This window comes from Mangifera indica, chromosome 20, assembly GCF_011075055.1.
Source record: "Mangifera indica cultivar Alphonso chromosome 20, CATAS_Mindica_2.1, whole genome shotgun sequence".
Classification (NCBI taxonomy): domain Eukaryota; kingdom Viridiplantae; phylum Streptophyta; class Magnoliopsida; order Sapindales; family Anacardiaceae; genus Mangifera; species Mangifera indica.
In genome coordinates, this window is record NC_058156.1 from 4879571 (window position 1) to 4951659 (window position 72089).

Consider the following 72089-nt stretch of genomic DNA (forward strand, 5'->3'; position numbering starts at 1 on the left):
TTAAGGCCAAAATTTTGATATCTGGCTAACACAAGTGTACACAAAATCGTGGGATGATTTTGTCATGGTTGAAAGGCTAATATGTGGGTTATATTATATACAAATTTTGTTTATCAATGGGATTTTTGGAGTTGCGTCATGAGTGGGAGCATGTATATTAATTTTTATTTATTTTTTCCATGGCTGCATGTGTAAAGGTAGAGGTGAATCTACCATGCAAAGAAATTATGTGTAATAAGGGAGTCTATTTGTCATGAGTGCATGGATTTTGTGTACAAAATTGGTGGCTTGCATGTGCTATTCTTTTTATTTATGTTTATAGGATGTATATAATGGTGAAATCGATGAACCCTATTAGTATTTGTTTATTAATTCAAGCATGTATATAATGGTGAAATCGATAAACCCTATTAGTATTTGTTTATTAATTTAAGCATATGTAGGTGCCCATAATTGAACTATTGAATTATTTAATTAGAAAACATGGCATGACACAAGTTTTAAGCAGAATTTATTAATGGCTAGCGTGTGCATTATCTTATTGATTTTCATGGTTGCTTGTATGGACTTTTATCATGCAAATTTATGTTTGTTAAATGGATTTTAGAGCTGCCACATGACAATAAGGCACGGGCTGATTATATTTCATGAACTTGGAAGATTTTAACATTAGTATATTTATGAGAAACTCCAAATAGAAAAGATGGTTATGTCGTGGAAACCATAGAAACTTTATGTTGCATGAGGTGAAGTTTTAGGAGGATTTACAAGTGTAATCCATGAAATATATAAGTGGCAAGTGCTCGACTCTTGGAGGGAAAAAGAATTTCAAAGAGCGTGGGCCAAGTTTAGGCCATGAAGTTTCTTTTCTTGGGGCCACTATCATGTACTTGGAGGGTACTCATGGGATGATTTTAGATGTTTCAAATATGAGGCATTCATTTTAAAGTTTAGGGTGAGTAAGTGTTTGGTACAGGATGAGCATCCGTTCATGTTAGCAATGAGCGATCAAAGGGAAATGCACTTGACATTATTAGAATTTTGCAAAAATTACCTTTTTACCCCAAGTTAAGTAAATGATGGGGATTTAAATTAGAATAGCCTAGAAAAGTATGTGAAAGAAAGAAAAAGAGTTAGCTAGCCAATTAAAGGTGCCCCACTATGTGGAAGACGACACTAAACCCTATTCGAGTTAGATTTGGGTTGAAAATAGAAAAATCTAGAAAAGAAATAGTATACAGTTAGATAGACATCGAGTGTGATTGCTTATGCCTTTCACCAACGAAAAAATTATAAGGACAAGTACCTGACCTATGGTAGTATTTGCTCTTAAGATTTGACACCATTATTTGTATGGGGTAAAGAATAATGTATAAATTGATCACAAAAGTTTGAAATACTTCTTCACTCCGAGGGAATTAAATATGTGACAATGCCAGTGGTTAGAGTTAGTTAAGGATTATGACGTGGATATCATATACCATTTGGGTGAGGATAATGTGGTAGTCGATGCTTTGAGCAGGAAAGCAACGTTTGTCTTAGATGGTTGCATTCCTTGAGTTGTAGTAGGATATTCTTTATGAACAATTTGACATGGTCACCAGATTATTAGCCGGATTAGACATTAGATCGACTTTATTAGATGAGATCAAAGTTAGGTAGGTTATCGATGAATGGTGTATATAGATGATATAAAAAATTACAAAGGGACTTGAACTAGATTTTTGAGTGGTGAATTAGAGTTTGAAGTTGGTGATCATATATTTTTTAAGATTGCTCTGTACTGACATGTAATGAGATTCAATAGCAAGAGGGAAGTTGACATAGCGATATATTAGGTTGTATGAAATTATAGAGAGGATTGACATGGTGGCTTATAGACTTGTGTTGTCAATAAACATAGGACGTATTCATAATGTGTATCATTTGTCTAGGTTACGCAAGTGTCTGGGTGATCAATCTCAAGTCGTTAGGCTTGATGATATGAAGTTGAAGGACAATTTAGTGTATAAGGAATGCCCAATACGAATTGTGGATTAGTAGATTAAAATACTCAAGCACCAACGAATTCCTTTGGACAAGGTCCAATGGCAAAATCACCAAATGGATAAGGCTATTTGGGAGATAGAGGAAGATATGAGATGAAGATTTCTCTAATTGTTCGAGTGAATTTCAAAGTTGAAATTCTTTTAAAAAGAGAGAAACGTAATAGCTCTAGGTAAGTTCAAAGGGCACTTTGGTCATTTCCCTATCATTTGGTATTACCATTATTGCTTAAATTGTTAGAAAATTCCCTGCCATGTGGTTATGGAAATTAAGATCATTATCTCATAATTTTTATCCTTAAATAACCAAGATTATGATCCCATAAATTTTGCCCATAGTAATTATATTATTCTCAAGTTTGCACCAGGATAAGAAGGAAAGGGATAGAATTGCCTTGTTTAGCTTCATCTTCAATGAACTTCTTTTCTTTTAAAGACAAAAAAAAGAAAGATATATTTTGAAAATGAGGGACTAATTTTTTTTTTTGGGGGGGGGGGGGGGGGGGGGGGGGCATATACACATAATATGCATACAAAGAAAAGGAGAAAGAACATAATCCCTTGTGTACTGACAAGGGAAGAAAATCATCGACGAGATCTTTGCCATAAGAAGACCGTTGTGATAGTTGTAAGGGAGGTAGACCATCAATCTTTAATTTTCTTACATCCAGGTTATGTAATTAAAGATCTTTGTACATATAATGATTACATGTACTAAGGTTTTTGTGTCTTTAAATAATGGGAACCAGGTAATGATTAGGAATGATGATAGATGATTTGGAAGAGGTTGTGGGGTAGGAAAATGATGATTTAAACTTTGGAGAGCACTAGAAGTCAACGTTCGATTACAATGACAAAAGGCAAGTACATTTGCGTAGAATAGGTGCACGATTGTACCTCAGCTAGGTCACTGCTAACAGCTAGATTGGTAGCCTAGGCATGCTTGGAATTCATCAAAGCATTGGACTTGTACATGTAGGGGTACTGTTGTCGGCGAGCAACGCATATAACAGCTACATAGCACACATACCAGACGTGCACCATGCACGTCAGACGAGCATTATGAACACCAAACATATGGAAGCTCTGGGTCGGTATGTTGTTGTATGCCTGGAAAGAGTGAAATTTCTATCATTTTAAATTAAGCCAAAATTTCTATCGTCTTTGAATGAAAATAAAAGCATTGCCTGACAAACATGCATTCGCTTTAGGTTGGGATGCCATGTGGGCACCCACACATATGGTGTGCCTAAACCAATTAAAACAATGCGTGCCAAACATGCATTTGCTTTGGGTTGGGATGCCATGTGAGCACCCATACATATTATGGTATGCTTACACCGTTTAAAATACACTATAACAGCCCATAATGCATCCATGCCAAGCATTTCACTTTCGATTCAAATCTTGGAAAGGTAATGTTAGCATTATTCACAAACATAGGGATGGATTTTGTGTCCATAAGGGTTTGTAATGGACTAAGCTTGAAACCATAGCCCTAATTATGAATATTGGTAATTATAAGTCGTATTAGAGGCCAGTTTATGAGACGTCCTAATCTTGAGAATGCTTGAATGAATGGATGAGATGTCTCGGTTTCTAATAAAGGCAAATTGGATTTATGAGTGTTGGTAATTATAAGTAGCTTTGGAGGCTAGTTGATGAGGCGTCATAGTCTTGAGAATGCTTGAACTAATGGATGAGATGTCTTGGTTCCAAATAAAGGCAAATTGGAATTATGAGTATTGGTAATTATATGTCGTATTAGAGGCTAGTTAATAAGACATCCTAGTCTTGAGAATGTTTGAGCTGATTAATAAGACATCTATGTTCCGAATAAGGGGAAATTGGAATTAATTCGATACATGATGATGATGTAAGGACACTTGACATTGGTGTTCGAATTTGATGACTATGGACGTAAGAGGTATCTGAGGTGGGTGCCCCATCTAATATAAAGGTGTAAGAGAAACCTGATGCGGGTGCCTAGTCAGGTGCATTAAGGATGTGTGAGACTGTGAGACTTTGTTAAGGATATACGTAAGGGACATAGTATTACTGTAAATACCTACTAAGTATTATAACTCACGTGCTTATTGGGTTTTGCTGGTAGGAGAAACAGCGGGGAGGCGGGGAGGCGTGTAGATCAAACACACTGAGCAACGCATTTTACTATAGTTGTTTTTATTTCATTTTATTATTACAACCATTACTTTGTAGGCTTCATGCACATTGGGATTATTAGTATTATTTGTAATATTGAATTTATTTTTGGGACACTATTTGGCATGCTTATTTGTTTTTAATAAATGTCTAGTGCATTCTTTATGAATATTAAATCGTATCTTTTTATTATTATTTTATTTTAAATATTCAAAAGTAATACGTCACCTTGGGATAATTACCGCTAGGGGTAGGCTCCCGAAATAGGGTGTTATAATATGAGAGTTCTCAACCTATATCGCTAATTTTTTTTTTTTTAAAAAGGCCAAGAGACTATTTCCTATCCAAGGTCTTCTAAAATTACATATCCCTACCCTTTATATTTCAAAAATCCAAATTCTCACTAGTCATCTAATTTTGTTAGTAAATTTCATTAAGTGAAAGGACAATAAGGTTATTTTATATAAAATTTTCTATAATATTTCTCCTTCTCAAAATTATGTGTGCTTGAGAGTGAATTGTAATTTTTGATAACATCAGAGGTGTTAATGAATTTTAGGGGTTTTCCCAAATTTAAAAAACTTTCATAAGTGTTTTTGAAAATTTTAAAATTTCAGTATATCTCTTCATAATTTAAAAAATGACAATTACACACTCAAGAAATTGAACAAAGCACAATATTTTAAATTCGTTAGAGTTTTAATATTTTTTAGAGTTTACCTAATAAATTTTTAAACAAGCAAAAGGATATTTGGTGATTTGACATTTAATATTAAGTGTTAATGATAGTTTTATAATTTTAATAAAAGTGAATGACAAATATTTTCAGGAAAACAAGCAAAATTCACTAATAAAAAGTGGATTATTGATGAAAATTTGATAGAAATTTGAAACTTGAAAGATAGAAATTTATCATTTCATTAAACCTTGGGTTGGAAATAATCTTTTAACCATTTTTAAATCATACTGGCATTTTGAGGATATGCTGAATGGAAGGAGGAAGATGATTAAAGCAATTTTTTTTTTCGTGGGGAATGAAAGAAAAATCCATGTAAATTATTGTTAATTATTTTTAGACATCTTGAAAGTGTTTTTTCTTTTTTTCTTCTTTCTAAAATTAGATGGATTCACTTTTGTTTCATTCCTCGACCATTTCCTTGTATCAATGAATTATTAATTTGAATATTAAATGTATCACCATATTAATTTCCTCTTTTAATAATTGTGTAATAATTCTAAAGATAGAGTATGTGGTATTCGTTGTACTTTAATTATAGACTTACAGCAGATTGGAGCAGAGAGACTAGTGATTGTTGGAGACTGGTGATTGTTGTAAAATACATTTAACCCGTATCAAAACTACAACTAAAATTCGGGAAACAAAATGGGTATACGTAAGGTCACATTTACTATCCAACCATAACACTAACAAAATCAACAGCACAGCTGATTTGATTAACTGTAATGTATATATCCACTTCAAACAAGGATATCAAACTGGCAAACTTTATTATACCGCCGTATCAACTTTTTAATATCCAATGGCCTCTTCACCATCTTTATTGGCTCGACTCCGAATCTTAGCAACTACTTTTGCTTTATTTTCTTGCTTATTGCCTGTGCAGGCTGTCGGAGGTTTGTCGCATTTCTAAATCTAATATATATATACACACACAAACATATATTTTGTAATATTAAATATTATTTTTTGACAGAGGTGGGATTATTTTCAAATTTGGATGAACTAAATACCTTCGATACCAAGGCATTGAATCTTAAGAGATCCGAGTTTGCAAGTGATTTTGCATTTGGCGTTGCAACATCTGCTCCACAGGTAGATTTATTTCTGCAAATTGATTTGTATATGGCTTAGATAAATATTAATTATTTTGTTTATATATGTGTAGATAGAAGGATCAACAAAATCCGGAGGTAAAGGACAAAGTGTTTGGGATTACTTCGTAGAGAAAAACCCAGGTTAATACTTATTTAAACCTTCCTCTATATAATTGATGTTGATTAATTAATTGGATTCTCATTAATTATTATTGTATTTTTGTTCAGAAAAAATTGATGATCGTGGTACGTTGGATGCCATTGATTCATATAGACGGTACAAGGCATGTATAAATAAACAGTCATTCATATTCAGATTCAGAGTAATAAACACATTAATACTGTATAATGGATGATAATTTTAATTTGATTGTAGGAAGATGTGAAGATGTTGAAGGAGCTTGGTGTAAATTATTATAGATTTTCCATTTCTTGGCCCAGGATTCTACCCAGTAATTATTTTAATTTTCATCCTACTTTTCTGTTTTGAACGTAAATAGTACGTGCAAAAATATTCTAATAAATATTTATTGTATAGATGGATCGTTGAGTGGCGGAGTAAATCAAGAGGGTATTGATCACTACAATAGTCTAATCAATGAATTAATTACAAATGGTAAGAGGACTTGTGAAGCACCGATATTTTTTCTTGTTTGTTTTTGTATGTCTATGTTTATTGACAAAATTAAGAAATGAAATTTTTAATTAAAAAAATTATAGGCATCACACCTTTTGTGACTTTGTTTCACTTCGATTTACCACAAAGCCTACAAGAGAAATATGGTGGCCCCTTAAGTCGTTCGTTTATGTAAGTAACTTCATTAAATTTAATTATTCAAGGTAATTTATAGAAAGCTTAATATAATTTTTTCTTTTTTTCTTTTTCTCTTTCAGTGATGATTTCAGTGACTATTCTGATGTATGCTTCAAGGCATTTGGAGATAGAATTAAAAATTGGATTACAATAAACGAGCCGCTGATTATAGCAAGATTCGGTCATGACATTGGGTTTGCTCCTCCATGCAGATGTTCCGATAGAAAACTGTGTTCTCAAGGTAATTCAACCACAGAACCTTATATTGTAAGCCACAACCTTCTACTCGCCCATGCAACAGCCGTCAAATTATACAGAAACAAGTACCAACCAACACAATTAGGACAAATTGGAATCAGCCTTGTGGCACAATATTATGAACCTTATTCTAGTTCAGTAGACGATACTGCCGCAGCAAAAAGAGCGATGGACTTTGAGTTAGGATGGTTAGTAAATTTATCCTTGTGGTTAATTTCCTTTTTTTTTTTTTTTAAAACTTTTCCTCTTAATATATCAAATTCTCATGTAGGTATATGGAACCTCTAGTATTTGGAGAGTATCCTAAAATTATGGAAAAAATAGTGAATCAAAGGCTACCCAGTTTCAGCATTGAAGAGAAAATACTGATGAAGAGATCTTTTGATTTCATTGGTATCAATTATTATACTTCAAGGTATGCCAAGAACATCCCCATCGATTTCCAAGCTCCACCAATCAGCTCTATTGACGATAGATTCGTAACTGAATTAGGTTAATACTGGACTATCAAGTTTCTCACTTATCATACAAAAATGTACACCCTTTTAATTATCGATTAATTCGTTGTATTCTATGATTGTTGCAGTGGCAAATAATGTATCTCTTATTGGACCAAAGGTGGGTAGGTGGGTGGGTGGGTGTGTGTACATGTCTTATGACTCGTTTAATTTTTTTCTCTTTTTTCTAATTACTTGTTAACATCTATAGGCTGAAGGAAGCACATACATTTACGTTTATCCAGTTGGGCTAGAGAAAATATTAGTATGGATGCATAAAGTTTACAGAAGGCCAGTAATATACATTACTGAGAATGGTAATTGGGGCTACACACAAGTCATTTCGTGGCGTTAGATTCATTGTAACAAATTAAAAAACCTGTGTGTGTTCCTTTTTTGTATAGGGATTCCTGAGAAACGAAACGATAGCCTTCCACTCAATGTTTCATTGGAAGATTCATTTCGGATTAGTTTTGTTCGTCAACATTTGCATTGGACCAAAAAAGCAATTCAGTAAGTTATTATTATTATAATTATTATTATGAAAACAATCTTATGTTTGATATTAATGAACGATGCAGGTTAGGAGTAAACGTGAAAGGGTACTTTTATTGGAATGCATTTGATGATTTTGAATGGAGGGAGGGTTTCAATCCCAGGTTTGGACTTTATTATGTGGATTACATAAGAAATCTCACTCGTCTCCCCAAACTCTCTGCCACTTGGTTCCGAGGTTTTCTCCAAGGAAATTAAAGAGACGGTACCAACGTCACCATCAAAACTGCCAATCTAATTACTTTCTATTCTTATTTTGGCATTTCCTGCGTTAGGGATGTGCATCAATTGTATTACAGATATACACGTTGTCCAACAGTATACTTTTAATTTATTTTAATACAATAATTTTTTGTGTGGAAACTTATAAACAATATTGAAGATTATAATAATAGAAAATATTTTAAAGAAATATTTAGAAGATTGTATAGTATAATACAATATTTTTAATTATAATCCACGGTAAAAATAAAAAAATAAAAATGTATAAACTATATTGAAAAACATAATAACATCTTTACTTTTAAATCTTTTAAATTACTTTCAATAAAAAAAAAAATTATATACAAAGAAACTATAATAATTTATCTAAAGTTTAAAAAATCATAAATATATGTATCATAATTTTTCGTTCCGTTTATCTTCTTGTTATCAAATAAACAAAAAATATGTTCTTTCTTAATTAACTATAACATATTAATCAAAATTGAATGCAAAAAATATGTTGATGCTTCTCATCACATACATTAATGAGCACTTTACTTGCTCATTCACAATTTAGGAATACAATTAATTATGCAAATAACAAAAGTATTAATAATTTTTAGTGTGTGAAGCTCGAGATAATATTAACACTTAAGATAATCAAAATTCAAGAAACTATATAGATATATAAAGAAATAAAAGTTAAAAATGTGATTAGTGACACAAACTTTGATGATAATATTGTAGTTTATTTTTATATGTCTAAAATATAAACTAAACTAAATCAAATTATCATTTTTTTAGTTTGGTTTAGTTTGGTTTGATTTGATTTGAAATCTTACCCAACCATGTTTTTTTAATTTAATTTAAAAAATTTCTTAAATAAACTTGCCAAATGACTTATTCCCACCCAAAGATTACTGCTTTCTGAATTTTCTACCTTTTAACTTTGAAAAACACTTTTACATATTCATGAATTATTAAGTCTGTTAGTTTTAAGGGTAAAATTATTATTTAACCTATAATATTAAAAATAAACTAAACTTTTATCTCATTTTGCCCCTTAAACCCAAAAAAATAACAATTTGCCCCTTATCCTTATGTCGAGTTTTGAAAAGCAGCATTTTCCCCCTAGGGTTTTTTTCATTCTCCAATGACATCTCTTTTCTTTTCCATTGGTGGTCACTCTCTCACAATCTCTCCCTCTGATCGGTTGTCCAAAAGATAGGAAAAACAACATTGTTTTACTAGAGGAAGAGAAAGGAGATGCCATCGGAGAATAAAAAAACCCTAGAAGAGAAAATGCTACTTTTCAAAACTTGGCTTAAAGGGAAAAATTGTTATTTTTTATGATTTAGGGGGAAAAAAAGATAAAATTTTAAAACCAATGGATTTAGTTAACTTTAACAACTCATGGGTCAGTAAAAAAGTTTTTCAAAGTTAATGGGTGAAAAGTTGGAAAAGCAATGATTTTTGGGTGGGAATAAGTCTTTTGGCCAATAAAACTAAACAAACCGTGCACATCCCACTTTATGTCAATATCTTACACCACGTTTTATTGATTTCATAACTATTTTAATAAATTTTAATTAAATTATTATAATTATATGTCAACCAAAAGTCAATAAATTGCCAAAGCTGAAAAGACTACTTCCTACCCAAGGTTTGCTAAAATGACACATTTCTACCCGTTAAGTTTGAAAATACCAAATATTCACTCATAAAGTGTTTCCGTTAAAGAAATCATTTAGAGATAAGGACACGATAATCATTTTACGTAGTGTTCATAAATTCTGTTTTATAAATATTTATTATTAAAAAATATAATTTTATAAATTGTGTGGGACCATAAATAAATGTTTTCTTTAAAAACAATATGTAAGACTCTTTTTCAGATATATACCTCTACTTAGAATATGACCCAAATAAATGTGCAAAATGTTATAATTTAATGTATAATCATAAATACTCAAATGTGCAAAAATGTGAAATTTGCATAAATACCACATTTATTAAAAACTCAAATGTAAGAAATGTCTAAAATCTAAATTTGAGTAGTTAATGTGCATAAACAAATATCAAACTGTAACTGAAATGATCAAAATACTTAAATGAAAAGAAAGTATGAAACTGACAAATTATGCCCCTCGCCTTTGCTTAACTATTCACTAAATCATTGGCTTACCCATATGCCCCACTACTGACCTCTACTTGTAAAACAATAAAAAGGAATGTGTGAGTGAAAACACTTGTACGTTGATGGCCTCTTGACACTTGGAATACTCATAAAATTGATAAACGTGATATTCCATTTGTGAATCTAAATATGTACACAACTCGACACTCTTGTGCCTTGACATAGGCTATCCATAAAAGTTATTAAGGCTTAAGTTGAAATCAACATATCAGATATCCTAGTGAAAGCATAAGACACCTTGTGTGTCATATATGTCGTGTTTTACACATATGTCATATGGCCTATTAGGCTAGCTAACTAGGATACTCTGGTCACATTGAGAAAAATCTTGTAGTAGTTTCTTCCCTTATCACATAAGCTAATTAGAATTGTTGTCTAAACCATTTTTGAATGACCTTTACTATAGGTATATATGTGATACATCCCACTGACCATATGAGGAAATATTTGAAAAGTCATTATCCTTTACCATGCACACCTGAACTGAATTGAACTGAGTGGCTATGCACCTTAGTGGTAAGTGCATAATGTATCTCATGGGCATCCAACCCTATCGTTTTCACGTATCTTGTCATTTCTACACATAACTAGTGGCAAACTAGATGTGAACCACTTTTTTTATTTTTTGACTCAGATCTAGCTTAATCAAGGTGTTGTGTCATCTTTCTCATAGTCAAACACTATTTCTAATTCTATCTAGCTTGTCTTTTTTACTAAAGTCTCATATTTTTTCTTTTTTCTTCTTCCCTTTCATTGCATTTGAACCAGGGGTAAAATAGTCTTTTAACTAACTATACATGTGTATGCCTAAGGTGCACCCCCGTGTGTCTTTTTTTAAGCATGATGTCCTCTTTTGGAAAGTCACACATGGGCGTATGTCCCATATCACATGAACATGTATGCCTTTCCTCATAATGAGAATTAAAAAATTTTATATTTTGTTTGAAAGACACACCAGCGTGTATGAGGCCATACATGACCATGTGTTGCGATCTAGATTGTGAAAACCTATAAATTCTATGAATTCTGACTAGACTCCAATAGTCTAAACACATACAACAATTCACAAACATGTTTCTATACATTCTAAATCAAATGTTCAAAACTATAAACATACTAACTTGATCAACTAATCAAATCATTGGCAATCATCATCAACAAATAAGGGTCATTCAACTCAACATGTTTATAATAATTCATACTTTATTCAGTATGATTTATACACATATCGCACTGTTTAACATCAAACTAACTCTCTTAAGGCAGTTCATTATGAAAGAAAAATGTTTAAAGGTACTTAAGACATTGTATGTCAATCTTTACATTCGTCAAAACCTGATTTTTAATCCAAGTAATTTGTTCATTACATTAGAGCATCAATTTTTTTCATTAATAACACACATACATACATCATGTTCATTGGACTATAAAAGGACCCTTATTCTTTTCAAGATTGCCACCATGTGATCACAACAACAATCAATACTTCAACTATTTCAAGAAGGGCAAAAAACCACCACTATGTCTTTTAGCAAACAAGTAAGCTATTTGTGTGATTGTGGTGTTTCTAACGATTGGCATCTTTTTTCAGGGGACTACAAGTCTCTCTTTTCACTACTCTCTCATTTAGTTGTGGCTATGGGTGTGAAAATATATCAAAAACTTAGGTTAATGCTTTTTAATTTTTGCCTCCTGGATGTGACACACGGGCAAGTGTTATGTTGCACAACTAAGGCAACACCCCGATCTTGTCATGGTTCTTATCTTATCTAAAAATTCAAACTAGTTGATGATGCATAGTCATGTGTGTCTTTTCACACGGGCATGCATCCCTCTAGAAATGTTAATTAACTCATTTAAAAAGCAAGGGAAAAGAGTAAAATGCCTTTGGACTTACCTGTGAGTGTTACACAAGATAGAAGTATGATAATCATTAAGTAGATGAATTTTATATGATTTGAAATGAAAATGTTGGTGAATTTATAATTATGATTAAAGTACTTCATTTATACATTGACATATGATAAATAGAACACATAAAATGAGAAATCAGAACATTATTCTAAAATGTAACAGTTAAATGTATTCAATGCAACATATTATTCAATATTAAACTGACAATTTTTATTTGTTTAGACAGTATGGGCAAATGTAAAGTTAACATATGAAGAGTGAGATTATCGTTTGTAGTGTTAGATTCGAATCAAGTTTATTCGAGTTCGAGCCTAAGAGTTCAATATTTTCAAGTTTGAGCTTTAACGGTGTTCAACTCGTAAAGTTTGCGAGTTTGAAAAAGTCGATACAAATCAATTAAAATAATATTATTTTGACTAATATACATTAAAATTGTGTTGTTTTAGCATCAAATCAAGTTCAACTCCTTTCAAACGAGCCAAGCTCAAACATCTTTGAAATGAGCTTGGCAAATTTGAGCTTGACTCCACTAAAACGAGCTCGAACTCAAGATCGATTTGACTCAATTCGAATCCAATCTAGTCATTTGAAACCTAACAAAAAATATCTTTGAATAAAATAATAAACATTTTAGAATTCTCCTTTGGATTGTATATTTTATTGCATTTTTTATTTTTTAATATTAAATATTAAAGTATTACTATTTCTTCACATTTCTTAATAGATTGTCTGATCAATAAGAGGTTTTCAGATAAATTTAATGAAATATAGAAAGAATAAATAGAGGATACTCCATTATTGTGGACCTTGTGTGTGTATATTTATTGCAAGATGGAGGTAATGATGTAAATATGCATAATGATATTTGTGTCATAAGCTTGTTAATTATGTTGGTAAATTGTTGTAAATTGTTAAATTAACATTAATCATATTATTAAATTTCATTATTTAATATAAAGGACAATTTTGTACGGGATATTAAAATTTTTGCCACAACGAAAGCTTACCTATACAAATATACCATAGGTTTAATGGACTAAACATTTATACTAAAAAGTTTGCCGATTTCCTAAACTAACCTTGTTTTCAACATTATAAACACAAGTCGGGGTTTGCATACCAAAAATCACATATCATTGATAAATCTTATAGTATAATCATCTAAATTCAGGCCAATGTTGATCCATACCCCTTATGTTATATATTTTCTTGTTTAACAATAGAAAATCAAATAATATGTGCTAGATTAATGTTGAGATTTCATGTGAAAAAAAAAGTTGGTATTGTTTAATGTTGTGATTTCATATTGGTATATTGTTTGACGTTGATATAATGTAGTTAGAGTATTGATATTTAAACTGGGAATGAGTTGATGAAGATCTAGTTATATTATGGATAAAAAAAATTATAAAGAATTGGTTTGTGAGATCGCTAACTCTTGGCTAGATCGCCAACCATTGACGATCTCGCCAAGGGTTGGTATCCTACCAGCCTGTTCTTCTAGAACAGTGAATTAGTTATTAGGGTATTTGCTTTCAAGTTTACTTGAAGCCAAAGATGGAAAATGTTGCATTTATTATTCACTATGGAAGGCAATGAATTCCGAGTGATGACAATATAGTGAGATATGTCAACGAGAATAAGACACCGATATGCATTGACACAAGTGCTAATTTTAAAGGATTTGTGGTGAAAATATGTTATTGTTTAAGAATCGATCAAAGTCAGTCAAAAATCCATATATTTATCCCTGGTGATGTATTGATAGGTCCAATTAAAATTGTAGACAATAATGATCTTAAGTATGTGATGGTTGTTCCAAGAAGTTTACGAGGAACAACAAAACTCTATGTTACTGAAAGTCTAATTGAAGGAAGAGAGAATCAACAAGCCATAGAGATTATGAGGAAGAAAGGAAGGATAATCTGATATATGATTGGGGCACAACCATAAAGTTTCCAAAAGTATGGTGGGAATCATGGTGATGATTATAATGATGATGATGTGGATGAGGATTATGAAGCTAAGGGCAATGAGGATTATGATGGATTTCTGAGGTTTAATGATGACATGTATTATAGACCAAGCTAGGAAGTTAGAAGAAGTCAAAGTAATGCTTGTAATGACAGAGCTGAATGTAGCACGAGACGTTATGTCTTTATAAATACTAGAGCATATAAAAGTCACTTTCATAATCCAAATCCTTTTCAGTGGGTTTCTGAACTTAATGTGTGTAACACCCACAACCACACCCTAAAAAGAGAGAGTATAAAGAGGGAAGGTCTTTACATGAAGAATTACTTGTACTTTAGAGGAGAAGTAAGTTAGCCTCTCTTTTTTAGCTAACCAAGCATATTTTAAATGAAGTCAAAGTCTGTAGTTAGAGATTATGATATACTTATCAAATTCTTGTGATAGTATGATGATTTTTGCCATGCTTGGATATGATATATGATGATGAATTACTTATTTTGCCAATAGTATGCTATTGAGTGATGAATAAAGGTTCAATGATGATTTGTGATGTTAGGTGTCTTGTATGCATGTTTAATTGTTAGAATATGTTTAAGATTCCTAAATATGTTTACTAAGTTGTGATATGTGACTGTATCGTCAAAAGATAGTTGGAAAATCAGAAAATCCATGCATTTTTACGATATTCAGATGTGACACACAACCATGTATAGCCTTATACATGTTCATGTGTTCTTAGTTTAAATTAGGAAATCTCATATTTTTTGCGCTCTCATTCTGAGAAAAGTCGTACACAATTGTGTAGTATAAGACACATATGTTATGATAGATCTTTTAGAGCCAATTGATTTGATATTTGTATTTGTAATTTATCTCATTTATTAATAAAATTGTTTATAATTATTCAATTCATATGTTTGTTTATTATATGATTGCATGAATAATATGCTCTTAGAATGATAAAATTGTGATGAGGGGATTGAACGATTGATCGTGAAAACCCTATGCACACATTAGATGATCATTCTAGAAATGTCTATAATTTTGGTATTACAATGACCAAGGGCACATGTAATGGTGATGAGATTATCATAGTGTTAAACGACCTCACCAAAAAGTGGCGATAGTTCTCACATGTCGAAGTTGTTTGCTAATAGTTTGGTGCAACACATAGGTGCACATTATAGATGTATTCATCATACTAACCCCACTAAAGGATATCCATATGAATGATTACTCCAATGTCTATGGAACAAATCCCTTGAACACTACAGGTGCATGTGATCCTTTGACTTGAGATTACTAGACCATCTCGTATAAAAATTGATATGGTTTGACACTATCTAACATATTATTGGGGTATCATAAAGGTAATGAATGACTATATTGTGAGATACATGAAGGCTATGGTTGATTAATAATGGATTCGTCACTAATGAGCATAAGAGAAAGTATCTCATATATGGATGTTGAAAGACATTAATGACTGCTTGAATTAATGGCCACAGTAGGATAAAGTTGTAGCCTAATCCATGTACTGATTAATGTGTATCAACTCATATCATGGAACTACAAAGATAAACATACTCTATGTCTCAGCCTCAAGAGATATGGTTGACTAAATGATTAAATTACACATAATTGTGATATTGTAAATGTTTATAGAGATATTCGCTAACACTATATCATTCGAGTGGCTATAATGCTTTTCTAGAGGCCAATCTTGGTTTGTGTCTAAATTCAATCTGAATTCAGACACTACCAATTTGATAGAGAGCTTATGAGTCATATGTATTAAGAGGTTGATACGAACCAAGAACTAAAGATCATTTGACGATAATCTTCAGATCATGGAAAAAATAAACATATGATGTGTTTTGGCTAAAATCATTTGGTGTGTATGGTGTCACATGGTATCCTACAAATGCACTACTTGGTTTCGACTGGACCCATTTAAGAGTCTAACCGAGTAAGGCCAAATGATAGATACTAGTCAACTGGCTAAGTTAACTCATGGGTAAGGTGTTTTAGTTAAACAAGGATTCTTTAAAGTCCTCGTTTGTTAGAAAGTTTAGGTTAAGTTGGAATCCTAATTTAATTAGAATTCCTATACGTTAAAACTTCCAATAAATTCAAAGTCCTTATTTGATAGAAAGTTTAGATTAAGTTGGAATCCTGATTTAATTAGCATTGTTATGCATTAAAACTTTCAATAAATTAAAGTCCTAATTTAATAGGAACTTTTGAACACCTTATCACCTAAGTAGTTAGAGTCCTAACTAACTTAAGATTCATGCACACCTTATAAATAAAGGTGTTTAGTTTGAGTCAAATTTTTTAACACAACAATCCTAAACACACATCTCTATGCCTAGAATCTTATTGACGTAAGCTTTCTTATCATGATCTAATTTCCAAGATCTATACAACAGAAGCCCTAGTAGCCTTCTTTTTGGATTGCCTCCTATTTGTGCTTCACGTGGATACCAAGACATTGCCTCAAGAGGGTTGGATAATGATCTTTAATAGCCACGTGAAATCTCAGAAGAGCTAACAACGCAAATATAATTTCTAAACACTCAATGTGTGTTTAACATATTCTTGAATTTATGCTTTAAAATGGATATCCTGGATAGGTTTTAGGATCTTTGATATATATTTTTAAATATTTAATTCTACTACGCTGTAGGTTAAAGGTTCCCTAAAACCTTACAACACTCATTTGTGTGACTTTCCAAAAATAGACATTGTGCTTAAAAATAGGCACATGGGGGTACACCACAACTGTGTAGTTAGTAAAAAGACTATTTTACCCCTAGTTCAAATCAATTAAGGGGAAGTTGAAGAAACAAGAATGAATAAGAGACTTCAATAAGAAAAATAAGCTAGATAGAATCAGAAGAGTTCCTAAGTATATGGAAAACAGTACGAGACATCGATTGAGTCAGATCTAAGTTGAAAATAAAAAAATTTAAGGAAAGCGGTTCACATCTAGATAGCCACCAGCGGTGTACATAAATAGTAAGATATGTGAAAGCAATAAGGTTAGATACCCATAAGATGGATTATGCACTCGGCACCAAGGCACATAGTCATTTAGTTTATTCAAGTGTGTATGGTAAGAATGGTAGCTTTTCAAATATTTTCTCATGTGGTCAATAAGATACACCACATATGTACCCATGATATAGGGTCATTCTAGGATGGTTTAGAGAACAATTCCAATTAACTTATATGGTAAGGGAAAAGATTACTATCAGATTTTTTTTCCATGCAACCAGATGTCCCTGTTAGCTAGCCCAATAAGTCGTATGACTTATTCACAAGGCACAACAAATAGCAATATTCAAGGTGTCTTATGCTTTTACTAAGACATTAGATATGTCGATTTCAACTTAGACCTTAGTTATCTTAGTAAATGGCCTATGTTAGGGCACAAGAGTGCTAAATTGTGATCACATCCAGATTCACAAATAAAACTCCAGATTTATGAGTTTTATGAGTATTAGGGTGTTAAGAGCTCACCAACTTACTGAGTGATTTCACTCACGCGTTCTTTTTTATTGTTTTGTAGGTAGAGGTAAGTAGCAGGGCATACGGGAGATCCAACGGTTCAGCGAGTAGTTGCACGGAGGTGAAGGCATAATTATCATTTTGAGATTATTTGTCTGTTCATGTATTTTGAACATTTTAGTTATGTTTTTCAAATTTATATATGCACAATAACATCTAGTTAAGTTATCAAACTTTTCATCTATTGATAGATTTTCAATAAATGATGTATTTCAACAATTATTCACATTGCAGCTTTTTACATGCTTAAAATATTAATGATCATGCATTAAATGATGATAAGGTAAGTTAAGTAGTCCAATTGTGCACATCTCTTTAGGTCATATTCTAGGTGGGGGTATGTTTCTAAAAAGGAGTGTTACACCATGGATGTTAAGAATGTAGGTATTAGTAATCGGAAAATACATAAAGACAACAATTTAAAAGTGATGGGTTTATATAATTTAAAGGTGAAATTGAAAGCATTATTTTGAACTAATGCATTAGAGACAAGTATTTAATAGAAAGTCATTCAGTCTAATAGAGTATGATATAGGCTGAAGTGTGTACATCCACAATATAAATAGCATGCATAAGCAACAAGGGAGAAGGATAAAGACTTTTGGATGTTACAGTGTAGGGATAGGGCACACACGTGTCTACGAGATCAAATTTTCATACCATAGATAGGCTAGTACAGAGTTATTTGAGATATTTTGAAATCAATGTTTATGGTTGATCGTATTTATCGACCAAAGGAAATCATTTTCGACATGGCAAATAAGTATAAGGTTGACATGTCATACACATAGGCATAGTGTGCCAAAACATATGCACTAAATGCTCTACGAGGATCTTTATAGGAGTCTTTCATGCTTTTACCTAAGTATTAGCATAATCTAGAGATCAAGTACCTAGGAATTGTGACACGTATTGATATCGATGTTAAAAAAAGGTTCCAATTTTTTTTCATGGCTTTGGGTTGTTCTATCAAAGGGTTTCAACAACTTTGTTGCCTAGTCATTTGCATTGATGTTTCACATTTAAAGGTCTTAGGTCTCTTTTTATTGTTGTTGCAAAAGATAACAATAATCAAAATTATCCACTAACCTTTGGTATTGGCCACAAAGAGGGAATGAATATGTAGACCATTTTTTTAACGTACCTACGTATGTGCATTGATGATGTTCTAGACTTGGCAATTATTTTTTATTTCTATCATGGAATCATTGTGTTAGTAGTGAACGTAATGCCTTAAGCTTGACATGGTTTTTGTAATTACCCTATCAAAGGTAACATGCACACGTAATTCAAAAAAACCAAATAAATTGAAAGATTATTTTGGCAAGCTACTAAGACATATTTCATAAGTGACTTTCAAGTAGCCATGACTAGAATTTTTTGGGTAAATCTAGTTGCGGCTGCCTATTTGACTGATATTAGGTATGAAAGATAAGTGCTTGCCAATTTTGGAGGATGATGGTATAATATCATAATAACTACAATTGTTGAGTTCTTTAATGATTTGACATGAATTGCTCGGGTTTTGCCTATCACTATCTTGGTTGAGCTTTTTAGGAACACAATGTGACATTTGTCTTACAATAGATGAAATATGACAGGTATATTTGACTAAAATTGGTTATTATTATTATTATTGCTTTTATTGGGTTTTATTAGTTGTTTTAACAAGTGAGAGATCTCAACTGTTAACACTATAGGTGAAGGACAAGATTGTTGGAAATGTGCGCAAATGTGCTAATATGGTGGTCAAACCGATTAACATCTATCAATATGAATTATATGATTCACAAAAGCAGGTGTTCATCATTAATATTCTCTATCAGATGTACCAATGTGGGAAATTTCAACTCTCTCAAATTTCATGTACTCACGTTATGGTTGTTGCAAGATATAATAATCTTTCAAACTGCAGAGGATGGGCAAGTGTATTACTTAATGACATATTTATGATAGAGAGGATGTTAATCTAGTTGGGGATCAGTCAACTTGGACACCATCTAATATGTTGTCAATCAATCTATCTGTGATGGAATAACGATGTATCTAGTCGTCCGTCTAGCCATGTTAGGAGGCTATCACAAAGAGAGGACGTCTAACCACAACATTGTAGTTTATGCCACTAACCTGGACATAATTGACAAAATTGTCTGAGTCCTGCTCCAATGCCCCGTGTTCCATCATCCCACATATCAGGTAGTGGCAAAGGACAAAGTCATCGCATCCACGGTCCACACCAACCTGTGAAATAATTGATCTTGATTTAGTTTTTGTATTGACTGGATCTTTAATATGAACTTCATATAATTTTTTTGCTTAGTTGTTCATGTTATTATTGAAAATAGTTGATTCATGTTTAATTGTATGAATGTCATTATCGTTTATTTTCATGTTATTGTTGAAACGCTTAATTATTTAATTTTTTTTTTTAAGTTTTCCCTGACACGAAATTAGAATCTCTCAAGGGAAAAGTTAACATTTTAACATGTTATATGTAAATAAATGTCATTATAGTTTATTTTTAGGTTCTCATTATATTTTTAACAACATTTCAGGATGGTATCTCTTGTACTTTTACGAAAATTTTGATATGGTGTCCTCTGTATTATTCATATATCCCTTTTATTTGACATAAGAAAAAAAAAACAATGTAAAAGATAAAAAAAATTACATACCAATATAAAAACTTTCAACCATCCATAATAAAATTCTCTAAAAATTTTTACTCCAAATTCTTTGTAAAGATTTTGGATTAACATAAGAATTATAACATTTTCTTTGTGTGTGTGTGTACATATATACACTCACTCTCTCTCTCTCTCTCTCTCTATAAAATTGACAATTAATTGTGACTTCACAATTTTTTATTTTATAATGTAATTACACTAAGATTTTCTTAAGTTCTTACAACTCTAGATTAATTGTAACCTCTGTTTTTAAAATAAGAGTAAATCACGCTTTCCTACCCAAGGTTTGATCCAAAAATACTTTTTCACCTCTAGTTTGCATAAATAATGTTTTTCTACCCAAACTCAAAATATGTTGAAAAAAGCTAATAGCATAAATGTGAAATAACAATTTTACAGGCTATTAATTTAAAAATATAAAATAATAATTTTTATTAAACTCAAACGTTTTAAATATAACAAATTCATCCTTAAAAACCATAATGACATTTAATTCAATTTTTTGGAGTGAAATTATCATTTTTAAAACTATTAAGAAGCAAATTTATGATTCAAAATTTTCTAAAAGACATCCAAACTTTTTTTAATTTCAAACAAACCCTAAAATTTTTATAAAGATCCTTAATAGTTTTAAAAATTATAATTTACCTTTGATATGTGATTATACGATAAAAACATTTTTATCTATAAGAAGAAAGGAAGAAAAGATGAGAATGAAAGAAAAAGAAATTAAGTTATTTCTTATATAATTTAGATACTTAAAAGATTATTTGTAATTTTTATTAATTTAGGGTAATATGATAATTTTAAAAAATGAAATAGTAGGAATAAAATAATAATTTTACTCTTTAATATTATTGTTTTATTAATTGAGTTTAATTTTAGATAAAAAATAATTACTTATTCTTGATTTTTAGTTAAAAAATATTATCTATGTTAATTACAGGTATAAAACTATTTTAAGGCTACACCTTGTGTGGGAAAATTAATTCACTCCTTAAAATAAATATCCATTTGAATGTGCAAATAAAGAAAGCACTTGCATTTATAACTCTCACCGTAAAAAAATTTTTATAAAAAGTTATTTTACGTAGACATAAAAAATTTTAATTTTGAATTTTCTTTAATCTTTTATGTTAGAATTTTATAATTATATATATACACTATTTTATGAAAAACTGTTATAAAATTGATTTCATTTCATCCTGGATAATTTAATATTAATTTTTTCTGTAAAGTTTGCTTAAACAATAAATGTTAACAAAAGGACTCAAAATCCGGCTAAGCAAATTACAAATTAGTTTTAGTTTAAAATATATTCTGAAAATATGTTGAAACTTATAAAATAATTTCCATATCAATAATACTAAAATTATAAAATGATATTTTTAACAAGAAATTAAAAAAAGAAAAGAAAATTACTTAAACACAAACCAAAAGAAACCAGTGGTAAAAAAGCTAGAGATATTTAAATCCATTTAATTGAATTAATTTAATAATATTTTAAACTAAATGAAATTTTTAATTTAAAAAATTCATAAATCAAAATCAAACTAATTTAACGAATTAATTGATTTTAAATTAAACAAAAATTATGAATTAATCAAACCAAATTTTTTATTAATCAATTTTGAATAAAATTTTTAAAGCTATTTTATTTTATTATTTTAATTTTTAAAAATAAATTTAATATTTTATTTAATTTTTTTAAAATTAATTAAGTTTAATCATCCAATTTTAAAAAATTGACAAATTAATAATCTACCCCAAAAAAAATTAATTTTTCCATACTGTAGCCCAATAATTTTGAACGCCTATCAGATTTCCGTTTGTCCTATTTCTATTCGTCAGTAATTATTACTCCTCGTCTTAACCTCACAGGTCGCGGCGGTGTGACTCTTAAAATAAGACATTCTTCCTTTCTCCCATCTGATTCTCACCAAACCTCACTTTTCTTACTGTCACCAAAGCTCAGCAGATCCTCTTCGGTTTCCCGGCACAACGACGTTTTAGGTACGTCTAGTCCTTCCCCGATTCAATCGTCTTGTCATTACAATTGATCTATTCAATTTTGTATCCCAACACTTTGAGCACTCACACTCATTTCTTCTAATCGTTGCTTATTTAGATTCCTAAAATTAAGCCCTAATTTAATTCCGTTACTCGTTGTTTGGATTCAATGTATACTTTGTTCATCTGTTTATTTTTGTTTATAGAATCTCCTTGTTTTTAGGATGTAACATTCGAATTCAAGTGTGTCAATAAATTCTACTTCCAAAATTACCCATAGAGTTGATTTTATAACTTATTGTTTAAAGAAATTGTAAAAGAATTATAGAAAACTACTAAATGAGCAATAATTTTCAAAGGAGGTAAAATGGTCATTTTAGAAAGATTTAAGGGACAAAGTGGAAATTAAAATTGAATGACACACTTGAAATTATATGGTGGTACTAAGGGTTTTTGGTAATTGACTAAGAATAAAATAGTCATTTATGAAAAAAATTAAGGGCAAAATGGTCCAAAAGACTTATAAACTTATGCCTATTCATTTTCTTCTTCATTTTAGCCGAGAGCCTTCCATTTTTGCTAAAGTTTTCCCTTAATCAAAATTCATCCAAAAACCTAGTTAAATCACCTAATTTTCAGAGACTTCAGTTATAAAAAAGTGTAGATCTGTCAATTCTGATCAGTTCTAAGGTAAAAAATTTAATTTTTAAGATATGCCAAATTTAGGATTTTGATGGATGATTATATTTTTGGTTGATTAAGGTTGCTAGAAAGAAGAAAAGAATGAAGAAAAGAATGAGGATAAACTTAAATCACCAAATTAGCAAAGAAAATGTAAGAATTTCATACTTTACATACTTGAAGTAAATGTGAGTTAGGTTATTTAAATAACCTTTACTTATATAACCGTATAAGGAATTAGAATTAAGGTGATTTATGCTTAAAAGGATAAAAAAATTCATTAGAATTCAAGGTGTAATTTTTGGTCATAAGGGTATTTTAAACATTTCATATTCCTAAGGTTAGCTTTGTGGATTTTGTGTGTTGAATATATGAGAAATAATGAATTGATGAAAGAATTTGCATTAAGTTAATTTTTGCTTAATTATGTGCATGATATGTGGAATAGCCCTTATATTAAGTTTATATTATATATTTTGAAATTAATTTGATGCATGAGATATAAATAAATGCTTGAGAAAATAATATGATGTTTGATAAGAAGTGAAAAAAATAAGGAATAACAATGAATGGACATATTTCATATTATGGTTATACATGCATACATGATGAATCATAGCATATGCATGATTTCAGAAAAAAAAAATAAAGAAAAAGGAAAAGCATTTTCTAAGTTATGCATGTTTTCAGAAAATGGAAAATAAATGTGTTTTGGTTTTATAATGACTCATATGATACAGGAAAACAAAAAACATACTTAAAATCCTTACACGTGAGCTGTACTATGTGGACAACAAAGAAAAAATATCAGTTGTACTGTGTGGACAGCAAAGAAATATAATCAGCTGTACTGTGTGGACAGCAAAGAAAAATATTAGCTGTATTATGTGGACAGTAAAGAAAAAATAAAATAAAATATACGTGTAAGAGAGAATTGTACTTTGTATGGTGATTGCAAGTACTGTCATATGTAGTCTAGACCGGTCAATGAGAAAGAGAGAGAAAAAAAATTAGTAAATATTTTATGAAAGTCATTTGCATTAGAATTATGCATACAAGCCTGTGTGGCTGATAAAAAGTTGAGAAAGATGTATGATTAGAAAATAAAAAAGTCATGACACTCATATATGCATAAATCATAACGAGTGAATCATATCTGTATAGTAAGAAAATGAATAAATGGGTGAAAGAAAAGAATTATGATATATGTTTAATGCGTGTTCTGTGTCAATTATTTTGTTGTAAATAACTCACACACGCTGAGTATGGAAGAGATTAGTACTGGTATGAAATACTTTGAGTATTGAGTATGATTTTCTTACTGAGCCATAATCGCTCACTCCGTTTAATTTAATATTTTACAGGTAAAGAGATGCAGCAAAGGTTCTTGGGGAGCACTAGTGAGACATAAGACTAAGGGAGGAAGACACCATAATTTTGTTGATTTAAATGTTATGATGTATATGTAATATATATATATATATATATATATATATATATATATATGACTAGTTTTGAAAATTGGTTATAAAGTTTCTGTGGGTGATAATTTTTATGATGGTTATTATTATGTACTTATTTTATTTATTAGGATTAGGTGATGAAAATCTAGTCGATTGGTGGGATTGGTTTATGAGAATTATTAATTGGGAGTGTTACATGACATAATTAAAAAAAGAGAAAATATTCCCTGGGCCCTCTTAAATAGAGGAATTCTTGCCGTTTTTCTGTAACACACTTATTGGTTAGGAGATGTTACATAGGATTGTTTATCTCCATTTGAATTTGGCACCTGATTAGACTGATGGTTTAGTAATTAGGATGATATGTATTGTCTGCTTAGCGTCGTTTTGATTTGACATTTTTTGGCACTTGAATGGGCAGTTTGAAAATATAAAAGGGGATAAGTATTGTGATTTGTTTGAGTAAATGATTTGTTTATCTTTGGATTCCTTATGTGTAGGGTTGCCTTCCTTTTGTATTTGCAACGTTTAAAGAAATATATATCTGAAGAAGTGTTGTGTATGGCTTCCTTCCGAGCATTCTTGAACAGTCCAGATGGTCTCAGAACAACTCACTTTTGGGGACCTGTTGCTAACAGGGGTTTCGTTCTTGCAGTATGTTTCTCAACCATTAGTTTTAGAGCGTTCCATGTATAAAATATGGTTTTTGAATAGGCCATGTTTTGAGAAACTGTTAATGATTTATGACAATCTTATTTATAACTGGGATTAACAGGGATTGGTTGACATGAACAGACCTCCAGAAATGATTTCTGGCAACATGACTTAAGGTATTATAGTTCTCTCTTTTAAATGATTTTGCTGTTTTTTTCATAAGTTATCTAGTGTGTGTCTGTGATCTAATCTTTCCATCTGCATTGGTGTTGCAGCAATGTGTGTCTATTCAGCATTGTTCATGAGATTTGCATGGATAGTACAGCCACACAATTATCTACTTTTGGTATACCATGCTTCAAACGAAACTGTCCAGCTCTATCAGCTCTCCCGTTGGGCAAGGGCTCAAGGGTAAGTGACTATACCCAGAGTTATTTTGGACCATTTAGGTGCTAACCGAATTTTTTTGGTCACTATTTGCTACATTCTCCTATATTTTGTGTTTCTCTTCTTTGCTTGATATATTTAGGATTCAGACATTACTCTACTCTAGAATTGGACGAAATTTCTTTAAACAATTCATCATCATCATTGGTGTTATGCTTTAGTTTGTTATTCCCCTCTGACATTTTGCATTGGTAAATAGAAGCTCCAAAGCATACATTTCATTCTCATTTATTTGTTTCAGATACTTATCTTCAGAGGAGGAAGACTCAACTCAGTAATTTGATACAAGTTTCCTTTTCCTTAAATTTTTGTGTGAATTTTGTTGAGATTTGGGCAGAAGTTACTACCAAGGTTTGATATTTGACAAGATCAAACCATTGGTATTTAATTCTGCTGCTAGTTGAAGCCTAACTTGGTAGATGGCTTTCGTACATCAAGATTACAGGCTCTGCAATCTGAATGTTTTTATCAGAGCTTAAAAAAAATATGACATACTACTCGATTGATGTGAAATTGATGGCTTTAAGACGAAATTAAATGGTAAATGGGTTAAATACCAGACTCCGTTTTGGAAATAAAGAGACCCAGATTTAAAAAGTGATTGTAATGGGTAATGGCTTGATCTTTGTTGTGCATATGATGACTATTTATTGATTAAATGAATTTTTTATTAGCCTTCTTCGATTTGGATGTTTGTATTTTTAAAGAACGTGTAGTTATATTGAGAGTTCTTATGCGGGGTTTGGTTCGAGGTTATCAAAAAATTCTGATAAACAATATTTTATTATCAACATTATTTTGTTTAGTTTTTTAGATGATAAAAGATTTTGGTAATCTAAATTAATAATTTTTACCCTTATTTATTATTTTTTAAGAAAAAAATATTTTTATTTTTAATTAATATTACTAGTAAATAAAAAATAAGTAAAATAATTTATGGTCATATTTTATTTTTTTATAATAAAAGATTATCTTAATCACTCATAAGAAAAAAAAAAAAAAGTAGTGATGGCTGAAAAAAAATGTGTAGGCATTAGATAATCACACCTTTAGCCAATGGAATATTACAACTGGAAAGATCAAAATCTAACAACTTAACCCGTTTTCTTCTATAAATTCTCTTAATGTAATTTTCTATAATTAATGAAAAACCAAAATCAAAATTTAATAATGCAACTCCTTTTTTCTTTGGAAGTTAGGTTTTAATTGCGACAGGAAATATTAAAGGTAATATTGTTTGTATGCATATTGAAATATGAAACTTTGGACATGTATATTCTAAATATGTTAATAAATTTGAAATTAAAATTGAATTAATTTTTATTAAAAAATTTTGCGATTTATTTTTTGTAAATGTAGAAGTTACTAAAAATTGTAGAACAGAGATTGCCCAGTAAAATGTCTACATTTTGAAACAAAGAAATTTGTTGAATGTTTTGAAACAAAGAAATTTGTTGAACATTTTGAAGAAAATTACGATTGTATTCATTTGTATTTGAAATTTCGTAGTTTTCTTACTAAAATAGAAATGATTAAAAGTAATGTACTAGGGGTTATCTAGTAATGAGTTTGATAATATGACTTTTTTGAACGTTTTGAAAAGGAATATAAATTCATTTGTAATTGAAAAGTTTTCTGGAGAATATCTTCTATGTCTTTTTGGTTATATAAAAATTTCATTATTTTCTTATTAGTCTAGAAATTATTAAAAATGGTGTAATATGGGTTGTCCAGTGAGTGGTTTGAATTTTGGATAGTGTCGGTACCCTAAAGAGGAAATTAAACTCCATTTTATTTGAATTTTTTTATATTTTCTATTTGAATGTGTTCAAATTTCATGAATTTATGAGTGAATCATTATTAAAAATCATAAAGCAATAAGGGCTTGTATATGCACAGTTAACTTCAATTGAAGTTCTTATGATTTAGTCTCAATATTATAATTTGAAATATTATAGACAATCAATGGTTACTTCTTAAATTAAGCTTTTTTTTTTTTTTTTATGATTTTGTCAACTTTTGAGATAAGTAAAAACTTACATTTGAATACGTTTGTATTATAAACTATGTTATGAAAAATCATTACATAAAAATTGATTAACTATGTTATGACATTTACTATATGAAGATATTTTAGAATTATTTAAGGTTTTAAAAGTCTTTTTTCCATGAAATCGATTTATTTTGATTAAACTTATTTTTGTAAAACTAAATTTTCAAAAAAAAAAAAATGTTTAAACATATGGGTTTATTAAGAGTGATGTGAAAAAGATAAGTAACATTTCAATTTGAATATGTTCCAAATTTGAAGTGTTACTGAAGGGATCTCATAAACCTCAAAAAGAAAAGCAACAATGGAATAGAGGGAAAAATTAAAATTTTTGAGATCCCTATTAACCTAGGCTTAAAGACAAGAATCAAAACTGACAAATCAATCAAGGTGAGTGTTCATATTGTTGTTAAAGGATCCACGATTTTGATCTTCAAGTTGGATCCTTCCAAAAATTCCCACAACATTATGAAGCTTTTATTTGTCCACACAATGACACCAAGAAGCCACGAATGAAGGTGAAGCTCCTGAAGACACACACGAATACTAGATTGTGGGAAGGTGAATGATTGTTTATGTAAGGAAGAGAATAAGATAAAAACAAAAACAAAAAAAACTCTTCTCAAAAGCTAACCCATGGCTAGGTTCGAAAAAATGGGAGACCATCTTTAATTTATATAAAACACTTAACCTTAGGTCATCACAATTTGGTCCCCCAAGGTTTAATTTTTTTCACTTAGATACAACAACGAGTGTTAACTATATTCTAAAAAGATTGAACCCATATTACATATTAATAGAGATCAAAATTATCACATTCAAGAAAACTCAATGTGATTCACTTTATATTAATAAACCCAAATGTTTTAAATCTTGGTAATAAATCATTAATTATGTTTGACGCGTAAGTTTTCTGTCATATTGTTAGTCAATAGAACTATGATTAATCAACAATAAATCAACCCACTCTCAAGGCCAACCAAATAATAGAGAATCAAAGAATAACTAATTTTTACTTGTCCATGGTATAGTTTTGATGCAATCAAATTCTTTTATCAATCGATATCTCATCAAGGTCAAGTCAAAAAAGCAATGTATACTTTAGATCATCTTGAAATTTATATTATTTGATTTTTGAGGCAACGACTAGATAGAATTTGACATAAAAAACAACCTTATACCATTGTGACTATAGGTTCTAGTAGTAGTAGACATTAATCAAATAATGCTTTGAGATATTTTCTCTTATGCATAAGATTGATGAATCTCAGTCGATTCATCATAACTTTGATACACTTCTTGACATAGTTAAATTATCATATAGATGATCTTAATAAAAAGATTACATTAAACTAGTGCCAAACTAGGTCAATTGGTGCGCAAAGGACTATAGTGATATCAAGTCATAACATCACATATACTATCATTCATTAGGGGAATTGTTTCATAGATAATAATGTTATCATTTATTTGGAATCCTCTGATGGGTCAATCCAATGTTGTTATAAAATTTGTAATTATTAATTTCATTATGCATGTTTGTTTTATGCGCCATGATTTTCGAATAACTACTTATGTACCTTTCAATCATCAAATACATATCCTTCACCCACTCATTACTTCATAGGGAGGGTCAAACAACCCTTAAATAACTTTTCTTGAAAAACAAGACAATATCATGACAACATCTCTTGATGCCACGATGTCGAACTTTTGCCCAAATGATATCGTGATAACATTTTTTTAATCTCGCAACACTAAGTTTCTATCCATTTGATATCTTGACACGTTTTCTTGAAGCTGCAACATCGACCTCTTGTTGATGCCATTTTGCAATAATAAAATTTTCGTGTCATGAAACAACTCAAAAATTTGAATTATGAGCCTAGGTTTCCTAATTTCAATTCTTAATGAAACCTATACTTAGGGGTTGATACAACCTCCCGCCTAACTCCCTAAATATACCAATTCACTTAGTAACACAAATTAGAGCTCCTTTTTATATCACTCGATAAACATTCATAACACCAATTCATTAATCACATGCAATTGAAACCGTTTCGTCAATAATCATAACTCCAATTCATCAATTTTGAAGTTGATTGGAACCTTAGAAAATTTGGGTTCTTGATTGTAACCTTAATTTTCCTAGAGAATGCAAGAAAGGAGGATAATCTATTGAACCTTGCCTTTAATTATAACATTTTGGTGGATATTTTGGGAGAGTTTTTTAATATTTTAGATGGATTACGAGGAGGAATAGTGATATTGGTTTTTTTGTTATATGGATGGTGAAAAACCTGGGGAATAATAACCTAATGGAATTTTGGGCTAAGGCATGTTTATATACATTACCCCTAAATTGCATTTTAACCCCTCTTTAATAATACTTATTTAATTACTTAATCTACATAACCCAATCTTTTTTCCTTAAGTTTACATAGCTTTAATTTTCTAATCAGAATTAATAAAAAGTCTAATTTACCCTTCAAAATTTATTGGAAAGACTTAAACACATAATTAAATATGAAAAGACAATTACCCTTCTAAGATGTACTTGTAAGATTTGCATCCTTAGTTCTTCTCAAGTCTTCATAATGTTTTTTACAACTATCTAGTGACACTACATATGCATAGGTGTATAAGACATCAACTTCAGTGCATAACATGGTGTAGATGATTATGCATACAAAATTCTATTAATCTTGCCCTTTTGTTCTTGTGTTCGAGGATACATTTGTTTGGAGAGCTCTACACTCTATGGCATTAGAAGAAATCCTCTCTTGGAATCTTCCATGCTAAATTTCTTTACCATTCTGTCCATATATGCACTTTGACTTAGGCCAAACAACTAACACGATCTCTCATGATAAATCTTAATACTGAAGATGTAGTGATGTGAACTTCAATGATGATGCGCGCAACCTCATCAAAAATTGATCTTTGTCCAAGATTGAAATAGGTTTCACTTTGATCCGATATGAATGAAATTCTACGAACCTTGGTATAGATTAGTGATTAGAACACCGCAAGGGATAAACCTTAATAAGTTCTTGATAGTTTTAAATCAAGAAGTTGAAATCTTGAAACAAGGTTAAACTCATGATACTGTTCATTCCTCCAAAAGAAATTGTTTTTTTTTTTTAAATGGTGTCTATAAACCTTAAAGGCCTAACTTGACCTTAACCCAATGGACTACCCAATTTACCTAAGCTTATTAACTAATTAAATGCCCAATAACCCAAGTTAAAAACCAACATGATATTTGAGCTTTAAAAATAACTAATTTAAGTAGCCTCTTATATAACAAATAACTTAAATAAAGCTTGGGCTTTAATAAAACAAGTCTTAGCCCATTACAAAAAAAATATATATATTAATAACATAATCCTTGGCCTAACCAAGGTATGCATGGATGTCTTCCCTTGAATGCTTCCGTGATGGCCCAATGTGACATGCTATTCTTGGGTTAGGCTTTTATCCCCTACTCCTTCTTAATTGAGAACTGGGTTAAGGCTTGTTGTAACTTTTTGGCTCGACTCCTCATAATTGGTCCTACTAGTATTTAAAGTGGATCAACCCTATGGTTTGGTGCTCTGATGATGTCTTTATCACTCTCCTCTCTTGAGAAGGATTTGCCCTTAAATTTGCATCATTAAACAAAGATAAGTTAGAAACATTAAAAGTAGCACTTACATTGTACTCACCTGGAAGATCTAATCTGTAGGCATTATCTCTAATTCGCTTGAGGACTTGAAATAGACTATTTCTTGTTGGGTGGAGTTTTGACTTCTATTGCTGAAGAAATCTTTCTTTTCGCTTATGTACCCATACCTAATCGCCTAGTTGAAATACCACTTTCTTGCTTCTTTTATTAGCTTGCTTAGCAAACTGCTCAGTCCATTTTTTAATGTTTTGTTTAACCTTCTTAAGAATTTACTTCACAAGATCCGCTTTTCTTTTCCCATTTAATCTAATTCTCTCATCAACAGGCAATGGCAAAAGATCCAAAGGAGTTAGTGGATTAAAACTATAAACAATCTCAAATGGGGAGTTACTTTTAATGGAATGCATTGCCCTATTATATGCAAATTCTACATGTGGTAAACATTCCTCCCAAGTTTTAAGTTCTTTTCATTTACAACACACAATAATTGAGTTAATGTCTTATTTACTACTTCAGGTTACCCGTCGGTTTGTCAGTGACATGTAGTGGAAACTAAGAGCTTCGTACCTAATTTTCCCCGTAATACCTTTTAAAAGTAACTGACAAACTTAGTATCTCGATTGAACACGATACTCCTTAAAACTCTATGTAAGCGTACTATGTCTTTGAAAAATAAATTAGCAATATTAGTAGCATCATCAGTTTTATGGCATGAAATAAAGTGTGACATTTTGGAAAATCTATCAACGACTACAAAAATTGCATCCCTACCTTTCCCTGTCTTAGGCAACCCTAACACAAAGTCCATAGAAATATCAACCTAAGGTTTGCTAGGTACTGGTAAGGGTATATATAATCCATGGGGTAAAACTTTTGACTTAGCTTGTTTACACCTAGCACATCTATTACAAATACGCTCAACATCTTTTTTCATATGCAGCCAAAAGAAATGCTCTTGTAAGATGCCTAAGGTATTAGCTAAACTGAAATGACCCATTAGTCCACCCTTATATACTTCCTTAATAAGCAATTCATGCAAGGAACTTATAGGGCACACACAATTTATTCTCCTCAAACAAATATCCATCATGCCTATAAAACTTACCAAATGCAGCTTTCTCATAAGCATCATAAATACTAGAAAAGTCTACATCAGTCACATAGAAATCCTTGATATACTCAAGCCCAAGCAACTTAATATCTAAAGTTGAGATTAGAGTATACCTGCATGATAATGCATCTGCCATAATATTTTTTTACCTTGTAATTAATAACATAAGGAAAAGTTTTTATGAATTCAACCTACCTAGATGTTTTTTGTTCAACTTACCTTATCCCTTTAAATGTTTTAAGGATTCATGATCTATCCAAATGACGAATTCGTGCAGCCAAAGGTAATATTGCCACATCTCTAATGCCCGTACCAAAACATATAACATCTTGTCATAAGTAAGGTACTTTTAGGTGGCCTCATTGAGTTTCTCGTTGAAAAATGCTATTGACCTATTTTCCTGCATCAAAAAAGCTCTAATACCTATACTTGAAGCATCACACTTAACTTAAAATAGTTTAGAAAAATCAAGCAAAGCAAGTAAAGGTGCAATACTTAACTTATCTTTAATCAAAGCAAATGCACGTTCTTGTTCCTCACCCCACTTAAACCTTGCATTCTTTTTAATTATTTCAGTTAATGGTGCAACTAGTACACTAAAGTCTTGCACAAATCTCTTATAGAAACTAGTTAGACCATGAAAACTCCTAACTTCAATAATAAAAGTAGGCGTCGGTCACTCTCAAATAGCTTTGACCTTTTCCTCATCTGCCTTAATCCCTCTAGATGAAACCACAAATCCTAGGAACACAACACTTCTTAAGATTACCAAACAATCTTTCTTTCCTAAGCACAAGCAAAACATCACACTTGTGTCCTTTATGCTCATCTAGACTACGACTATAAATGAGTATATCATCAAAATAGACAACTCAAACTTGCCTATAAATGCACGCAAGACATGGTTCATTAACTCATAAACAGACAAGATGCGTTAGTAAGCCCAAATGGCATTACCAACCACTCATACAAGCCGTGTTCGATTTTAAAGATAGTTTTTCATTCATCACCTTCTTTCATCCTAATTTGATGATACGTACTGTTTAAATCAATTTTTGAAAAGATACATGATCCATGCAATTCATCAAGTATATCATCTAGCCTAGGTATGGGATAGCGATACTTTACAATTATTTTGTTGACGACTCGATAGTCAACACACATCCTTCATGACCCATTTTTCTTAGGCACTAGAATTACCAGTATGGCATATGGACTCATGTTCTCCCTCACATATCTCTTCTTCAACAGCTCATCCATTTGCCTCTGAAGCTCTTTCATCTCTTTATGATTACTTTTATAGGCTGATCGATTAGGTATCATTGCTCTAGATATGAAATCAATCTGGTGCTCAATCCTAGGAATTGTTGGCAATCTATCTGGAATCTCCTCGGGAAATACGTCTTCAAACTCTTGTAAAAGAGAAATAAACACATTACAAAGAGAATAGTCAATTTTAGTCAAAAACAAAAATTGTTCCTTGTAAACCAATAATAATAAATATTGTTTAGTTACAAAAGCTACTCTCACATCACTCATTTCCATAAAAACTCTTTTTTCCCACTCATTTTTTCTCTCCCTTTTTTTTTCTCAAGGTCGAATTTCTCACTCTCTTCTTTTTGACCCCACTCTTTCTTTTCTCATCCTTACTTAAATTTTCTCTTTTCTTCTCACTCTCACTTTCTTTCTTTTCATCAAGCACATTCCTCCTCCTCACTTGATCATCGTAAACTTGTTTTGGTGACAAAGGTACAAGGCTTATTAACTTATTGTTCATCATGAAGGAATAACTATTTTTAAACCCATCATGTGTCATTTTTCTATCATATTGTCACGACTTACCTAACAAAATGTGACCAACATGCATGGGTACTACATCACACAAAACCCCATCTTGATACCTACCCATAGACAAAGCCACCACCACTTGTTTATTTACCTTAATCTCTCCATAGTTATTCAACCATTGAAGTTTATAAGGTCTAGGGTGTTTAAGTGTAGGTAAACTAAGTTTTTCTACAAGCTTGGTACTAGCTATATTTATGCAACTACCCCCATCTATGATCAAAGTGCATACCTTACCCTTCACATGACACCTAGTATGAAAGATATTCTCTCTTTGCTCATTATTTTCTTTCTTATACTATAAATTTAAAGCTTTCCTAGATACTAGTGCCTCACCTTCTACTACATACTCTAACTCTTCATTACTAGCATCCTTTAATGGTGGCACAAACTCTTCACTCGACTCTTCTTCTGTCTCATACTTACCATCCTTCCTCAACAGTATAGTTCTTTTGTTAGGACATTAAAAGACTATGTGACCCCTACCCAAACATTTAAAACATTTGATTTCACTATTTCTCTTCGATGGTTCAGGTTTGGTACAAGGTTTTTCTAGACTGCGTTTTTCTCCCCTAAGTTTAGAGTGTTCGATCTCTGGCTTATAAGGTGGTTTGTCATCTCTCTTTGACACACTTGGTTTCCAAGGGCTAGAATAAGATCCCACATCTCTTTTACCTTTTTTGTTGTAACTGTCACTCTACCTCTATCATCATATCTACCAAATCCTCTAATTCTACATAATGTTGGAGCTCTACTACATTTTCTATATCCTTGTTCAACCTATTTAAGAACCTAGCCATAGTGGTCTTTCTATCCTTTTTTATATTAGCCCTAATAATGGCTATCTCTATCTTTTTGTGATAGTTCTCTACACTTTTTGTCCTTTATCTAAGCCCCTGTAATTTTTGAAGTAAATCCTTATGGTAATGGCTTGGAACAAACCGTTGTCTTATCACACTCTTCATATCTTCCTAAGTATCTATAAGTCTACCCAAATTCCTATACCTATTCTATGGTAATTGATCCCACTAAATACTTGCATAATCAATGAATTCTATAGCTGTTAATTTCACCTTTTTCTCCTTTGTATACCTACAAATATTGAAAACCTAATCTACTTTATGTTCCCAATATAAATAGGCCTCTAGGTCATTTCTACTTTGAAAAGGTGAAATTTTCATCTTAAGACTACTGAGGCTATTATCACCTTGTCTATCTCTTCTATACAAACTATTTTTATGTCATCTTTATCCCTCTTTGCTCTCTAAAGTAATTTGCCTATCACTACCCGCATCATCCTCGCTATTAGAATCGATCCTATTTTCATGTCGCTTTAAAGGTGTTTTTCTTCTTCCCTTACTCTTACTAAATCCCTGTTTATCACTTTATTACTTCTCTAACCTATCCAACCTATCATTAACACTCTCATCACATTAAAGAGGCATTTGAATCAAAGGAAAAGACACCAAGAATGACAATTAACACAAAAGACACAAGAAATAATAATCAAGATCACAAAGGAAATTGAAAAACAAGACAAGAGTCATAAACCCAAAATTCGACACTACAAGATTCACCAAGATTTGGTGAAATTTGAGCAAACTCTTCTTTAGGTTATTGAATTAGATGTAAAAAGGAAGGAAACACAAGAATTTCACACGAAAACAAAGAAAAGACTAAAAAAAGTAGCCAAAAAATTCCCGGCAACACCAAGAAACACAAGAACAAGAAATTTTTTTGAAAAGAATGACAAAAACCTAAATCGACGTGGCTTTGATACCAAATTTGATGCGAACTTCAATGACAACACGCGAAACCTAATCAAGAATTGATCTTTATCTAGAATTAAAACAGGTTCCACCTTGACCCTGATACGAATAAAATTCGTACGAACCTTAGTATAAATTAGTGATTAGAGCGCCACATGGGATGAACTTTGATAAGTTTTTAATACTTTTGAATCAAAAAGTTGAAATCTTGAAACAAGGTTGAACTTATGGTATTGTTCATACATTGTTGTTCATTCCTCCAAAAGAATTTATTTTTTTAAATGGTGTCTACAAACCCTAAAGACTTGACTTGACCTTAACCCAATGGACTACCCAATTTACCTAAGCCCATTAACTAATTAAATGCCTAATAACCTGAGTTAAAAACCAATATAACATTTGGTCTTTAAAAATAACTAATTTAAGTAGTCCATTATATAACACATAACTTAAATAAAAACTTAGGCTTTAATAAAACAAGTCTTAGCCAATTACAAAAAGAAAATATTAATAACATAATCCTAGGCCTTACCAAGGCATGCTTGAATGCCTTCCCTTGAATGCTTTTTTAATGACCCAATATGACATGTTACTCTTGGGTTTGGCTTTTATCTCTTATGGCTAATTCCTTTACTCCTTGAACTGAGAACTTGATCAAATTAATTAGTCCCTTGGCGCCTTCCTTGACCCAATCAACCTTCATGATACTTGACTTGGACCAAAGCTCTTCCATAAGTCCATTTAAGGCTTGTTGTAACTTTTTGGCTCAACTCTTCATAATTAGTCTTACTGGTATTTGAAGTGGATCAACCCCGTGGCTCAATGCTCTGATTGGTGCTCTGATGATATCTCTATCATGTAGGTTGCTTCTTCTAAGTTTTTTATGGAAAAACAATTGGATAACTAAGTGTTAAATGTCTACAATTTTAGTATGTTATCTGTGATAAATAGTATGTCATCTGACATATAATACTAAATATGTCATTACGCTCCCACTAACATTCTTATATATATAATGCTCATCTTCATTTTCATGGAATCAAATTTTCTTATGGCATTGTCAAAATGAATGTTATATCTCCTTGAAGCTTGATTAAGTCCACATATGGATCCTTGTAACTTGCATACCTTACCAACTTGTTGTTTTAAAACAAAACTATCAGGTTGTGTCATTTACACATCCTCTATGAGGGTTCTATTTAGAAAAGTGGTCTTGACATCGATCTACCAAATCTCATAGTCAAAGCATGCCTTAATCACATGCATAAGTAAAATGACTTCAACATTGTAATCGATAAAAAGGTTTCTTCTTAGTCAATGTCATGATTCTATTTGAAACCTTTAATGACAAGTCATGCCTTATAGGTATACACATTACCATTTATATCAGAATTTAACTTGATTCAAGTTGAATTTAAGCTAAAGTTTTAGTTTAACAATTTATGTAACACCCGGATTCAGGTATGTCAGTAAACACTACTTCCAAGATTAACCCTAGAGTTGATTTTATAACTTGTTGTTTAAAGAAATTGTAAAAAAATTATAGAAAACTACTAAATGAGCAATAATTTTCAAAGGGGGTAAAATGGTCATTTTAGAAGGATTTAAGAGACAAAGTGGGAATGTAAATTGAATGGCACACTTGAAATTATATAATGGTTCTAAGGGTTTTTGGTAATTGGTTAAGGATAAAATAGTCATTTTTGGAAAAGGTTAAGGGTAAATTAGTCCAAAAAGCTTATAAAACCAACCAGCTATTCATTTTCTTCTTCCTTAGTCGAGAATCTTCATAATTTTAACTAAAATTTTTTCTTCAAGCAAAATTCATCAAAAAACCTAGCTAAACCACCTAATTTCCAGAGCCTCCAATTATAAAAAGTGTAGATCTATCAATTTTGATAAGTTTTAAGGTAAAAAGTTTAATTTTTAAGAGATGTCAAGTTTAGATTTTTGATGGATGATTATGTTTTTGGTTGATTAAGGTTGCTAGGAACAACAAAAGAAGGAGGATAGGCTTAAATCACCTAATTAGCAAAGAAAAGGTAAAAATTTCAGACTTCACATACTTGAAGTAATTTGAGTTAGGTTATTTAAATAACCTTTACTTGTATAAGTATGTAAGGTATTAGAATTAAGGTGATTTATGCTTAAAAAGATAAAGAAATTCATTAGGATTCATGATATAATTTTTGGCCATAAGGGTATTTTAGACATTTCATATTCCTAGAGTTAGCTTTGTGGATTTTGTGTGTTGAATATATGAGAAATGATGAATTGATGAAAGAATTTGCATTAAGGGTAAGCATGTAATTTTATTCATAAGGTTAATTTTTGCTTAACTATGTGCATGATATGTGAAATAACCCTTCTATCCATAGGGGCAAAAATCTCATTTTATATGATGTAGGTTAATTTTGCTTAATTATGTGCATGATATATGTAAAAAACCATTATAATAAATATGTATATTCATATGGAATGCATGAGATATATGTAAATGCATGAGAAAAGAATCTGATGTTCGATGGGGCTTGAAAAGAATAAGGAAAAACAATGAATGGGCATATTTCATGTTATGGTTATACATGTATACATGAGGAATCATAACATATGTATGATTTCAGAAGAATAAAGATGGAGGAAAAATATTTTCTAAGTTATGTATGTTTTTAGAAAATGGAAAACAAATATTTTTGGTTTTATAATGACTCATATGATACAGGAAAGCAGAAAACATGTTTAAAATCCTTACACGCGAGCTGTACTATATGGATAGCAAAGAAAAAAATGTTAGTTGTACTGTGTGGACAACAAAGAAAGATATTAGCTGTACTGTGTGGACAACAAAGAAAGATATTAGCTGTACTGTGTGGACAACAAAGAAAAAAATGTCGACTGTATTGTGTGGGCAGCAAAGAAAAAAAATAGAGAAATATGCGTGTAAGAGAGGATTGTTCCTTGTATGGTGACTACGAGTACTGTCTTATGTAGTCTAGACCAGTCAATGAAAATATTTGACCAAAAAAAAAAAGAAAAAGAATTAGCAAATATTTTATGAAAGTTATTTGCATTAGAATCATGTATGTAAGTCTATGTGGCTGATAAAGAGTTGAGAAAGATATACGATCAGAAAATAGAAAAGTCATGACACTTATACATGCATAAATCATAACAAGTGAATCATATTTGTATAGTAAGGAAATGAATAAATAGGTGAAAGAAAAAAATTATGATATGTGTTTGATGCGTGTTTCGTGTCAATTTTTTGTATGTGAATAGCCCAGACACGCTGAGTATGGAAGAGATTAGTACTGGTATGAAATGCTTTGAGTATTGAGTATGCTTTTCTTACTGAGCCATGGTCGCTCACTTCGTTTAATTTAATATTTTACAGGTAAAGAGTTGCAGCAAAGGTTCTTGAGGAGCACTAGTGAGACATGAGGCTAAAGGAGAAAGGTACCATATTTTTGTTGATCTATATGTCTTGATGTATATGTGAATATATGCATAAATATGTACTTGATATAAATATTGGTAGATATGTGATTGTGTATATATATATATATATCTATATATGTGTATATCTATGGCTAGTCATGAAAATTGGCTATAAAGTTTCTGTGGGTGGTAATTTTTATGATGGTTATTATTATGTACTTATTTTTTTAATTGTGATTAAGCTGATGAAAATCCAATCGGTTGGTAGGACTAGTTTGTATGAATTGCTAATTAGGAGTGTTACAAGGCATAGTTAAAAAAAAAAATTCCTTGGGCCCTCAAAAAGAGGGGAACTTTTGTCGTTTTTCTGTAATACATCTATTAGTTAGGAGAGTTTACAGTTTAGCTAAAAAATCCTTTTCTAGTGACATTATTTATCCCATCAATGATATTATTTATCTTTTCATTAACACTATTTATCTTGCCAAGAATACTATTTATCTCATAGGTGACCTTCTAATGAATACTATTTAGCTTAAATTTCCAATAATGGATTCAAGACAAATTTGAGCTAGCCTATGTTTAGGGTATTAGGAGTGCTACCCTAGAGCCAGTCTTTTTGACAATACAAGCTCATGATAAGGTCATATATATAATTTTTTGTGACTTTCTTTGTCTATAAGAACATGTATTTATGTCAAGATAAATGCCCTTAGAATGGTTTAACCATGACAAATGAATCAGTACATGTCAATTGATCATAAGAATCCTATGTTCACATTAGGTGGTTATTTTGGAAACGTTTGTAGTCCTAATATTACCATAACCAAAGGCATATATAATATAATTAGGATTATCATAGTATTGAACGACTATATCAAAAGGTCATAACAAATCTCACATGTCAAAATTGTTTGTAGATAACTTGATTTAGCATATAGGTGCATGATAAGGATGTGTTCACTGAATTGACTAGTCAACAATATTTTATATGTTTGTTGAATAGTCCTCTAAACAAATGGTGTATAATCCTTTGACTTGAGGTCACCTAACCATCTTGTACAATGATTGATATGGTTTGATACCAACCCAATATAGTCCCTATAAAGAGTTGCCAAAAAGGTTGGTGATTGGTCATATCAAGATATGTATAAAGGCTATGACGGATTAATAAAAAATTCGTCACTTTTGAATACATAAGCAAATATCTCTAATAGGCCAAACTGATGGATGTCAACAACTAGTAAAATCTATGATCACAATAAGATTAAGTCATTGCTTAAAACATTGATACAAATATCATTCTACACATATTGAGAGAACATTAAGGTAAACACACAATTTATGTCTCAACCTTGAAGAGATATTATATGACGAAATGATCGAATTGTATGATAATTGTATTATTGACAGGTTAGCGAGTCAATCAATAACACTTTATTAATCGAGTGGTCATGATATCTTACTAGAAACCAATCTTGGTATGTGTGTGAATGGTTGTCGAGTTAAGAGCTTAACATGAATTCGTCCAGTATCGACCTTACGAAGAGTCTATATATAGGTCATAGATAATACGAATTAATCAAACTCTAGAAGCATAGGATTATTCAAGATGAACCTGATCTAGCTTTCAAATGAATGATTGCAAGTCTCGAGATGTCTTTAGACTCAAAGTGCAAGACATTGCATTTATAGACCAAAGTGTAATAATTTGAGGTGTTTGAATGTGATAGAGATAGTGAAAGTTAGGATTTATCCAATTGGATAATGATAAAGTCATGTATGGATAATTTAGATTGCAAATGGTCATGCATGATCTATGTACAGGTGTGCATTATCTGCCTTAAAATCTAAATAATCACAGATTACATAGATAGGATAAACATCTAGTGTATGACTATGCACCCCATGAATGGCCGTGCACGGTCTCTATATAAGAAGATGTAATTCCACAATTTCTTAGTTTTTTAAGCATACAGAGTGCACGTTTGTGCCTCTTAAACACCTATTTGTTCATAGACATCCTAGCAATACATTTGTGCACGTTCAAGCTTCCTGGAGCTCATGTTTCGTGTGGATACCAAGGTGTGACCCTACACTTAGGTTTGAAATGATTGCAAACAAGATTCAAGGTTGTTAAAAAGAAGGAACCACTAACATTAGTATGCATCTTGATACTTTCTTTTGGTTGCATATGCATGATAAATGTCTATGGATGGATCCGAATGTGTGTTTATGGCGTTTGATGTTTAAAATACTACTTCTGTTGCATTTCGAGAGTCATAAACTCTAGTATGGTATCAAAGCCACATATGAGTGATTAGAATACAAATTTTTAATATGTAATGCTACGAATTCAACTAAATATATTTTTGCTTCTTATTTTGAGTTTGAATTCATATAATCTTGTAACGATTGATGAGCATATTGTCATAAGGTCATTTGATATTACATCAACGTAAATTAAGTCGTTAAAATTCTTTAATATAACATCATAATAATGCTTTTAATTTTGTTTCTATTATAAACAATTTCTTTTAGTATAACATTATCATCATTTCATCGAAACTCAGTAGACAAATTCAATCCTATATTCGTCTAACAAATGAAAATATATAATCATAATCTTTTACTTACTTGCCTCACTAATAATTTTGATGCTGAAACACTTCCCTTTTCGCTTTTGTTCGCTGAAAAACTATTCTAGTCACCGAAAAATGCATTATAAGTGTTTTTGTAAAGTTTGTAATATGTAAAATGTCGAAATAGACATCCGTTTTAGTGAACAATTGTTTATCACTTAATTGATTAATGACGTGACATGTTATTTGATTCATTTACTTGGCATGTTGTGAACAGTGTTCACCTTCACACACGACCATTCAACAATTTATATTCATAATCTTTTAACTTAACTATAATTTAACTTAAATACACACATCAATAACTCAAACTTAGCGCATAAATAACCTTACTATACACCCATGGCTATTATATCCACATTTTGTTTAACCTTATTGAAAGGTGAAAAACTTTTAAAGTCGTAGTTAATCTCTAAAAATTAAGACAGTTGTTGTATAGTTAGAGTTCACTTTAGTCAAATATATGAGAATAACATTGAAGAAATAAATAATTACACAATCGACAACTAAATGTATCACCTATACACATATCAACTCTAAAAGCAAATATAAGATGTTCTAGTTATTAAATTTACACCAAAACATATAAATTACATAGCAATTGGTGCAACCTTTCGAGTAGCAAGGTAAACCACTTTTCATTTTACTATTCTTAATTATTTACATTGTATTATTATATTTGACAATTTAACGGACTCTTTTTCATGTTTTTTCGCATCAACGAGGGTCATCCACTAAAAAAATCTAGATCTTTTATCCCTTTGACACTCTCCACGAGATGCTTCCTTCTCACTTTTCCATCGTAAACTTTTTCCACGGATTTCGCAGTATTGACAAGGGAATTAAGATTTAAGCATGAAATGATATATTTTTGACCTTTTTAATAGGGATATTATCAATTAAAATATGAAGTTACAAATTAAAAGAAATTAAAATGAAATAGTCATTTCCAGTTTTGATTATATATTTATGTATCCTCTTAATATATTAAAATTAAGTCTTAACCTTCATAAAAAATAAAACCTAACTTTCTTAATTAAAGGGTTTGTAACTTGTGTTTTCCAAATCGTGTAAACGATAAGTTCTGATTTAAGCATGAAAATTACACTTTTAAGCTTACTAATAAAACGGTTTAACTCTCGTTTGAAGTTGAAGCTGCAAGGATTTTGCTGGATAACAAACAGTAATGAAGACTTTCTGTCTTATGCAGTAACAAAATGATGCCATTGCATTATCACAAATTAACTCCCTTCTTACAACATTTTTAATCTCTAATAATAACTTATGTAGAGGTGATGAGCAACAAGCCTATGTTGAAAAATAATATTATATTTCTCAACATGGAAATAGTACCCCCTGGTGTTAATTTGAGCAGATTAATCACAATTTAGACAAGTTGGTAGAGAGTGCACGAGTGACCAATTCCCTCCTCAAGATCTTTCCAGCAGGAGATTTTGGTATTGAATCAATAAAAGCAACACGTCTTATCTTCTTGTATGGTGCTACCTGCAATAAGGAATACTTCAACTTAAAATGCCGGACCCAGCATTTGACAAAGTGGTTCTTGAAATATTACTAAATTGCAAATGGTTAGTGTTAAACAGAATCAGAACACTTCACAAAGGAGATTCTTCTTCATGGAATAAGTGTTAATCAGACAATGGATTTTCAGATCATCAACTTTATTAAGGCTTATTCGTAAAAGTGGGGTGGTTTCTCTTTTTCCCCATTTTCCAGAAACAGTCAATCAAGGACATCCTTTTTGTTGGAAGATAAGTTCTTTGAAAAAATATTGGCTGCTGAATCATCTGGTAACATTTGCATACTCCAGATGGAAAATTAGTGCTTTATACTGATTTTATATATATATATATACACACACACATATGTATATGTCTAAATTCATGTTCAAGAATTCTGGTGTTTGCACCAAAAAACAAAGCAATGGACATTTTTTTGAAAAATCTAATTTGGTATATACAATTGAAAGATATAAATATATTACCATATAACAAGATGCAAGGATGTCATAACATAAAACACATCAAACAGTAAAATTACATTTTGTGAAACATGAGGCCAACAATTGAGGAAGTACTGTGTGCCAATGATTGATGAAGTGTAATATTAGAAAGACGTCATTTCATCCTTTTGGCCCAAAATATTCTTTGTACTTTATATTTTTAGTTTTCAGAATCATACCTGTTTTGCAATGAAATCCATTACTTGAGCTGCAGTGATATTGCTTCCAGGTCTTCTTACCACAAAAGCCATGGGAATCTGCCCTGCTTCTTCATCAGAGTACCTGCTTGAAAATAAACAAAACGGTTGAGTGATGGGCTACCTGCCAAAAGAATCATGACCGATAATTGTATTTACAAAAGCAGGCCACTAGACTTTAAGATGCATCAGAGAAAAAAATAATGTTTTGTTAGCCCCTGTAGCTCCTGGTTATATCTATAACGAATTTACCAATTGATGTACATTATCTCTCCAATTTTTTCAGATTTTCTGATACATCAAGGAACAAAGAAGCCAGTCACAACCGTGCTCCAACTATGATTCACATGTCTAAATCACATGTTATTCAAGTTTTAATGCAAGAAAAAGAAACAACATGTGCTGAATAAATGGTGCCGGAGAAATTTTGATTTTAGTGTGTAGGTCCTAGGTAACCACCATTGCTTTGTGCGCACGAGCACACACACATATATGTAACATAAAAATTCTCTTAAAAACGATTTACTTAATTAGAGAACAAAAAAAAGCTTACACACCACTAGAACGTCCACATGCATTCAATATGAGAAAAAAAATTACAAAATTACATACGGAATCACGGCCGCATCAGCAATCTCATGATTGGAATGAAGCAAATGTTCTAACTCAGCTGGGGGAACCTGAAATAATATTTGAGATAAATGTGATAACATTATTCACACACAGTAATATGCTTCAGAGTTATTAGCTAACCTGATATGCCTTATATTTGATCAATTCCTTTAATCTATCAACAATAAATAAGAAGCCATGGGAGTCGAAATAACAAAGATCCCCAGTTTTTAACCAACCATCGGGACTAAAGGTTTCAGCTGTTGCCTTGTCATCTCCTACATAACCTGCACTAGTAACTACCAGAGATTACAGCACAATTAACAAAATTATTAAACGGTTTGCTTTCAATGCAGAAATATATAAAATCTGAAAAGAAAGTGCTGAAGCGAATTAAAAATTCTGAATTTTCGGAATCACTGGAATGCAATTAATTAAATAAATACATAAAAGGAAGCATTTTCACTCAACAGTTTGCCTACTTTCTCAGATTATTACCTTTCATAATTGTTATACCTCGCAACCATAGCTCCCCTTTCTCATCCGGAGGCAGAGCTTCTCCAGTTGCAGGATCAACAATCTTCGCTTCCAAAAATTCGTATAAACGACCAACAGAACCATACCTGTTTGCCTCATCAGGTCCCCTCATGCCGGCCCCCACGCCTCCACTCTCGGTCATACCATATCCCTATTTAGTCAAGGAACAATAATTAAGCACTCGCTATGAAACACAAGTAATTCTGCAGTTAATACCATGCTAACTAATTTTATCAAGATTTAGCTGTTGTAATTTCTCCCTTACCTGTATAAGCTCCACATCTGGAAATTTCTCCTTGAACTTGAGGGTGACCTCCTTCCCAAGGGGAGCACCGCCACTGTGGAGCAACTGAAGCGAGCTAAGATCATAGGACTTAGTCAACTCCGATTTTGTCAATGTCACAATTAATGGTGGCGAAACCGCCATGTGACTGACTCTATATTTCTCAATAGCCTTTAGCATCTTCTCAAAATCAAATCTCTCCATCAGAACCAAAGTGTAAGTAACAGTGAACGTCATCATTAACCCAAGAAAACCGTAGACGTGAAATAGAGGGACTGTTGATAACGTGACCTCACGTGACGATTGAGCTTCAGTTGAGCCAGTTTGGGATTCCGAATGGTAGAATGAGGCGGCCAAAGCGATTAAGTTTCGATGAGTCAACAACACGCCTTTCACTTTCCCGGATGTTCCGGAAGAATAAAGAATGGCGGCCGAGTCAGCCTGATTAACAATCGGAACCGTGAAATCAATGAGGTCGTTTTGGGTTTGAGTGGACATGGAGATGAAATCAGGGGAGTCGATGAGAACTGTACGGAGGTTGGAGGGGAGTTTGCGTGAGGTGTGTGAGGTGGTGAAGGCGATCGAAGGGTTGGTGAGGTGGAGTTGATGAGAGATCTCGGAAGCTGAGGCGAGCGGATTGGCGGGCGAAATAATGACGCCGAGGGAGAGTAGAGAGAAGTAGAGTGCGGGAACGTGAAAAGAGGAAGGTAAAAGAATAAAAGCGACGTCGCCTTTGGAGAGAGAAAAGCGTGTTCGCAGATTGAAGGCGAGAGATTGAAGCTGGTTGAGGAATTGGCCATAGGTGAGGCGTTCACCGGTGAAAGCGTTGATGAGAAAGGCCACGTCAGCAGCGGCAGTTTGAGGGAGAGAAAGAAGAAATTGAGTGATGGAAAGAGATTGAGACAGAGGAAGAGGAACTTTTGGTCTAAGAGTATGATAAGTTTTAGTTTGTGGACAATAACCGTTTTCAGGATTGATAAGAAGGTTAGAGTTGGCGTTGGTTGGCGCCATGAATGAAGATGAAGATGAATGAAGATGAATGTAAGAATGTGAAAGAAGTGTTCGAAATAAATAGAAAGGAAAACGTTTTTTGGCATTGCATTCAATGAACGAGGGCCCTGTATGATTGACCATTAAATAAATGTAATGGCAGTTCGGTTAGGTGTTTTTGAATATTATCTTTATAATTTTTTTTTTAGTTTATTAATAATAAAAATTACGATAATTTTATATTATTAATAATAATATAATAAATAATATAGATGATAATTTATTTTTAATTAATATAATAAATAATATAAAAATATTTAAAAATAATTATATCTAAATCATATTTAAGTAAAATAATTTATTAATATTTTTTATTATCTTTAATTAAATATAATAATTATTTATTTTTATTAAATATAATAATTATTTATATCAAATAACTTTTTAAGTAATTTATCTTTAAGATAATCTCTCTATTATAGTAATACTCCAAACTAAAAGCTCTTTTAATATGAATGCCAAGTTATTGATAGGAGAAATGGGAGAGAGAACAAACCATTATGGGATAAATGCGAAAGGACAATTTTCCACCCAACTTTTGGTGAAAAGACAGATATATAATTCAGTAATTTAAAAGCCTAAATGTTTATCCAAAGTTTAGTTTATTATCATATACTCAAGAATTTTCTGTTAAAATTAAATATAAAATTATTATTTTATTAATAATATCAAAATAATTAAAATTATATTTTATTTCATCCTTGATTTGAAAAACTAATAATTTTTCTTTGGGATTAAAGTTTAAAAAAATTATTTCCTCCCCTAGGTTTTGATATCCCGAAATTTGACCACTTCCTCCGACAAGCGACGATCCTCCTCTTCCAATGATGTTTCTCTTTCGATGGCACTCTCTCTCAATGACGTTTCTCTCCTAAAAGATAAAACCTTCATTTGAATGATGAAAGCGTCATCGTCATCCAAATGAAGTATCATCTGGGTGATGCTTCTTTGTCTTTCAGATAAGACAATGTTTTGTCTTGTTTGGAAAAAGAAGGATGATGTTTCATCGTCTAGATCTAGATGAAAGACAATGATGAAGATGTGGTCAAGTCTAGGTTGGAAATTGGTAGTCGCTAGTGGTCTGACAAATAAAAAAGAAACTTAGGGATTTAGAGGAGAAAAATTATTTTTCAAAATTAAGGTCTGAAGTGAAATGTAATTTTTTAAATAAGGAGAATGAGATAGAATTATATTTTTTAATATTGTTATTAAAATAATAGTTTTATCTTTATATTTAATGATAATTTTAATAAAAACTTAAAAATAAATAATTATTTTAAATTTTAAATTACCATAAATATACTTTTAAAATTAGAGTAACGTTTGGGTGAAAAATAACCTTTTTAGTGAAGATATAAAATTCACCTCCTTAAACATACCTAAACCTAATTTAATGCATAAAAAATAAATTCTCCAAATAAAGTAATTACCTCAAATTTATGAGAGAGGAAGAATCTTACACCAACTAACATTTATTATACCAACTTTAAAAGAAACGTTAATCATTATTAGAATATTCTGACCCTGGTTTTCGAAATTATTTTTTTACCTAATTAATTAAATTATCCACTTTATGAAAAAGTGATACTAAATCACCCAGTACCCCTAGGGTTATACTCCTACAACATCAGTACCCTTATATAAAGTGATTTTTCATTGATTCTCTCTTGATTTCCAAAAAAATTCATTTGAAACTCGTAGTCATTTTTATTTGCTCTTGTCGTGATCTTTGAAATCTTAGGGACATTTGGTTGAGAAGACTAAAAAATACTTTAGTAATCTATTTTTTATTATTTATATTATTTTATTTGATTTATAAATAATAAAAAAATTTGACAATTTTTTATTACTAATAGTGATATGATAAGTAACATAAGAAATAATATGATTATCACTTTCACTTAAGGTATTAAAAGATTATCAAAATAATTTTTATTTTATTACAATTATATCTTTATTTATTAATTTTTTAGGACAAAAATAAATTTATTTTTAATTAATATAATAAATAGCATAAAAAATTTTAGAATAATTATACCCAATAGTATTTAAGTAAAATAATATACAAGTATTTTTCTATTATTTCTAACCAAACATAATAATTATTTATACTTACTCAATTTGATCAAATATAGTAATAATTTATACCTAATAATCCTCAAGGTGATCTATCTTTATGGTAATCTTTCAATTTTAATAATAAAACATTCTTCAAATCAAATACCCCCTTAAAGTGATTTTGACTTTAAAAAAATTAAAAATAAATTTACTTTCATTATACAAATTTTTGCACATGAAAATGACCATTTAGCCCTATTAAGGAGAACAATTAGGAAAACCTTACAAAAGAGTTTTGTTTCCATCTAAACAGAGAAGATGTGAAGTTTCAGTTTTGTATTGATAACAAGTATGAGATTCAATCATCACATTGATCTGCATACGTTTTCCTATTAGTAACATAAAGAATACATGAGATGTATTTTTTCTAATGAAGATCAAGATTGACATGTTGAAGATAGAAATTAATTGTGTGAATTATTCCCATATGTATTTATGCCTATTATCCCATGATTTCTTCCCATTGTGACATTATGGATTAGAAAATAATGAATTTTCAATAAAATATGTTATTGTGTTTTGTACCTATATATGGATATAAATTAATTTATAATTAATATATAGAAACATTAAAAAACAATTATTTATTCAAAATCAAAGTTGGTATCAAAGCTTGGTGATACCTTGGAGCCATTAGAGAGCATCTACCAAGAATTAACATTTGAGTTTCAATATGAAGACATTAAAATTGGTAGTCACAATTACAAATAACAAATGGATGATTTTAAATATGGTTGCACCTATTTTTAGTAGTACGTGGATAATTGATTTTGGTACTATAGATCATATTATATTTGATTTTAGACCTATCTCACATCTTAAATTATCTTCTTAGAAAATTGTTTTGACAGCCAATGGTAATGCAACCCTAGTTATTGGAAAATGATCCTTAACCCTCTTTGATACTCTAAATTTAGAATCCATTTTAATTGTGTCATAGTTAGATTATAATCTTGTGTCACTTTCCCATATAATAGACATTTTTCTTGTGTTGTTATTTTTTGGCCTAATTTTTGTATGATTAAGGACATCCAGGCAAGACAAAGGATTGGTTATGGTGTTAAACAAGGAAAGTTGTACTACTTGGATTTGAAGTCAAAAGATTCAAACAAACATTAACAAGCTTTAACGGTAGCTCATATTTAAAGAGAGAAAATGAAGTCCGAGATATGATTGTTGCATCGAACATACTTCATTTGAATATTTAAATAAATTATTTCTAAGTATATTTTCCAAATATGATGTTTCTTTTTTTCAATTTGATATATGTGTACTTGCAAAAAGTCATCATACTTCTTTTCTTTTAAATTTAAATAAAAGTTCTTACCCATTTATGGTTATTTATTTTGATGTTTGGGTCCCTTGAAAGTTCCAACCTTAGGAGGATCCAAATGGTTTGTTACTTTTATTGATGGGTGTACTACGATGACACGACTATGTTTAATGAAAACAAAAGAAGAAATGAATTTGTTGATTCAAAAGTTTCATAAGATGGTTATGAATTAGTACGATACAAAGATACATGTTATCCATAATGATAATGATGGAGAATATCAAATTTCTAATGTTCAACAATGCCTTGAAACAAATGGGATAATTCATCAAACCATTTGTTCTAATACACCACAACAAAATAAAGTGGTTGAATGGAAAAATTGACATTTGTTGGAAGTTGTTTGAGTATCATTGATTGAAGCTCATATGCTTATATCATATTAGGGAGAAGCGTTTACTTCTACAACATACTTAATTAATCATGTACCTACCAAATTTTCGTATACCATTCCAAACCTTCAGTGATACATTGGTTACCTCTTACGTTCCAAATTTGCCTCCTATTGTTTTCAGTTGTGTTGTGCTTGTTCACCTTCACAAGCATAAATGAAATAAGTTAGTTCTTAGAGCATTACAATGTGTTTTTCTTAAGCATGCTATGCAACAAAAGGGTTATTGGTGTTATCATACTCCAACTCACCGAATTTTATTACATGAATGTAACATTTCATGTGTAACATCTCTAATTCAATAGTCTGACGTATTATCAAGATATTATCTACTTTGAATAATAGTTTTATTTTTTTGGCTTTTCAACTATAACACACATGTTTAGATACATACGTCTATAGGAAATATGACGCAAAGAGACGTGCACAATTATATTCCTTAATTTGCAACTACTGAATTTAATGCATGCTAATAAACTTGATGTTCCATTTGTGAATCTAGATGTGGTCACAACTTGACACCCTCATGCCCTAACATAGGTCGTTAATAAAGTTTACTAAGGTCTAAGCTAAAATTGACATATTTGATGCCTTTGTGAAAATGTAAGACACCTTGTGTGTCACTATCTATCATATCTTGCGCATATGCCATATGATCTATTAGGCTTGCTAATTGCGAAACTATTGTCTAAACCATCTTAGGATGACCTTTACCATAGGTACATTTGTGATGCATCCCGCTAATCATGTAATGAAATATTTGAAAGCCATAATCCTTTATCATACAAACTTGAGCTAAACTGAATTGAGTGGTTATGCATCTTGGTGCTGAGTGCATGATACATCATTTAGGTATCTAGTTTTACCTTGTAGATAGTTGGGGGTTATCTAGTTATGTACCACTTTTTTCAACTTTTTTTTTTTTAATTTTTGATCGGGATTTGACTAAGTTGTGGTCTTGTGTTGTCTTCCATATAATCAGACACTTAATATGTCTTGAACTACCTTGTCCTTCTTAGAAAAGTCTTTTATCCTTTCTTCCTTTTGTCTTTCCTTTCCTTGCTCTTGGATTAAAGATAAATTGGTCTTTTACTACCTACATAGGTGTGTGTATAATGTGCACCCTTGTGTTCGTTTATTTGAGCACGACATCCACTTTTGAAAATTCACACACAGATATGTGGCCCACACTACATGGTCATGTGTGCTCTTCCTTAGAACACACATGTGAAACTTGGAATTTCCTATTTAATAAAAGGGATACAAGGATGTGTGGGTTATCTTACATGACCGTTTATCATTATTTGTACTTTTTCTCCTATGGGTTTCTACATTTTCTAACAATTATTTTGACCATTCAAACATAAACATGGGTTCAAATATATGTCTCTATGCACCCTAAATCAAATTATCGTATTTACACACATACAAATATGCTTGATCACTCAATTTCCTAACAACCATCCTTAATCAAACAATGATTCATTCAAATCAACATGTCTAACAATCTCATATAATAATTGGCAGAATTTACACATACCTATGCACACATGCCAGCATAATCAACATCATCATAATCTCTTTCAACTCATTAATATAGAAAAAGAAGCATTTAAGCATATTGAAGGCATCACACATGAATAATCTCACCATAAACTTGGTTTTTCACCTAGTTAGTCTGATCATGGCTATGATATGTTAATTTCCATTAATATCAAACATGCAACTTTTTTACTTGATCAAAAAAGGCTATTAGAAATCTCAAAATCCTCATAACAAAACTATTTCATGCCTTCAACAGACTTTAAACATAACAATAGTTACTACTTACTTAACTTTCGGTGATCAAGCAAACTTTTGGCATGACTGATAGTTTTTTGGTGATCCAAGCTCCTTTTTAGTGACCAAGAATCTCTCTTTTCTCTATTCTCTCTCTAAGTGCAGATATGGGTGATTGAAAAAGTGACAACAATTAGGTTAAACACTATTTTTATTTTGCCTCGTAGACATGTCACATAGGCGTGTATCAACAGTACATAAGTATGTGTCATATTGCCTAACTATGAAAATCATCTGATTTTACCGCGATTCTGATCTTATCTAAAAATTCAAATGCTACTAATGATGCATGACCAAGTATGCCTCTATAGACATACAAGTATCTCTCTGAAAAACATTTATTAACTCAAATAAAACAAGGAAAAATATTAGAATGCTTTTACTTGTGGGTGTCACAATCCTCCCACCTTATTTGAATTTTGTCCTCAAAATTTGCTCAAATAATTGTGAAAATTGTTACCTCATATCTTACTCAACCTCTCATGTGGGCTCTTCAAATTTGTGATTCCTCTATAGAACCTTGACTAAAGATATCTATCTATGTCTGAGCTTCTTGACTCACTTAGCACATGGGTCATGTTATTGGTGCTTTTTCTATGCCAAATTATCCTCAAGCTTGACATCCTCAACTCTTAGCACATAGGTTGGGTCACTAGTATACTTGCATAACAATAACACATAGAATACATTATGAATGCGATCCATACTCATTGGTAACATAAGACGATAGACAACTTTACTTACACCCTCTAACACCTTGAATGGTCCTATAAATCTTAGCGCTAACCAATCGTTCTTGCCAAATCTCATAACCAGCTTGTAAAGGGTTATTCTAACAAACACTTTATCACCCATATTAAACTCAAAATCACGCCTCGTTTGGTTTAAATAGCTCTTCTGACAGTCTTGAGCTTGTCGTATCCTCTCCCTTATTAATCTGACATCCTTAATTATCTTTTTGGGTGATCTTCGATCCCAATGCTTGAGTCAAGGCATCTCTCTCTCCTATCTTATTCCAATGTAATAGTGATATACATTTTTTACCATATGAAGCCATCTTGATAATTGGTTAGTAATTGTTATTGTATGCATACTCCATTAATCATAATATGTCTACCCAACTCACTCTTTTATCTAGACAACAAAACTTTAAGATATCATCGATCACCTGGTTGACTTTGTCAATCTGACCATCTATTTAGGGATGATAAGTTATATTGAATACTAGCGTTGTACCTAAGGACCTCTGTATACCGTACTAAAAAGTTAAGACAAAGTTGGTTTTTTGATCTAATACTGTTGTCCTAGGTATCCCATTAAGTTTGATTATCTCATTAACCTATATTTGGCCCAGCTGATTTATACTTATGATGTCTTTAATTGCAATAAAGTGCATTGGCTTGGTTAATAGGTCAACAGGTCAATTATGACCCACAAAGCGTTGTACCCTCTCTGACCCTTGGTAAACCAACCACGAAGTCCATAAGATATGCTCTAATTTCCACTCTAGAATACTAAGAGCATGTAAAAGTCTTGATGATCTCTGATATTTAGCCTTAACTTGCTAACACACTAGGTATTTAGCCATAAAATCTGTTATATCCTTTTTCATACCTGACCATCAGAATGATCTCTTTAAATTCTACTATATCTTTACACTAATAAGATGGGTAATGTAAAGGAAACTATACACTTTAGTAAGAATTTTGTCCTTTAAACTCTTATCTTTAGGAATATATACTTGACCTTGAAAGTGTCCCTATGCCTATTCTGTCTTGTTAGGGCAATATCTTAGTGATTAGAAGTTGCTTTAGCATTAGTGAGGCATGAACTGTTAGGGTTGATACTCTAGAGCCAATTGATTTGACATTTGTAATTGTAATTTATCTCATTAACTAATAAAAAGATTTATAGTTATTCAGTTCATATGTTTTTCTATTATATGATTATCTAAATAACATACCCTTGGATGGTAGAATTGTGACCAGGGGATCAAACGACTAACTGTGGGAACCCTAGACAAACATTAGATGGTAATTCTAGAAATGTCCATAATCCTAATATTACAATGATCAATAGCGTATGTAATGGTGATGAGGTTATCATAATATTAAGCAACCCCACCAAAAGGTAGCGACAGTTCTCATGTGTTAAAACTTTTTATTGATGGCTTAGTGTAAAACATAGGTGTACATTGTAGACATATTCATCAGACTGACCTTACCAGAGGATATTCATATGGATAGTTGCTCTACTATTTACAAAACAAATACTCTAAACATTATATGTGCGTATGATTCTTTGACTTTAGATTGCCAAACTGTCTTGTGTAAGGATCGATCTAGATTGACACTATTTAATGTATCATCATAATAGGGGTATCATAAAGATAGTGAATGACCATATCATGAGATACATGAAGGCTATGGTTGATTAATAAAATATTACTCAATCTTAAGCATAGGAGAAGATATCTTATATGCAAATACTAAAAGACATTCATGACTTCTTGAATTAATAGCCACAATAGGATGATGATGTCGCGTAATCCATGTAAGTCATTAATTAGTATCATTTCATATCGAGGAACTACTAAGATATCGGTTGACAAAAGAATTGAATTATATATAACTATGAAGTTATAAAAGTTTATAGAGATATTAGTTGACACTATTGTTCGAGTGGCCATGACGCTTTGCGAGAGGTCATTCTTGGTCAATGTTTCAATTCGATATGAATTTAAACACTATCAGTTTGATAGAAAACCTATAGGTCACATGTATTAAAAGGATGACACGAACAAAGAGGCAAAGATCATTTGATGACAATCTTGAGATTATGGAAAAAGAGAAACATATAGATGTGTTTTGACTGGAATCATTTGGTGTGCATAATGCCACGTGGCATTATGCAAATGCATTGCATGTTTTAGCTAGACCTATTTAAGAGTCAAACCGAGCAAAGCCAAATGATGGATGTGAGTTAATTGGCTAAGTTAACTCCTAGGTAAGGTGTTTTAGTTAAACAAGGATTCTTTAAAGTTTTTGTTTGATAAAAGATTTAGGTTGATTTGAAATCCTAATTTAATTAGGATTCCTATACATTAAAACTTTCAATAAATTAAAAGTCTTAATTTAATAAGAACTCTTAGACATCTTATCATTTAAATAGTTAGAATCCTAACTAATTTAGGATTCATGCACACCTTCTAAATAAAGGTGTTTAGTTTGAGTCAAATTTTTTAAACACAACAATCCTAAATGCACATCTTTACCCCTAAAATCTTGTTGATGCAAGCTTCCATTGCCATGATCTAATTTCCAAGATTTAGTTAACAAAACCCTTAATAGCTTTTTGTTTGGATCACCTCCCATTCGTGCTCCACATAAATACCAAGGCACCACTTCAAAAAGGTTGGATACCGATCTTTACATAGTCATGTGAAGTCTTGGAGGGGCCAATAACGTAAGCTTAATTTCTAAACACCCTATATATTTTTAACAAGTTCATGAATCTGCATAGTAAAATGAGTATCTTAGATAGGTTTTAGGATTTTGATATTTTTAATAAATTTTTAATTTCGTTGCCCTACCAATTAACAATGCCTTAAACCTTAAAGTGGTATTAGAGTACTATTTATGCATACTTTCATGAAAATATACCTGTATGTTTTGGTTATTTTTATACGTCATTGCATGTAATTGAAAAATAATGAAAACTCTAAAATTGGTAAAATTGATTTGTAATCATATTATTGCACGATTTGTTGAGTTCAAGAATGTGTTAAATTTATTGAGTGATTATTCCTAAAATGTTTTTGAGTTTAATTGTTGATGCATGATTAAATTCAAGGTTGATAACCAATTTGTCATACGAGCGTGGTTTACACACAGATATTGCTCACATGATGATTAACTTGCCTTTATGGGACAACTCCTAGATTTCCTATCATTGGAAAGCCCAAAAATCACGTTTGCAAATATCACCCTACATGATTGGAATGAAAACTGAACAAGGTGTTGCCATACACATTTGTGATGTGCTTGGACAAAATCTATTATATGGGTCGATAATGGTGGCGACCTAAGCTCTAGCCATTTCAATGTGGTAAGGTAGTCTTTGCCTTGTCCCATTCCTAAGGTATGGGTTGGTGCATCATCGGACAACATCCGTCTAGGCAGTTTTATTTAGATTATGCATTACTGTTGGTGCACTTATTACAGCTTGAACTTATGCTTGGTTAGACAGTTTTTCTCTCTAATCCGTGATTGATTTTGGTGCAATCTGTATACAGTAGCCCTCTATCATGACCTCAACGTGCCTCCTGAGATGTCTAGATGCGCTTCGAGATTGAGAATTAGATTTTGATTCAAGTTTCGTTGAATTGGAACAAAAATCAAAATTTCGTTGAGTCTTGGGGTTGAATAACTATTTGGTAAAGTTTTAGGGATAAAAATGTAATTTAACACTTGGCTAATTAATAACTAAAATTTAATTTTAATTGGATGTGTATGTATGGATGTAGGTATGTGTGGTGCCCTGTACATAACCAATGAACTGTTGTAAATGTTTTTATTTTACTTATTTTCTTGGGGTTGTAATTCTCAAAAAAGATCTACACGTCTTTACTTAATTCCCCTTCTTCTCTAGTTTAGATTGTTATTTTATTTTTTAGAATAATGTAACTAGGAAATAAAAACATGTAATTATTGAAGACTAAAGGCTAAAAGGACACGCGATAAGATGAAGACCATAAGAGAAAATATTCACCTAAGTTGACCAATCAGATCTCTCTTGGCTCAAGAGGTTTGACATTAGTTATGGTTGTGTATTGACACGTTTTAATTTTACATTGTTGGATAGATGTGAATGGTTATATTTTTCCAAATATCACCTAACATACGACATAAAATCTGATGAGACCGATTAACTAAAAATCCTCAATTTAAATATTAAGTCTATGATTAAATTGATGTCTTCCAATATGATACCTTAATTAAGCCCTTGTTCGAGAGAATCTTATTCGTTGAAGTGAAAGGAACACTTCTACTCGGTGGAAAATTAGGAGATGTTTATATTAGGTCTGACTTAACTAGTGTACTTTTCTTGTTCACCAAAGTGAAGGTGAAGTATATTATAGACATGAGTAAGGAATGCATTTGTCGATGCAAGGTGATATGTAGTATCCACCCTACTGATACCAACAATCACATTTGAGGCTGCATGATTTGTTAAGCCAAAACCTAACTTGAACTTGTTAAGCCAACAATCATGGGCTTTTGGTGATTAATTTTAAATTTATCTATTCAATTATTTGAACTTGTTCGCCAAAGCATAGGGGAGAATTAATGCGATGGGGTCTCGATCCACTAGAAAGTTTGTTGGAACTTTTCGAGTACAATAGTGAAGGCTATTGGTTTGAGAAAAATAGTAAGAACATTTTAATTAATTAAATCCATAATTAAAAGGAATATTAATTATGAATACAATTACTAATTATCTTTATCTGTAAATTGTAAATCAAATTATCAATATGTCAAACCCAATATATCAATCAATTTAAAAAAAAAAAATAGGCTCATTGGAAACAATTTCATTGATTGACACAAAAATCTTCAGATTATTCTACATCATGAAAAAAGGTTATACATCCTTGAGGGGTTATTGCCTCATGAGCTTGGCCCTCATACCACCCAGGAAGAAAAAGATACTTTTAATAAGTATCTTAATGACTCTATGGAAGTTCAATGCCTCATGTTAACTTCCATGTCACTTGAGCTTCAACAAGAACATGAGGAAATGAATGCTCCATCCATAGTTGCACACCTTTAAGAGTTATATGTAACTCGTGTGAGGGCTCAATGATATAAGATGTCAAGTGCATTAACTCTCTAAGGGAGGATAAGTTAGCTCTTATATGGTCAAGATGATTAGCTATATTGAGCAGTTGGCAAACTTGGGCTTTATCATGGACAATGAGTTTGTCATAGACCTAGTATTGAAATCCCCCCCAAAATCATGGGCTAATTTCATTATGAACTTTAACCAAAATAAAAAAGAGAAAACCCTTGAGGAATTGCTATATATGTTAAGATAGACTAAAAAAGAGGTACGAAAGGTAGTTTTAACTAATGTGCTTGTGGTTGAAGCTTATGTACTTAGATCAAAGGCTAAGGGCAAAGCCAAGACTAAGTCTAACCTTAAAGCAAAGAAGCAACCAGATACTACTACTCAGCCAATAGGTGGTGTAAGGAAAGGAAAGGTTGTTTGCTTCTATTGTAGCAAAGCTAGTCATTAGAAGAGGAATTGCAAGACCTTCTTAGAAAACAAGAAGAAGAAGACAGTTAAAACCTCTATTTTAAGTATGTTTTTGATTGACAAAAACTATTCTCCTTGTTCATCCTGGGTTGTAGACATAGGATGTGGTACTTATTTGTTTTGATATGCAAGAATTATGACATAGTAGATTGCTTGCCAAAAGAAAGGTTGATTTAAAAGATGGAAATGGAGCATAGGTTACTGTATTAGCTGTAAGAATTTATTATCTTAAGTTGCCCACTAGGCTTGTTTTAGAATTAAATAAATATTATTATGTTTTGTTTGTATTTAGAAATTTAATTTTTGTGTTTGTTTTAGACAAGGAAGGATCTTCATTTTTTATTGTTAGTGATACTATAACCATTAGCTTTAATAATAATCTTTATGGAATGGCTGATTTACAAAATGATTTGTATATTCTAAAACTGGATAATGAAATTCTCAATGTGCAAAATAATAAACGTTTGAAAACAAACGAACTGAATACCATATATCTATGGCATTGCAAGCTAGGCCACATAAGACTGAAACACATATCAAGACTTCTTAAACAAAGAGTTTTACAATAATTTGACTTCTAATCTTTTGATGAATACGAATCATGCTTATTGGGTAAGATGGCCGAAACACCCTTCACTGGACACAATAAAAGAGTGACTAAACTATTAGAGATCATTCATAGCGATGTATGTAGGCCCATGATAATGCATACTATATATGGGGAAACCTTCTTCGTCACATTTACTGATGACCTTAGTAGATATGACTGTGTGTTTTTGTTAAAACATAAGTCTAAATGTTTTGATAAATTCAAAAAATTTAAGAACGAGGTAGAGAAACAACTTGGGAAATAAATTAAATTCCTTCGCAATGACAATGGAAGTGAATACCTATGTGCTGAATTCAGAGGATACCTAAAGGAACATGGGATAGTCTCTTAACTCACTTGTAACACCTATCCAGAATATACACCTTGAGAGATGTGAACTAACAACTTTCCATGATATGCTATAACAGTTATTAAATGTACCATATTAAAACCGGTCTCATAATCCCAAAAGTGTATTATGAATTTAAATCAATTATTCAAACACTAATATAATATATATGAAGTAATCCAAATGTAACTATGCATCCATACCATTTAACGCAAAACAAACATTTAACAAATTTGAGTGCATAATACATGTGAAAGAGCTAATATCATTGTAATTAATAATTCATAAATAAAAACATCCAAGCCCTTACTCTTATGTGTTGCATCAATTCGTATGACCAGTATCCCTAGTATTACCCTATTCCTCTAAGACTTTACCTGCAAAATCACGCAGCAACCATATGAGTGAATTTACACTCAGTAAATATCAAAGGTGAAATAATGTAATTCTCCTCGTATAGAAGTTCACGGATGTTTTCCCAACATCTCGAATGCCCACCTGTATTATCTCAGTGCCCAACTCTCTTGTTCACATATCGAGATGTCATCTCAAATGACTAACCATGATGATGTACATTGACATCCTAAACATGAAGTGAAACTCTATGACATCCCAAATGTCATTCTTATGTATAAATCATACACAAGCTAATCAGACTTGGGTTGTTTATATAATCTTACTCATATGATGAGTTCCTTAGGTTTCTCTTAACTATGACAAACATTGTTGGTACAGAATAACATAAATTTATTAGTCCTATTCCTTTCACTGCCACTTTACACATAGTTTGGTGATTAGTAACATTATTGTACATCATTTCTAGACTTTCGATTTGGACCTGATTTGGTCAAGTTGCATGTCATCATTCATATAGTTAGACACACTCATATTGATTTCCATCGCCAACAGCTTTCATTAGGGTTTTATCATTGGCTTTCTTCTAAAATAAATTCTATATAGGAGTAAATTTGTCATTTCTTTAACTCATATATTCATCTTAAAGCTTCATATACTTTTATTCAATTCTAAATGTCTTTATTTCTAAGCTTCCCTAAATGTACACAAGTGTGTATTCATTACACATGGGTGTGTGTTACACAATTCACACATTATGCATCTTAAGCACATGGAAGTGTATCTTTGGTACAGGGCACACGATCATGTGTCTTATACCACATGGGCATGTATCCATTCCTAATTCCACACTTTCGTGCTTTCAACCTATAAAGGTAGAATTTTCTTGAAGACATACAGGCATATGTCGAGGAATTTCCAAAATTTCATCTCTCGTTCATTCATTTTTCAAGTTATCAAACACCATCATCCTTATTTGCAACATTATACCCACCTACCAATTCCCAACCAACATAACTTAAATCATCGATTCAATACACCAAATTCTTATGATAAACATGTTTAATTTTCTCACAAATACTTCTAACACAACTGTTGAAACTACAAGCTTTTTTTCTTCTCTAAAATGCGAAAGCTATCGATTATATACACTAGATCTATTACAAACTATTATTAAAGTGTTCTACAACAATTATTAATCAAGACCACACTCACAATCATTTCATTTATAATCTAATACATGAACATAATTCAAATTAAACGATAATAATCTTTTTTAACAAAGTCTTATTATTTCACCACATCACCAATATTATACTCACAACATCACAATGATCATCATTAATCCATACAACCATTTAATCTCAAACAATGATAGCAAAAACACAAATCATTTAAAGAAGAACTTTGCCTACTTACCTTGGTGCAATGACAATAATAGTCTTTTCGTGGTTTGAAATGACTCTAAAGGCTTCTCTCCTAGCAAGACGTGGCTTTAGGACTCTCTAATACTCTCTCCTTTCTTGTTTGGTTGAAAGAAATTTAAGGTAACAGTGAGTGCTATATATTCAATAAGCATTTTCATTTTTAGGTTGATTAGACATGAACGAGCGTGTATCTAAACACATGGGTGTGTAAACCAGTTATGAAACATCAAAGCCATGTCGCTTGATCCTTGTGAAATGCATCCTTATCCTATCATTCAAAATTCGTTAACTAGACACGACTGTGTATCCCACTTACATGAGCATGCATCTTTACCAATTTTGACCAATTCTTACAATACATGAAAAGATCATTTTGCCTTTTTTGCCATATCATGCACGAGCATGCAGTCTCTCATATATGATCGTGCATGCCACAATTCACATAATAATTTCTCAAGCATAATTTCACATAAGAAAATACTAAAAAGACCAAAACAACCTCAAGCATACCTGTGGATGCTACATCACTTATCTTGGTATACCACAATATAATAGTGTATTTGAACAGAGGAATTAGACCTTCATAGAAATGGTCAAGGCCATGATTAGTTTTATCAATAGACCTATGTCTTTTTAGGGACATGCCTTATAGACTACTACTTATATATTAAACGATGTCCATCTAAATCTATGAATAAAACTTCATATGAGTTGTAAACTGGGCAAAAACCTAGTCTTGAATACTTGAGGATTTGGGGTTATGAAGCTTATGTTAAAAAATTGACTTTGAATAAGTTAAACGCTAAGTTTGAAAAGTGTATCTTTGTTACATACCTAAAGGAAACTAATGGATATTGTTTCTACCACCTAGAGGAGCGAAAAATCTTTGTTGTTCGTATGGACATGTTCTTTGAGAAAGAATTTATTCTTAAAAGGACTAGTGGTAGGATGGTGGAACTTATGAAGTTCTTGTACTACAAGTTACCACAAATACTAGATAGGACAAAGGATTTTGGTATCTTTATGGTAGAAGGTGGAACACTAATTTTGACAAGTGTATCTTTGTAGGGTACCCAAAAGAAACTAATAGATATTATTTCTTCTATTTTGCATGCTGCCTTTTGGTATCTTTATGGTAGAAGGTGAAATGCTAATTTTGACAAGTGTATCTCTATGGGATACCCGAAGGAAACTAATGGATATTATTTCTTCCATTTTGCATGTTGTCATGTGGCATCATAGATTGGGTAAGCATTGTTAACAGAGTTCCCCTTTTCCCTAAACATTACTATTACTATCAAATGATCCTTGCCTCTGGGTTCAATTCAACCCTTTATATGCATATGACTTAGAAGCTTTTTATTGAACCAATAATGTTTGAATTCATATCAAATTTAAGCATAGACCAGGATTAGCCTCTAGCAAAACATCATAGCCATCCAGATGATAAAGTGTCAATGGACATCTCTAAAGCTTTTACAACATCATAGTTATATGCAATTCAATCTTTTCATCAACCAATATCTCTCAAGGCTGAAACATAAAAATATGTCTATCTCAATAGTTCCTCGGTATGAATTGATACAAATTACTAACTAATATGAATTAGGCTACAACCTTATCTCATTGTGGCCACTGATTCAAATAATTATAAATGTCATTTACTATATTCATGTGAGATATTTTTTTTTTGTATTTAGGAGTGACGAATCCTTTATTGATCAATCATAATGTCTATGTATCTCATGATATGGTTGTACACTACTTTTATGATACCATAGTTATGGCGGTACATTGGATAGTGTCAAACCATATTGATCTTTACATAAAATGGTTTGATGACCTCAAGTCATAGGATCATCCTAACCACATAAAGGCCAACTTGTCTTCCCTTAAAGAGTTTCCCTCATATCGTTCTACTTTCGCACGAGTGGCATGTAAGTCTTGAAAGTGTGCAAGTATGGATGGAACATCTATTTCTTTATGTTATTTTTGAAGCTCATGTGACATAAAAGTTAGCATAAGGCATTGAACTTCCACAAAGTGATCAAGATACTTATTAAAAGTATTTTTTCCTCCTAGGTGGCATCAAGACCAGGTTTAAGGGCAACAACCCCTCAAAGATGTATACCCTCTTCTCCTGATATAGAATAATCTGAAGATTTTTGTATCAATCAGCAAAGTTGCTTCCAATGAGCCTATTTTCCTTTTTAAGAATTGATCGATATGTTAGGTATGATCATTATTTGATCTACAATTTACAGATAAAGGAATTACTTGGTAGAAGTTTTCCCTTTGCTTTGGTGAACCAAGTTCCAATGACCAAGGTCTTAATTAGGGCATCATATTGGAATATACCAATTTAATCTTAGACTTTACATTTAATTTAAGGGTTTTTAATTAATTAATCTCATCAGATTAAAGTTGTATGTTAGGTTATATTTGCAAAATATAACCATCCACAAACATATAACAACGTAAAAATAAATGTGTCAACACATACTCATAACTAATGTCAAGCCCCTTAAGCCAAAAAGATTTTAATTGGTCAACCTAGGTGAATCTTCATCTTCAGATCTTCGCGCTTGTCTTTTTGCCTCCAATCTTCAATAATTACATGGCTTTGTTTCTTAGTTACATAATTTTAAGAAAATAAAATAATAACCTAAACTAAAGAAGAAAGAGGATTAACGTATGGTGCATAAACTATATTTTAGAATTACAACCCAAAGAAAATAAAATAAATATTCACATCGATTCTTTGGTTGTGTACTGGGCACATGCATACATGTATCCATACATATACATCCAATTAAAATTGAATTTTAATTATTATTTAGCCAAATGTAAAATTATATTCTGATCCCTAAAATTTTATAAAATTATTATTCAACCCCAAAGCTGAAAAAAATTTTAATTTGACCCAAATTTAACAAATAGGACCAAACTATAATTTGTTAACTTTGTAGGGCATGCAAGTGAGACGTCCGGCTGTGATTTTGGAATTCAACAAAATTCTAGAAAGATGCATGGTTGGTACATGACTAGACTAATGAGAAAAACTATTTAACCTTGACATATAATTGTCTAATGATTAGACATGTGGCACCACAATGAGTCATAGTTGGACCAACATAAAAATTGGTCCAATCATGACACCATTAGGTGCCATGTTGAAGAATGGTTTAGCCGTGATACCTCTAAGATGGTCTTCATGTGTTATAGTTAGAACAATTTGAAGATGGTTTAGCCGTGACACTTATAGTTCTAAGCACTAAGTGATGTGACACTTATGGTGCTAAGCACCAAGTGACGTGTCATAATTGGACCAAATTGGTCCAACAATGACACCTCATTTGGTGTAGGGTCCCTGTAGACAACACCTTTATTCACGATAGTTTTTTAGATGAACTTTTGGATTTTCTAGCTATAGGAAATCTAGATAATCCCATTCATGGAAAGTCTTAATCGGGGTGAGAAAATACGACACGTAAATTATACTTACACTAGTGGGAACAACTTTCAACCTAAATTTAGCCTGCAAAAATAATAATACAATAAGAAATCGTCACTCAATAATTTAACGCACGTTTATGTTGTTCACGAAACTCTACAAATTGTGTGGCAACACAATTGAAAATAATCTTTACTAATTTAGGGTTTTGATTAGTTCAATTACATGCAATAACAGTAAAATAGTCAAAAGAAACAGGAGTTATTTTCACGAAAATATGCCTAAACGGTGGCTCTGATACCACTATATAGTTTTAGAGCATCGTTAACCGATAACATAGTGGAATTAAAAATTTATAAAATCAAACAATCCTAAAACCTTGACCAAGATACCTATTTTAAAACATATTTAACATAAACATTCAAAACAACCATAAGGCTTTTTAGTGTTTATACCTGCATTGGTGGCTTATCCAAATCTTCACGTGGCAAAGAAAAAAGCAAACACTATTTAACCCTTGTGAGGTGGCACCTTCGTATCTATGCATAACACGAACAAGGGGAGGTTATCCAAGAAGAAGGTTACTAGGGCTCCTTTGTTAGACGAATGACGTGTTCATGAGAAAAGAGAGAAATTCAGAAGAACCTAGGCTGCTACTAGGGTTTTTTGAGAATACACTATATTTTTACATAGTGTTCTATACAAAATAATAATCAATCTAACTCATGTTTATTATTTATATTTATGTGCATGTGTCCAAGTACAATAAGAGTTTAACTCATGATGAGCACCATTAACACACATGCATGGATGGTATTCTTGTGTGCCACTCGACTTACTTTAAACCATACACAGGTCGATACTAAAGTGTACCAACCCACATGAATCATGTCTTGCATGGCTAGACAAGCCTTGTCTAACTGTGCCATCTATTAGCCTTTGCACAGTTGGATAAGTTCTTCTCTAACTATGCCAAGCTTCCATTTTGAATGGTGTCATGTGGCATCATGCACATTAAAGGATTTTGGTCAAGCATGGTCAATAAAGTTCTCCCTCTCTTTTAACACTAGGATCGTCATCAATGATCCTAGTCTTTGGGTTTGATTCAACCTCTTATATACATGTGGCCCATAAGCTCTCTATCAAATTGGTAATGTTTAAATTCAAGTCGAATTCAAATATAAACCAAGATTGGCTCTAACAAAGCATCATAGCCATTCGGATGACAAAACTTTAGTGAATATCTCTTAAGCTTTTATAACATCACAGTTACATGCAATTCAATCATTTCGTCAACTAATATCTTTCGAGACTGAGACATAGAAATGTGTCTATCTTAGTAGTTCCTCCGTATGAACTGATACATATTAATGACTAACATGGATTAGGCTATAACCTTATCACACTATGGCCTTAGATTCAAGTAGCCATGAATGTCATTTAGTATTCTCATGTGAGATATCCTTTCTTGTACTTATAAGAAACCATTATGATACGCCAATTATGGTGGTATGTTAGATAATGTCAAACCATACCAATCCTTACATGAGACGGTCTAACAGTCTCAAGTCATAAGACATATACGTCCGTGATGTTCAGAGGATTTATTCTATAAACATTAGAGCAACTATCCATATGGATATTCTTTAATAGGGTTAGTCTGATGACCACGTCTACAATGTGAACCTTTATATTGCACCTAACTATCTACAAATATCTTTGACATGTAAGAACTGTCACCACCTTTTGGTCACTCAACACTATGATAATCCCATCATTATTATATCTGCCCTTGTTTATTATAATGTCAAGATTACAAATGTTTTTAGAATGCTCATTTAATGTGTACATAGGGTTCTCATAATTAGTCTTTTGATCCCTTTGCCATAATTCTACCATTCTAAGGGCATGTTATTCACACAATCATTTAAAAAGACACACATATGAATTGAATAACAAAAAATCCTTTATTAATTAATGAAATAAATTACAATTACAAATATCAAATTAATTGGCTTAAAGGCATTTACCCTAACAAGGAATGCACTTTCCAAGCTAAAACTTAGAAAGAGGGGAGAGTTTTTAATTTGTTTTATGAGAGAAAATAAAATACAAGAATGTTTATTTTAGTTCAAAATGAACTAAAATGCACTTCATATAATGGTGACCTATTTTGCAATTTTAAAATTCTTATTTGGTCCAACAAATTCATAATTTAAAGCCTTGTCATGCATGCATGTCAAATTTATACTTTAGCCACCCTAATTTCATCTTACTAACATCTTAACATTTAAAATGTTATTTTTGTACCCATATAACATTTTATATGATTTCATTATCCTTTGAAAGGTGCTAGCCATCCTTGGATAATTAATTCTCTTTCTCGAAAACTTGGTTTATTGGTGTGACCCTTTAGGTTCACCGTTGCATAGTTATGAGTCCCTTTTCAAACGATCTGAAAGTATATCTCGAAACTCGATGACTATAGTAAACATCTAGCAATGTGTCATAGCCGCTAAACCACATTAAAGAAATACTCCATCAAATCTAATATTTCCAATCATACATTCCATGTAGGTAATATCCTCTTATTGTCCAATCTAGATCAATTTCAGATTAATGGATCGTCAAAGTCCTAATTTTGATTCTTCATGAATCATTGATTTAAATATTTGAAACACATCATTACAAACATCCTTCGCATAACTTACATTATACTTTGGCTAGAGATTTTGATTTTCAATATTTTGGCCAAGATCTAACCATAACGTCTCAGGTCAAAAGATTATTTCATACATTAGTATGATCATACGATAAGTCATTGACTATGATTTAATGACCAGACAACTTATCGTTATTAGTCATGTTTGAAAAATGGTTCTCTAATTGTTGATCCATACTAATCCATGATGACATGACCATCATCGTTATCTGTACTAATGTTATCTCATGACATTCAATAGAGGTATTAAATATGCCTATTATGTGATATAATTGCCTAAGTTAGATCACATTTGTAGAGAACAATTCGATGATTTAGTTTGTACTAAGTGACTCATCTGAATAGTTTATACACATACTTTATATTATCGTAAATAAAGGAAATAACTTATGCACATGAACAAAAGATCTATCTCTTTATTAATTATTTATTTAGAAGATTATATACAAGAAAAAATGTCATGAAATTGACAAAATAAATAGTTCTTAGGGCATACATTAACAAAACTCCCACTTACAGTAGAGTTATTCGCTGTGGTATCACATACTTATTTTCTTAAGACGATGATCTAGCTACTTCGGTATTATTGCCTTAGTTAGTGGGTCAATAACGTTCTCTACTGATAGAGTTTTCTGAATTACAATCTCTTTAGTTCTAATGAATTCTCTTAAAATGTGATATTTTCGCTGAATATGTTTGGACTTCTGATGCACCCTTGGTCCTTTGCCTTTGTAATAACACCAGTATTATCACAGAATATGGTTATCACATAGTCATGTTTGGAACCATACCAAGTTCAAATATGAACTTGTGTATCCATGCAACCTTTTTTGTAGCTTATGAAGTAGCAATATATTCAGCGTTTACAGTAGAGTCAATTGTGGTTAATTGTTTAGAACTCTTCTAACTAACTGCACCCCCATTATAAATAAAAATAAACCTGATGTAGACTTTTTATTGTCAATGTCTGATTGGAAATTAGAGTCTGAGTATCCTTGAATGCTTAACACTGAACACCCATAACTCAAAACAAGATCCTTAGTCCTTTTTAAGTACTTAAGGATTAATTTCATAGTTGACCAATGTTTCCCCTTTGGATTGGCCTGATATCTACTCATAACACTTATAACAAATGCTATATCAAGCCTTGTACATAGCATTGCATACATGAGTCCATCAACAGCCAAAACATAAAGGATATTATGCATCCGCTGTCACTTTTCATCAATCTTTGGACCCATACATTAGAAAGATAAAAACCATGAGTAAAAGGTAAAAGTCCTTTTTTTGAGTATTCCATGTTGAACCTTTTCAAAAACTTTTCTGTGTACAATTTTTAGGATAATCCAATAATCATTTTTGTTCTATCTCTATAGATACGAATTCCAAGGATGTATATAACATCTCCCAAATCTTTTATTGAGAAAGTTCTAGATAACTAAATCTTGACATAATTCATCTTGCCAATGTCATTACTTATTAGTACTATGTCATCTATATAAATATGAGAAATATAACTCATTTGTAAACATAGGGTTCATCCAAATTCTTTTTGAAACCAAATAATTTAATTGTTTGATCAAATCGGATGGAAGCTTGCTTCAATCCATAAATAGATCAATGCAACTTCATACTCTATGTCTTTCAAAAATCGATACAAAACCTATAGGTTGTTCCATATATACGTTTTCCTCAATGAATCCATTGAAGAATACAGTCTTGACATTCATCTACCAAATTTCATAATTATGGTATGTTGTAATAGCTAGCATTATTCAGATGAATTTAATCATAACAATGGATGAAACAGTTTCCTCATAATCTAACATTTGTTTTTGAGTATAACCTTTCACTACTAGTCATGCCTTATAGGTCTTCACCTATCCATCTTTGTCAATCTTTCTCTTGAAGACCTACTTATATCTATAGGAACAATCCCTTTTGGTAGATTAACAAGTATCTAAACTTGATTATCATACATAGAGTCTATTTCAGAATTCATTGCTTTCAACCATCTACTAGAATCAATATCCAGTATTACATCCTAAAAGCTTCTAAGATCATCATTGTGATTTGTTTCTCCTACTAAATAAGATACAAAATCTTACTTATGAAGAAATTCATATCTTTTTGAAGGTTTGGATATTCTAGAAGATCTTCAAATTGGAATTAGTATGTTAAATGTAGAGGTCTATTGAGAAAACTCTCCTAGGTTAGCCTGTTTGATTTGAGACTTTTCAAAATTTTCTTTGAGCTCTATTATTCTTCTTACACCTTCTTCTTGCAAGAATTCCTTCTCTAAGAAGTTCACATTTTTGCTTATTAAAATTCTTTGATTAGCCAAGAAGTAAAAGTAATATCCTAAACAATCTTTAAGATATCCTATAAACTAAGCCTTTTTAGACTTGATGTCTAGCTTACCAATTTTAACTATTTTAACATAAGCTAGACATCCCCAAATTTTAAGATAATTAACATTAGGAGGCTTACCATACCACATTTCATATGGTGTTTTCTGAACGGATTTGGACAGTATTTTATTTAGAATAGTAGTAATAATGAATATCCTCATAATGATATTGGTTGGTCCATAAAACTTATCATGGATCGTACCATATCTAATAAGGTATGATTCCTATTTTCTAATACACTATTATGTTGTGGTGTGTATGGGGAAGTCATTTAGGATATGATTCCATCTTTCTTTAAATAGTCTCAAAATTTCATACTCAAATATTCACTTTCATGATTTGATCGTAGGGCCTTAATATTCTTTCCATATTGTTTCTCTACTTCATTCTTTAATTCCTTGAACTTTTTAAAGGATTCAGATTTGTATTTCATTAAATACAAATACCTATAACTTGAATTATAGTTGGTAAAGGTGATGAAGTATTGAAAACCACCTCTCACTATTTCACTAAATGGCTTGCATACATTAGAATGTATTAGTTCCAATAGTTCTTTTTATTTTTCCCCTTCACTTTTAAAGGGTGATTTCACTGTTTTTCCTTGAAGACAAGATTCACAAGTTGGATGATGATGCCAAAGTAACCTTGGATTAATTTCTTCTCAAGATCTTTTATGTGTGACAATATTTATAATATTTAGATCATTTAGCTCCAAAACATACAAACCATTTATATTTATTGTTTTGCCAATTAGAGAATTTCCAAAATAAATCAAACGTTTATTACCATTGAACTACACATTGTAACCATTTTTACATAAGACAGATACAACAATTATATTTCTTGTAGCTTTAGAAAAATACAGAACTTTATACAATCTCACAAGTTGTCCTGATGGAAGCTTTAAAGAATGAACCCCTATGGATTTAATTGCAACTCTTGCTCGTTGGTTATCTTTAAAATGACTTCATTCCTGGATAATACAAAAGTATTCTACATGTGTTGCAATGATACACATTTGTGAGTTTAGTTGTTGAATCTAATATCCATATTTGATCATTTGAATTAAAATTTAACTCAAATTCTATCACAAATGAAGAAAATATACCTATTTTCTTTTCCTCTAGACTCTGAAGGTATAGACAACAATTCCTCTTCCAGTTTCTATCTTTGTTGTAGTGGAAGCATTGCCCTTTGCCTTGGCCTTGTCTATATTGGGTTAGAGTTTCTTAAAGTTTTTTTTCTTTAGTCCAACTTTTGGACCTTTCTTAAGTTGTTTTCATTTTTTCTTTGCTCTATTGTAGAGGCAACATTAACTTCCCCAAGCCTTTGCCCTTGCTTATAAAATTTGTAAATCTTATTCAGAAGCTTTGGGAGTGTACATTTGATTCTATTGAAATTGTCATTTGTTATAAATGGCTTATAACTATTTGGGAGAGATTGGAGAATCAAGTTCACCTTGACTTTGTAAGGAATCACAACCTAATAGACATTTAGTTGCTTTTGAATATTTATCATCCTAATGATATAGTCATCTAAAGGTATACCTTCCTTTAGTCTCATTCTGAAAAGTGTTGTACAGAGATCG

At 31.4% G+C, this 72089-nt stretch overlaps 2 protein-coding genes and 1 pseudogene across 3 annotated transcripts; 2 read left to right on the plus strand and 1 right to left on the minus strand.

Annotated features, from left to right (window-relative positions):
- Nucleotides 1–5749: 5749 nt before the first annotated feature.
- On the plus strand, nucleotides 5750–8366 carry LOC123204808 (beta-glucosidase 24-like). The gene is made up of 13 exons (XM_044621611.1): nucleotides 5750–5843; nucleotides 5924–6042; nucleotides 6116–6185; nucleotides 6273–6328; nucleotides 6421–6496; nucleotides 6583–6660; nucleotides 6765–6852; nucleotides 6939–7304; nucleotides 7388–7608; nucleotides 7703–7734; nucleotides 7825–7930; nucleotides 8018–8126; nucleotides 8195–8366. The coding sequence occupies exons 1-13, from the start codon at nucleotides 5750–5752 to the stop codon at nucleotides 8364–8366; spliced, it is 1587 nt and encodes a 528-aa protein (XP_044477546.1).
- A 14190-nt stretch (nucleotides 8367–22556) lies between these two features.
- On the plus strand, nucleotides 22557–26656 carry LOC123204056 (annotated as a pseudogene).
- Nucleotides 26657–43696: 17040 nt separating this feature from the next.
- On the minus strand, nucleotides 43697–47249 carry LOC123204724 (4-coumarate--CoA ligase-like 9). Of its 2 annotated transcripts, none has more exons than XM_044621522.1 (6): nucleotides 46129–47249; nucleotides 45825–46014; nucleotides 45468–45625; nucleotides 45327–45394; nucleotides 44697–44799; nucleotides 43697–44000 (listed from the first exon to the last, which is right to left on the minus strand). In XM_044621522.1, the coding sequence occupies exons 1-6, from the start codon at nucleotides 47155–47157 to the stop codon at nucleotides 43875–43877; spliced, it is 1674 nt and encodes a 557-aa protein (XP_044477457.1). In that variant the 5' UTR covers nucleotides 47158–47249; the 3' UTR covers nucleotides 43697–43874. The 2 variants fall into 2 exon arrangements, with proteins under 2 accessions (XP_044477457.1, XP_044477458.1); XM_044621523.1 differs by having other exon boundaries at nucleotides 45468–45613; nucleotides 46129–47247.
- Nucleotides 47250–72089: the final 24840 nt, after the last annotated feature.

Bases quoted from the DNA above. Each gene is read 5' to 3' on its own strand.
- LOC123204808 (XM_044621611.1), top strand. From the start codon at position 5,750: ATGGCCTCTTCACCATCTTTATTGGCTCGACTCCGAATCTTAGCAACT. The intron at 6,661-6,764 runs GTAAGAGGACTT...AAAAAATTATAG, and splicing joins CAATGAATTAATTACAAATG to GCATCACACCTTTTGTGACT. The intron at 7,735-7,824 runs GTGGGTAGGTGG...TAACATCTATAG, and splicing joins TATCTCTTATTGGACCAAAG to GCTGAAGGAAGCACATACAT.
- LOC123204724 (XM_044621522.1), bottom strand. From the start codon at position 47,157: ATGGCGCCAACCAACGCCAACTCTAACCTTCTTATCAATCCTGAAAAC. The intron at 46,015-46,128 runs GTAAGGGAGAAA...TTGACTAAATAG, and splicing joins CAGATGTGGAGCTTATACAG to GGATATGGTATGACCGAGAG. The intron at 45,626-45,824 runs GTAATAATCTGA...AATCTCTGGTAG, and splicing joins AGGTATAACAATTATGAAAG to TTACTAGTGCAGGTTATGTA.